The sequence below is a fragment of the Ostrinia furnacalis genome, unplaced genomic scaffold (genome assembly GCF_004193835.3).
Source record: "Ostrinia furnacalis isolate ACB-3 unplaced genomic scaffold, ASM419383v2 OfSCF3004, whole genome shotgun sequence".
NCBI lineage: Eukaryota > Metazoa > Arthropoda > Insecta > Lepidoptera > Crambidae > Ostrinia > Ostrinia furnacalis.
The window spans coordinates 194,500-256,776 of NW_021133243.1; the positions used below are offsets into that span (position 1 = coordinate 194,500).

Here is a 62,277-nt window from a genome sequence, read left to right on the forward strand (position 1 = left end):
TCTAGCTTCCTTATTGTGGTTGAGCATCATATCCCACATTGGTGACCCCGACGTGATTGGAACGTGACCTTCCAACACCACCATCTTCGGCATCAGCCTCCGCCATCCTCACCATCTCCGCCACTCCGTCATCAGCTCCAGTCTTCAACAAGCCAGCATCCAGCCTTCAGGGACCATCCGCAGATCGCAACCGACCTTCCTGGTTCCTCGGCAGCAAGCAACCGTCATTTCACTGGTCACGGGTACAGCCTTGGCCCAGCTCCACGCCCGACCATCGAAGACGCCTCCGCTCACTATCCCGACTCACCGTGGATAGAGCACCGCAACCTGCTCGTCTCGACTCACCGCAGACTTGAGCACACTGGCACTTGTAAAGCTCATCACGCACAGACTGCTGAGCTCATCCTGACGTCATCCACCTCCGGTTCTTCCGGGGGGAGAGGCGTGGCGACGCCACTTCAAACTAATGACTAACATCTAGCTTCCTTATTGTGGTTGAGCATCATATCCCACATGTACAATACAAATTACTCTCTTCCAGGATCGACGGAACTTCGTGCGCGCGCCCCCCGCCGGCGTGGAGTTCGACTTCGACTACGACAAGATGTACCCGGTGGCCGTCGCCATCATGACCGAGGATCCCAACCTCGAGAAGATGCGCTTCGATCTCGTGCCAAAAGTGTAAGTTTTGTTTATGTACTTGTTATAGGGGACATTTTGCAATAAAAGGAGATGTGCTTTCGACTGTACTGTCTGTCTACCAAGTCTTGTTTACCAAGTATGTAGACTCACATTAGAATACAGTAGCTTTCTAACATTTTCAACTGTAATTCAATTACTTCATTAGTGGTTTCGTGAAAATCTTTATTTGCTATTTGGATGGCGTTAATCTATCACAAACTTGTGGCTTCCAGATAGGCCAGTAGAATTAAACACCAAAAGAATTGAATCGGAAATAATTCCTACTAAAGATTTTAGTGCTTTAATGGCTTCATTAGTTGTACATAAAGACTCTCCTAGGTTTTCGACTTCGACGGAGTTGTGCTTAAGTGGTGGGGGCTCCCGAAAGGGGCGCTTTTTCGTTTTTCCGGTTATACCGTGTAAAGGACTTACCCTATCGAAAAGTGGTCTTCCTGACTTAAGCACAACTCCGTTGAAGTCGAAAACCTAGGAGAGTCTTAATGAGCAACCAATGAAGCCATTAAAGCAATAAAATCTTTTGTAGGAATTATTTCCGATTTAAAATCTAATTCTACTGGCCTAAGAACTACGTACTAATACGTTTACTAGATAATTGTCTTGTAGATAAAGGGAAATTTAAGTCCGTCTTATGTACAATGCTCTATGTGCATATAAGCTTGAAATAAATAAATATAGCCTGACCAGGAACATAAAAACCCTCGCCATGTTGCGGAAAATTAATGGTACTAATTTCTTTTAATGGCAACAGTAACTGAAAACTTCATTGACATGTCACCTTGCATGTCAGTCTATTGCTGTCAAAGTGTAAACAAACTTTATTTTAAATGTGTGCAATTGATTTTCTGAATTAAATTGCTAAAAACTTTTTATAGTCGTGAAAGAAAAGTGGTTCACAATGTGTTAAAGTATTTGTCGAAGAGAAATACTAAGGGTTCGGACAATATTTTCATTGAATAATGTTTCCGACAAAGGTTGTCAAATTGACTGACATGTTTATCGTATAGTACAGTCCACTATGAAAATTAGCTGTGGTTTGTTTCAACTACCTATTTTAAAGATTTTTGTCACTTTCTAAGTGTTGAATTTTATGGAATTGGGAAAGAAGTACCGAGTTTGAAGCGTTCATGAGCAGACATTGTTGTTGAATATTCAAGTTCTGAATTTGATTATTGATGAATAATAAAATAAATCCTACTAGCTCGATTGATGGTTTCATTTCATTTATTTAAACCAGGTTATCTATAATAATATTTTTTCGTTAATTTATGAAAATATCAAATTAGCCCGTAATCTTGAATCCTATACATAAAGTTAGCCTATTAAATTAACACAGGTACGACTGTACTCAGTGTTGCACTATCAAATGCAATTGACGCGCCTCTATGCCAGGGTTTTTATGTTCCTGGTCAGGCTATACTAAGTTTAATGTTTGTGGTCCTCTTGTACGATAAAGTCTCCAGTGGGTGGCATCCAATAATTCAACCTTAAACTAAGCTAACTCTACGGTATACACCATTCCAGCATCACGGAGGAGAACTTCTGGCGGAACTACTTCTACCGCCTGTCGCTGATCTGCCAGGCCAACGAGGCCGACGCCGCCGCCGGCCGCGCGCAGAGCGTTGACGACTCCCAGGGTATGCTCGCCTGAATATTTATGACGTTTCATTACCATGAACAAGAACGGACCTAGAGTAGAACCCTGAGGCACCCTTTCAAATAATGTTAATAGAACGACACAATTTTGACTTGTAGTTTTTGGTGAATGATTATTCGAAGCATCAAGTTAATTCATTAAAAATCTATATCATTATTAAATGTCCGAGTGTCAGTCATCATATTTGATTAATTTCATAACTTGCCACATTCTTATAACTTACGTGTGGCAAATTTACTAAGTAATAATTTAGCATTTTACCTTTGTTTAAATTTGAATAAAACAGGGTTCAGGTTTCTACTCTGTTCTCGAAAACATTTCACTCCTACCATAAATAGCTTCTACGTCGTTTCAAAATACATCAACATCATAAACACCAAAATCGTTTCGTTTAGTTATATTTTATTTGTTTCACTTATTTTCATTTTTGTTTTATTTTCTTCCCTTAAAAACCAGATGATAAATCGGCAAGTGACAGCTTGATAACGAACGAGAAATCCTCGCAAGAGTCGATTGACGATGTCAAGAAGAGAATTAAGTCCCTCAAGGTGGATAGGGAGAATGATGATGGTAAGACTTGAGATTGTTTCAATACAAAAGAAATCACTTAACGCACTAACGTTACTACTAATAATTTCGGAACAAAAACCAAATTCTAAATTGCAATCACTTATGTTTATTTAAACTAAATTAACCCAAAACACGTCCTGATTTAAAATCCTTTTATTTATTTTCGTAGTTTCATAAACACACTTAGCCATATTATTTAGTTTTCATTTATTATTATTATTTTCATTGTTTTTAATGGTTTGTATTATTAATTAACAAATAACCAACTTTGAGGAATATGCTGTATTTTAATTGCATGCTCTTTAAATGTACATAATCTTGTCAATAATGCAAATCTTTACTTACAAAAATAAATTACCCCGCGAAATAATAACCATAACATAACATAAATTGGGTAACTAGCTTACTGCTTCAGAAGAAAACTGAAATATATTTAGGATTTATTTCCTAATAAATGTCAATCATACCTAATTTACAATTAGTATAGCTTTCATAAACGATCACATATTTAAATATTTCATGTTGTGTGACATTTTCGTTAAACGCAAAATGTTTTCCTTTTTCCTGGAATGCAGCTTAAGCAAGATGCACGGACTACCAATGGGCAACCGCAAACTCTAACGATAACACCACGTGATGCCACAGACCTATATACTATCTTTAACACTATAGATTAACATATAGACACTCTTAAATAACACATAACAACGGGCATCAAGATTAAAAAAACTTTCTACCGTAGACTTCTTACTCCCAATTTTGACTGTCGATAGTATATAGATCTGAGATAATTATATCTAGTCGATATGATGCTTGTTAAGCAGAATGTATTACGTAAATTAAGGGCTCTCATGCAAATTGTTTCGACCTTGATAAAATAATGCCATCACAATTTGATAGAATTAGATCGAACGCACACGCATACTCTCCAGCTTATCGTCACATTGGTATTACAATATCTTCACTCTGAGTATGGATAATAATATATTTGTAGCTGTTATAGTTACACATTAATGTTCATAATGGAATTAAATATGCACCGAATATCTCACGCGTTACTTCAAATACATTTCCAAGGAATTACTTCTGTATTGGTTGTTTATTTTGACGACATGGTATTCTTTTGAGGAACTAACATACGTGTATGTGTTATGGCATTATTATGTCAAGTAAATCACTGTTATCTTTTCACACAACCTCTAATATTATTTGAGCGTTAATGCGTATATAAAATTTATCGCTGTTTGCTAAATTTTTATTTGGAACTTAAAAGTTTATATAATCTATATCACTATGATGTCATATCTTCATCCTTGTTGTTATCTCGTGTGTCATATATAAATAATGAATGTTACGACAATATAGCTTCTTTATCCCTGAATTGGTGGATATAATATGAATTGTATATATTACAGTGTCCTTGTTTAACCTGTTGTCTATCAAATAAAGAACCACTGGGCTATATTTCAATAGCTCAACACCCAAAAACACCAGCGGTGAGAGAAAAACGCGTGATATGATCACACAGAGCTATTGGAAAATAGACCATGATGTATTACTGTATACTTGTCTCAAATATATCTCAAATATATACATTTTCTCGATGGAACATATTTTAATGTCTACTGAATGTTATATATGTCTAAGTATCGGTTAAGGTTATATAGCGGTAACGTCACAGTTCATTAATTCGGCTCAGTAGTGTTAAATATAAGTATCTATTGTTCAGGTTTTGACATTGCTACTTCTTCAAATAATTGGTTATCTGCTTTGAGATTGTTTGCTTGAAGTGTATGTGTTTTAGTCTTACTTTTCTCTCTTCATGCTTCTGTATTTCTCAAAGTTGGTCCTATTGCATTTTCGTTGACATTCCTATTCGATATGATTTGCGTATTGTAGCAATGTTGAAACTTCTCTTTTGTACATAATACTGTGTTGTCAGAATTTCTGTGTGTCAGTCTTTTTCGGAGTTTGGAGTGCATTTAAAAACTTCTGACTTTCTGGTTCGACTTCCTACGATTGTATTTCGACTAGTGGACTCGCCCTTGCCTTGACATTGAGGTTGATTGGCATAAGATAATACCAACTAACAGCTAATAGAGGTATTTGCTGATACAGAAGAGTAAACTGGTATTTACCAGCACTAAGTTATGAAAGGTTTGTTGAATGCAAAAGTAAAGAATTTTCAAGAAAGTGATATCATTTGTATGAACAGTCAATGAGATTTTGGCATCATGAATGCATATGCCAAAGATACATGTGATTGGCAGCTAAATATCGTTGATGAAGTAAACACAGCGAGTCCACAGTCGAAGTTAGTAGCCGCGACATATCACTTATGGGTGACAGTCAATTAAATTTACCCACTTACTAACTGCCGTCTCTTGATCCCAGGGAAATTTGGAATCTTTAAGCTGGCAACACATTTCACTTCCGTAATTTCTTTTGTAATTATTTACGATTAGATCATAGTCAATATTATAATCTGTGGAAAATAATCCAGTGTTATAAAGTTGTGTAGAGTTATAGTTGGTAAACGTAAACACATTTATATTGATAGAAGTAATCGAGGAGTTGTAACGAGAGGTGATAATAAGCAGGCCTAGTACGATGTCGCTTTTGTTAATCGGTTTAGTTTGGTTTAGCTTGACACGAACGCAGCAATAATCGACCGCGTGACGTCTGGCGCCGTTTGTAAGCTAGCTGGTGTCCTTCCGAATGATGCCCGGATCCAGAATCGATCTTGAAAACAAAATAATCTGGCTATAGTGTGTTTCTATTAACGTCTCTGAAAGAACACGATGTAATACCCCAATTGAATTAGACCCACGAGCCATATTAGTATCTTATAGAAGTTACAAGTTGTCAATATCTTTCGTACACGTTTCCGATACAACATAAATGAATATATTATATGTATGTAGAATTCCTCGTTATTTAGTTTCTAAATGAAACTTCAACTTGTACCCTAGCAACATTTACATAGTTATAACACTTTTTATTGTCAATATTTGAAAAATTGTTTAGTGAATTAAAACGTATAGTTATTAAATGAATTGGCATTTATAGTTAGTTATTATGAATTGAAATAATTATATTATTCTAAAATAATATTGGACTTATTATTTCACTATTGTCTAAATGAGAAACTTAGATGATAGTACACAATTTTTATTTACTTTTATGGGCTCCGCTATGGAAGAGAAAATTAATGCCAAATAGAATTCTACTCTGTGGTGTTATACAATGTAAAAAATTTCTTCTAATCTTCAACAGCAAACTTCTTTCTTACTATCCAAATGAATAGCACCTATCACACTTTTTAAAATCAACTTTTATACTACAGGAATAAAAAAAATCTCAAGTAAGTTTCAAGAATTATATTGCAAATACACTCAACATCAAATAAACCGCACCTTCCGCGACGCGAACTTTAAAGATTTTCTTCTGACACAATCCTAGTGCCCCAACAATATTGGTATTATTTGAAAGCCCAATAAATATCCTTAAAGAAAAACATATTTAATTTCTTAATAAACGATTAACATGTACCGTAAATGTGACTTGAAAAAAGACCTCACTTTGGGCTCACCTCTGGGATCAATTAGACCAAATTTTATCGTTATAAAACCAAATAATTATCACACGTGTCCTTTTTAACAGATAGATAGCGATTAATCTCAACTTAACAGTTTTATAGCCATAAAAGTTAGCTCAAGCGTAACTACCTACCTATTTTTTAAAGAAGTGACTCTGGATCCTTCTAACGACACATTTTTGGGGTAAAAACTTTTCCTTTAAGGCGATTACATGGCCGAACGACCTTGAGCATTAGAGCGAGACAACGAGCCACCCGCCGCGCGCCCGCGCTTTTTGCCCGATACCAAAGTGCGCTCAGAATACAGATGCGAAGCGCTGCCAATTCTAACATAACTGCCTACGGGAATGTTACCTCGATTTTAATTTACGCATATCGAAAAAAATTGCGATGCTTATTTTGTGTTTCAAAACAGAATTTAAAAAAAGAAAATAAATCATTATACAGAATAATAATAATTATCGTCAGCATATTTTCAAACTGAAACAAAATTGAAATAAATGATTATATTTCAATTAGACATCATTATACTTTAATTAGTACCATAACTATGAAAAATAAACAGTTATTTCCTCCTGTAAATTTTGCAAAAAGGGACATACCCTCAGATCATAAAAGGGAATAGATGTGAAACGGGGGCGTGGCGCGTGTCTCCGCGATATGCCCAGAAACGAACATCGGCCGCGTAGCTAGGTTAGTCGCGATTCAGTCGTACTAAGGAAATGTTCTCCGATATTTTGGATAATGCGTCGTTACGTGCAATAAAACAAGTGAAACGCAGAACTACAGGAACAATGGAGTCATTTAGTACATGTAAGTATTGCAAATCCATTGATATTTTGCNAACACTTTTTTAGATAATTAAATTTTCTATCATTTGGTGAAAGAATCATTAAAATCGCTTCAGCCGTTTAGGAGTAGTAGGAAATTTCTTTGGTGAAATTAGAAGAAAGTTAAGATTTTTTTCTGTCAAAACTAATAGTTGTAACAAAAAAAACGAACAACAATTTTTTAGTTTAAGATATTATACATCTCACACATTATTTTTTTCTTGTTTGGATCATCCATTTAGGAGGAGTAGGGATTCAAAGAGAGGTCTATTTTGCAGTTTTGCCTCACCTATCGCCTTAATGAAATGAAGTTTAGAACTAGGCTTTTAAATGGTGCCAATATTGGTGGGAACTTGGGAAGTGGGGATGCATACGTTTGAAAGTTCTTGTCACGCGAGGTGCGATTTATTTGATGTCGAGTGTATTAGGTGTATAAAAATACATGATTATAAATATTTATTCCATTAAATAACTTTTCAGAGCAATGGGAGAAGGAACTTGAAGCCGAGCTCAAAGAGTACGAGGTGGTTGCTGACAAAGCGGCCGACGACAAGTGGGAAAAGGAGTGCGAAGACCTGCTTGGGGAAGACGTGGACCTTAAGTAGACGACCGGTGAGACGAGTAGACCGGGTATACTCGAGTAGACCTAGTGGAACACCAGGTCTACTGTAGCTATCGGGCATACCGATGGTTGAGTAGACCTGGTAGTTCTGGTAGACTTGAGTAGACCTGGTAGGTTCGAGTAGACCTGGTTGACTGGAGTAGACCTGGTAGGTTCGAGTAGACTTGGTCGACTTGAGTAGACTTGGTCGACTCGAGTAGACCTGGTATAGTCGAGTAGACTTGGTCGACTCGAGTAGACCTGGTATAGTCGAGTAGACTTGGTAGATTTAGTAGACCCAGTAAACCGAGTAGACCCGGTTGACTGCAGTAGACCCGGTTGAATCGAGAAGACTCGAGTAGACTTGGTAAACTCAAGTAGACTTTAGTAGACCTGTTGATCTAAGTAAACCTAAGTAGACCTGGTTGATTAGACTTGAGAAGACCGGGTAGACCTAAGTAAACCATAGGCTACGTGAATCGGTTAACCATATTGAAGTTGGATAATTTGATTTTGAAAAGTAAATGAAAGTAGAAAGTATATATTAATATACGTCATTATAAATAGTGAGATTGTTCGAATGTCATGTTGTCGATGTCAATTTTATGAAAAAGTCGGTTAAAAACTAATATTCCGGTCCGGTACATAACATAGTCCGGTTCCATTATTTATGCTAAAAGATAATTTTAGTTACTCTAACGTACATTATTTTACATTTGTACATGTTTATTACAATATATCAATGCATTAAAATAATTTAAAAAGTAACAAAAAAATTTTTATGCTCAATCGCACTAAGTGTCGCGTTGCTTGTCACCATCCAAATTTGGATCAAAATGAAAAACAAAACTAACAAGCTTGGAAAAATCACAACATGTTTTGAGCAGAAAACATTCCTTATCATCATAAAAAATACGTATTATTGAGTGAAATGAATTGCACGATATATCGTCCCGGGATCCCAGAATTCCGGGATTGCCAATCCCATCACTAAATAACTATACGGCGATTAATTAAGTTCTTTAAACTTAACTAAAATAATATAAAAATATTTTTCATGTTCACATAATAATTAAAATAATAAAAATGGCTTCTGAAAATACCTAAGTTAAAATGTACATATTTGTAGATTTGTAGTTTGTTTTATACGAATGAGTGTTTAAAGTTGTTATTTTAAGGTTTAGACAATATGTGATGTAAAGAATAATTATTTAAGTTATTTCATTTATTGTTTACTTAATAATAGACTAGACATGAGTATTTGTTTTATTTTAATATATTAAAGTTATTTATTCGTTTATATCTTTCCAAATTACTGTCTTAGAGATATCTATTTTGTTATTAAGATTCAAGAATTATTTTACCAAATTCCTATTCCAGATGGTACAAATACATGAAGTATTTGTATATTTATATTTATATTTAAATACATATTTCCTTGAATTCCTCCAAAATTTGGGTGACTAGGGTAACAATAAATTCAGATATTATGTAGGAGACTTCATAATTTGACCAGTTTGTGTGTAACTCAAAAATACTTTAAGTGCGAAATATTTATTTGTACACTTTAATAGGTTTAGTTGAACAATAATAATCTATATTATTTTATAGTTAAAAAAGAGCAGCAAGCTCTCTATGTACTAAGCTTATGTTATAGTTATCTATTGTACTATATTTATTTTGTGTATAATTTGTAAGCTGGAACGTTGTTTCTATCTATGTACCTATATCATTTTATTATACTACTATGTATTGAATAACTTACGCCAAGTCATCAATTTCGAGTAAGTAGTCGTGTGTTCATATTTGCTGCATTCCTATATTTAATAAAAGTGTTCGATTATACACATGTTTTTACTTACTACTACTTACTTGGATTATACACACGTTTTTGTTTACTAACGTGAGTTAGGATGTTCTTCGAAAATTTTACTAAAACACCTAAACTCAAAGCTTGTGGAATAAATCAATATAATATAGATATTAAATATACTATTGCTTTGGCACTCTTTATAGAGTAGGTATAGTAGCTTTTGGACTTTTAGTGTCTTATAATATCAACTCTATTGCTGTATGTGTTACAGTCAAAACTCATAATCGGTCAAAACCACTTTTGACTGATGCCATTGGTCAATATCACTTTTGACTGATTTTTCCAGTCAAAAGTGGTTTTGACTGATTATGAAATTTGACTGTAACATATACCTACTATAAATAGAATTGTTGTTTACCATTCTATCGATAGGCCTATCGATTGAATTACTGTACTTCACGACTTTATATCGATAGTCGATAAAGAAACTTTTTGAATCGTTTTGAATAGACAGTTAATGTCCAAACCGATGAGCTATGGTATTGCAGCCTCTTTTCATCACACGTTTAACACATGTATTATAAAATTTCTTACCTAATAAAAATTCCTTAGAAGAAAATATTAAAAGTTACTTTAGATGAAGTAATTGCTTGCTTCTAACATTTGTGTTAACGACGGACAACTACGGAACCCTACACTGCGCGTGTCACGACACGCACTTTGCTATTTTTATTCTGAGAAGATACCAGCACAAAAAATCCATCAAATCCCACACGTGTATCGATTGGTATGGTACTATAATATGAAAATAAACCTTGTACGTCTATATTATAAATTTAAATGTTTTTATTGCATTCTTACTACGGAAGGCTGCTGGGTACTGATTCTGAATTTTTTTTTATTTTTTTTTTTGCTTCCTATGAGCGTTTTTTTTAACAACTTTATAATTTTTACACTTGTTCTAAATAAAATAAAATAATATCTACAGCTATATTCAATATAATCGTCTATCTCAACAAGGTATAAACAGTTCATCCACCATAGTGTTACTTGAAACCATACTATTTTCATATGATAAAATGAAAAGAAAAATATTTATCGACAGATTTCATATTTTTTTTTGGCAGAATCATCTCTTTGAGTTTATGGAACATGTTGAGTGGAATCCGCCATATTACATCAACTCAAAATTGGCCTCTTTTTTGTTAAAAATCACTCGAACGCTTAATTCACTTTTAATTATGTTTTTTACTTGCATTACGTACCTAAATGGATAGGGCCAAATCGATTTATTACAAATTAATATGCCAGTGACTACAGTGGCCGCTCCATCATGAAAGCCGTTTTCTTAATTTATTTTATCGTTACGATCACTTGGGTAAGTTGGGAACAAATTAATACATGTTTGTATAATTTTTAATTAAACAAATCAAAGGTATTTTATTGGTTGTAAAAGACTGACAAAGGTATGAATCCACGATAATCGAACGGTGAAGGGGTCGGACTGGCCGACTCGTGATCCGGAGAACGCGGGTTCTGTCCCCGCCGCCGCTCGACTAATGTGGTGAGCTCACTCGTGACACAAGCATATTTAGCTTAGTACGAGTGGCTAACGGGACTATTAGTAATTTGGGTAATAACAAAATATTACTAATAAAATTGTGATTTCCTTCTGCCACTTCCCAACACCACCAGATAGTATGCAGCAGATAGTATGTTGTCCCAAAGTGGCGGTAAAGTAAAGCGTGTATAAGTGCTCTGATATGAGCTTTCGTAATTTATAAAGAATTTGAGTTGACAGGTTCAATTTCGTCCAATAATTTTATTTTTAAATTAATAAAAAAAGAAGTGAGTGAACCCAAAAAAATGTCTCATAATGTTTTTTACCCATGCTGATAAATTTAGCATTGTTATTCTTCAGAAGGCTTTAAACAGGAAATATCTTATTATTCTTGCTTTGTGCGGTATAATTTATATTTATTTGCTGTTTTTTTATTCGTTTGAAAAGAGCAGTTATTCCACTTATTTCCTATAAATATGAAATCCTTTTTATTACCAAAAAATACCTTGCAGTGTCTTCAAGTAATCGTAGAGAGGCCACATTTGGAATACGTTAATGAAAAGTACTTGGAAAATGTTAGCATCTACTGTTCTCGCTTTGGGAGAAATAGTCCGTACTATGTGAATATAATTGGCAGAAACACATACACGTGGACCAATAATGTAACGGTAAGTAAACCCTCATAATAGTGTAACTGGTACCTACTAACTGTTCTATCTGTTAAGCAGTTTGGCAGATTAGTATTAAGTAAAATCGATGTAACTTTTATGAGACAATAAATTAAAAAAATAAAAAAAAAATCTATACTAATATTATAAAGCTGAAGAGTTTGTTTGTTTGTTTACTTGAACGCGCTAATCTCAGGAACTACTGGTCCGATTTGAAAAAATCTTTCAGTGTTAGAAAACTCATTTATCGAGGAAGGCTATAGGCTATATGTATACCATCACGATACGAGTAATAGGAGCAGAGCAACAATGAAAAATGATGCAAAAACGAGTTTTCACGCGAACGAAGTCGCGGGCACAGCTAGTTCATAAATAAATAAATAAATCATCATTAAGACTATATCCACGTGAGACGTGACGAGACAAGGTGGACCGACGACCTGATAAAGGTAGCAGGAAGGCGCTGGATGCAGGCCGCTACCAACCGTGCGATGTGGAAGTCATTGGGGGAGGCCTATGTTCAGCAGTGGACGTCCTGTGGCTGAAATGATGATGATGACTATATCCACCGGTTCCAGGTAGTTTCCTTTGTATTGTATTATCATGTATAATAATGTAAAACTGTAATGTCTTGTTGGTCTGAACCAATTTAAATGAAGTAGAATAAAGACCCAGGGAAACAGTAAGTATAGCCTGACCAGGAACATAAAAACCCTGGCATAGAGGCGCGTCAATTGCATTTGATAGTGCAACACTGAGTACAGTCGTACCTGTCTTAAATTAATAGGCTAACTTTATATATCAGGATTAAGGATTACGGGCTAGTTTGATATTTTCATAAATTAACGAAAAAATATTATTATAAGTAACCTGGTTTAAATAAATTAAATGAAACCATCAATCGAGCTAGTAGGATATATTTTATTATTCATCAATAATCAAATTCAGTACTTACCACAAACTGTTGTAGAACTACCCATTCATAAATTCAAAGCACATATTAAAAGTACCTTAATGAAAAAGGGCTACTATAAAGTCGATGATTATTTAAAAGATAAAAATGTTTGGGATGCGCGTAACCGCCTAATAGCTCGCATAAATATTTATAACTATGTATTTTGAAAACCTGTAAACCTTTGAAAAAGAGGCTGACAATAGTGTCTGAGTTTCTTGCGCTGCTTTTTCTCAGCACTGGCCCATTTGTTGTCCTGAAGCAGTGGTAGGGTTAATACTGGGACGTGTAAAAGTGCTTTTTTAAAGCCTACTTACAGAAATAAATGAGTTTTACTGAGTTTTTTTTAGTTTTTACTTGAATATTCAAATGCAATGTCTGCTCATGAACGCTTCAAACTCGGTACTTCTTTCCCAATTCCATAAAATTCAACACTAAGAAAGTGACAAAAAACTTTAAAATAGGTAGTTGAAACAAACCACAGCTAATTTTCATAGTGGACTGTACTATACGATAAACATGTCAGTCTATTTGACAACCTTTGTTGGAAACATTATTCAATGAAAATATTGTCCGAACCCTTAGTATTTCTCTTCGACAAATACTTTAACACATTGTGAACCACTTTTCTTTCACGAATATAAAAAGATTTTAGCAATTTAATTCACAAAATAAATTGCGCACATTTAAAATAAAGTTTGTTTACACTTTGACAGCAATAGACTGACATGCAAGGTGACATGTCATTGAAGTTTTCAGTTACTGTTGCCCTTAAAAGAAATTAGTACCATTAGTTTTCCGCAATATGGCGAGGGTTTTTATGTTCCTGGTCAGGCTATATTGTTTTTATCTCGGTTTTTTGAAAGGGAGAGATGCGTGCGATAGTGTTTTGTCACTGATAAAGTTCATGCATGTAAATCGCGGGTAAAAGCTAGTGAAAAATAAAAATGTGCAACCCGGTGGAGATAACTGACGCCCGTATTCACAAACATTACTCTATGAGGTCTCACAGTGTGCGTGGATGCACAGGGTCACACCAAACACGAACCAATCACAGAGCTCTATTCAACGCTGTGCGTTCGATTTGCTGCTTCACTTAAGCAAGAGTCGTTAGTGAATACGGGTATTAGAGCATGCTACTCTCAATCGCACACCTCTGCGTCCGCCCGGTCTCTTCAAAGCGTCGATGTGACGTCGCGGCTGCCAGATGCGCAGTTAACTTGACTGGTTCGAACTAACTTTCAGGTCAACTTAATCTTCTACGAGTACCTCCACAACGAGTACCGGCGCTCATTCGTGGAGTTCCACTTCAAGCTGTGCGACATGGTCAATTCGGACCCATACGTGGGCGCTATGATAGCAAACGCTGGCATCACCTGCCCAGTGCCACCGGTACGCTCGTGTTTTTAAGGCGATTAGAGTCCTCAATGACCTTGAGCGTTTGACCTTCACGCTTCGCACAACACCCGCGCACCCCGCACGAAAACTCCGATTTGACACCGATCAAAAATACACGGGCATAGGTAGGTACAGAATAGAAGCTCTTTCTTCATACATTACTGCCTATTATTTTAAACTTGAATTGATGAACCTTAATGTCGATGTCATTCAACCCAGGCGCAAGTGATCGCCCGAAATGTTCTAAACTAGCGCACCGTATAGTAAGGTATTTATATTTAACAAAAATTACAAATCCATGAACATTTTGTATGGGATAATATTATTTATTTTATTTTATTTAGCTTACAATGTATGTTGTGTGTAAACTATGTTTGTTCGGGTGGAATTTTGCAAGCTGAATTAGTTAGACCCATTTCCTGACGACAACCGATTGAGTTAAAATTTCGGATACACATGCAATTCGGATGACAATGCAATATTATGATGACATGGAGCTGATCTGATGATAGAGCTGGAAAGTCAGTGACCCCATAGGAACTCCGGAATAAAACGACTCCATCGAGTTGAGGCTCGTTTGATTTGTATTTATTTATTTNAATGAAAGTAATGTTCGATTGAAAAACGCAACGTGTCATTTAAAGATTAAAGAATTCTTAATCTATTCGTGCAAAAATCTTTAAAATTAACATAGCCGTTTGGGAGGAGTAGGGAATTGAAGTAAAAAATCGATGTCCCGTATTTATTTTTTTAATCCACAACAAAGAGACGTAGGAAAAATTCAAACGTGTCAAATGTAGTCCTTGAACTGTTGTATAACATATATTTTTATCAACAATTTCTGTCCAGCAGTATAAGAGGAGTAGGCTTTACAAAATGACCATTTCACGCGGATTGAGGACACTAATCGCCTTAAATACATTCATCATCATAATTTTCAGCCATAGGACGTCCATTACTGAACATAGGCCTCCCCCTATGATTTCCACAATGGCCGGTTGGTGGCCATATATTTAATATCTTGAGACAAAGTAGTTCTTCAGCAGATATCACGGCTGCTATGGTCTGGTAAGACCACCTGCCTCAGACCCAGGGGTCCCTGGTTCGATTCACAGTGGGGGCCGATTTTTCTGTTAGGTTTGGTTAGCGATAGAGCTTGTTCTAAGTCCACCTGGCTATCTACCATCGTCTAACCTAAGTCTGTCGGCATAACAACAATGTTAACAGCATTGTTATGTTCCGGCAGTTCCAGGTAAGATAGCCTGTTCCTCTGTGGTTGAGGATTCCGGGTGAAGCTCGCTTCCACCTTCGGCCTGATCATCACTTTCCATCAGGTGAGATGGAGGCTAAGAGATTCTTCATTGTGGATAAAATTTTTATAAAATCTACATCACTTGGTCTTTTCAAGGCGAAAGCGATTAGGCAATATGTATGCACTTGGCCCCATACCCTAGTCTGCATCTAACCTAACAACAGGTGATTAACCTGCCTTTTTCTGTACAAAAGAACAACCTCTTGCAGGTAATGCACTATCTGGTGAACATGTCGATTCCATCCACCGCCGACTTCAAGTTCAAGTGGCCTTTCAAGAAGTGCATGGTGCGGTTGGAGATGGCGGTCACCTCCACCAGCGAGCCTATAGGGCAGGCAGACTTCTACGTCACTTTCGCTGATAAGAAATATCATTTGTAATTAACAATAATATTATTAATATAATATTAATATTAATAAATTATTATATGTATACGGGAGACTGGTACCCAAACTAGGAAAGTAATGTTATAAATGTAAATGTTATACATATAAAATGAGAATATCAATGTCTTCAACAATCTCACTTAAGGAATAAAAAAAATAGGATTAGGAAAAATAAATACCTACGTTATGTTGTTATCTCAAAATGGCGACGTATACGAGAAAGTACATAAATAAATTTAAAAAAAGAATAAAAAACATAAAATCTCTATATAGAAATAAAATAATTTTCAATATTAAACAATAGTGTAGGAAAAAGCCCAATAAAATTATAATGTAGGAACATACTTAATACGCAGGCAATTAATTTATTGTGCAAACTCATTATGCTCGTACCTACATGGTTTTAAAGAACTTAATAAAACTTTAGATTATCTATTATTTCACTGGTGACCAGACACACTGTAGAATACCTGATTTGTCACATATTTGGAGAATACGCTAAGTATCATGAGTAGGTAGAGTCTTATAGACTGAGAGCTAGTGAACGCCAGACCTACGTTACTTCTAATTATTGCCCAAATATTATACATAAAAATCAGAATTTCCCCAACAGCCAGACAGTTTTGACAGTTCCAACTCCTTGCCAGACAGTTTTTTTAGGGTAGCTCCCAAATCCACCATGACCCAAACTTCATAATTCACCAACATTATATCCTATATTGGGAGCATACGCTGACAAACTTTCAGCTTTTATAAAATAACGTAGTTCTGGCGTTCACTAGCTAGTCTATTATATTAAAAGGATGCCAACGATTTCAAAGTCACCCTGTATACTTAAGTTATAAGCCAATAGCTTAAATACGCATGTGTTGGCTGCGGTTTGCGTTCTACCTGTGACCTGAAAGGCTGTATTAGCATTAAAGACAAATTGTAATGTATTGTTATATGGAACACAACAACAACATTGTATTATGTTTTTCATGCTAGCCTAGATACAGTTCACTCACAAAATTAATTGTAAGAAATTTTAATGCTTAATGTAATTTTAATAGATTTATTATTCTCGGGCATCACGTGCAATTATGTCGCTGACAAAAATTAAATCCACATCATCCATTTTGAATTAAGTCGTCGGTGATCACTTCGTCATGAAAGTCGTTTTTGTGATCACACTCATCGTTGCAATAAGCAGGGTAAGTCAGCTAAAATTATAAATGTCAGAGAAGGAATTATACGACCTATTCCATCAGCCCCCTTCCATTACCGGGGAAACAGACGCAGGTTAGCGTACCATCCCTACATTGTCGACATTCCACCAGCTCGCACTAAGCGTTTCGACGACTCGTTTATAATGGGAACTGGGACTGGAATTCGCTGCCTGCTGCTGTATTTCCTGTCCTGAACACTATAATCCGGACGTTTTCAAGGCGAGAGTGAATAGGCACTTATAGGGCAGATTATGTACCATCCTAGACTATGTGCATGTGGATTGAGTGATCCTTGCTTCAATCTTAACAAAAATCGAGGAAGTTTTACTTAAAATATGTTAAAACATTGCGATGAAGTTTAAAAATTTGTTAAACCTAAGATAAAAATGTTATGGCCAATAAATAGGAGCACTCATACCGCACGCTTTAAGAAAACGTCAACATGTTTATTTCAGAAAATAAAGCCTTTCCACTTCTTTTTATAGTATTGAAAAATTGTTAAGAATATGTTAAAACTATTAACAAATTCAGAAATTCCTTGCACGTCCCGTTCCAAAGTTATGACGATTATTTAGGATCACTCACACCGCACACGGGCCGTATGAGTGCTCTTCAAAATAATGACTTTTTATTAATAAATACGTTTTATTTCTGTTGGGAAATGTGTGCAAACTGACGAGCGAATTTGTTAAAGAATAAGTGTGACAAAACTTAAAAGCTGAAGGAATTAATTCACGATAATGTTCGTTTTCACAGTGCTCGCTCAGTACAGGCACATCTAAACCATTTGGATATACCCATGATGCAGTGGCTGGCAAGATCCCTAGACAAGAATCCTATAGAGCATGTCTTGGACTTTCTTAAAAGATGTGTTAAACTCAGAATACCACCGGTGGTGTTGAGAAACGCGTTACTAGAGGAATGGCAGACATTGCCCCAAAATACCCTTCATATCATTAACTGCAGCATGCTCAGATGAATGGAAACCATCATCAGAGCAAGAGGGGGAAATACCCATCATTAATTCATTCATTTGGATAGTGATAAGCTACCCTAATTTTTAATCTGGCCACAATTTCTAATTTTTGTTCAAAACTGAAAAATTGAAATTTCGTTTCGATGATTTTTTATTAAATAAAAACGACTAAATATTTAAAAAATATATGTTATTTTATTTTATTTTAATTATCTCTTTATTTTGTATAATAAATATTTCATAGATCAGTAGTAATTTTCCTTATTTTCATACTTTTTTTTGCGTTCCGCTAAATCTGCCGGTGTGTGTATTTTAGTGAACTTTTTTTGGAGTCTGTTTAAATTTTTTCTTAAAATTAGTTGGGAGTTTTTTTATTTGTATATTTTTTGCTTTTTAATTGACATTGTTATTGAGGTTGGCAGTTCATTGGGACTTCATAAACGCCACTGAAAAGTAACAGAAAAGCGAAATGCACAATTTCCTTTGCCTGGATGACATATTTTTTCTATTTATTTTAAATCAAAAAGTGAACTACAGAACCAGTTTCGAAAAAAATAAATGGGACAAATAAAAATAATATCGAATCAAACAATTTTTTTAAATCGATTCTTAAAATGTGTTCTGACATAAGTACAACAATATACACACTTACACAGTATAGGTACAATACCTCCTCTTTATTTAAAATCGGTTAAAATATGAATTACAAACATTACAGATGTTTTTACTTTGGAACTAATAAAAAAATGTAACTTATAACATGAGAGCGACAGTGTGTGAGGCAGTGGTTGGAGGGAAAAGGTACCTACCTAACTTCCATTTCAGTATTTAGCTTTTTTATAAAAATTGCAGTGTCTTCAAATAATCCCTGAGAGAGCAAGTGTCGTATACGCAAATGAGAAATACGTCGCCAACGCCTCCGCCTTTGTCACTCGATATGGGCGGAATAGCCCTTACTACATGAATATCATTGGTGTAAATAAACATACATGGGGCAATAATGTAACGGTAAGTTGGTACCTAATTTACTTGTCATTTTTTCCGAACAACTTTTAAAATTCTTAAAAGTAATGACTGCACCCGTATTCACAAACGATGCTTGCTTTGAAGCAGCAAATCGAACGCACAGCGTTGAATAGAGCTCTGTGATTGGTTCCTGTGTCATCCTGTGCGTCCCCGTTTGTGAATACGGGCGTAAGTGTGTCACTACTTTCAGATAAACTTGGTGCTCCACGAGTACCTCCACAACGAGTACCGACGCTCCTTCGTTGAGTTCCACTTCAAGCTGTGCGACATGATCAACTCGGACCCGTACGTGGGTGCCATGGTGGCCAACGTTGGGATCACTTGCCCAGTACCACCGGTAATGTATATTGACAGGATGATTAATAAAGAATATGAAATGAGGAAATCCGCAGGAGAACCAAAGTGACTGACATAGCCCGCAGAATTAATAAATTAAGTGGCAGTGGGCGGGGCACACAGCTCGCAGAGATGACCATTGAGGCAGAAAAGTGCTCGAGTGGCGACCATGGGCCGGGAAACGTAGTTTGGACAGGCCACCCACTGTGGACCGATGATCTGGCTAAGGATGCAGGAGGTGACTACAAATGATTCTCTGGACCATATCCAGCGTTCCAAGTACTACAGTGTTTTGCTTACTCCCCGTTAATTTAATTCTTAAATGACTCGAAACTAAAATAGACCCATTTATAGTGCCAGCAGATCTTACTCAATTTGATTAAGTAGTCAATTTGTTTACCCTGGTGGTGAACTATGTAGTTCGCAGAAAATTGGGTTTATGAGTAGAATATTTTTTCTTATTACACTCTTTTAGCAAGACTTAGTATTAAAAAATATTTATCTCTTCTACAGAAATTGCAACATTTAGTAAACATGACAGTGCCGTCGACTGTCAATTTCAAATTCAAGTGGCCTTTCAAGAAGTGCATGGCGCAGGTGGAGTTCGCGCTCACGTCGACCGGCGAGTCGATGGCGATGGGCAACTTCTACCTCACTTTCGCTGATAAGAAGTTTCAGCTGTAATTTTATGAAAATTAAAGTTTTGAAACTATAACTAGTGTAATTACTACAGTAATGTGCAAAAATAAGGCAAGAAAGTACCTACCTATGTACCTATGTTATGTAGTACCTAATCCAATTTATTTTATTCAAGTAACAAGATTTATCACAACACAAAGCCTTACAATTTACAATATACCTAAGGTTTATTTAATGTAAAAAATTGACAATAGGTAACATATAATCCTAGTCGGTATTCTTTCTGTTTATTTATTATGATTCTTAATCATTTACGCCTTTTACCGGCCTTACTTCTCATCAACGTCATCAATGCTATCCGGCAAAACCCTGCCTTTAGTTTCTGGCAGTAGCAAACAGAGGGCACCAGCAATAATCGGGGCTGCGCCAAACACGATCGTCGGCAGCCAAGGGACGGTGGTGACGTTGGAGATGAAAGGAGCAATCATTGAACCTATCCTCATGGCAGTGGAGGCAGCCCCCATGCCCATATTCCGAACCACAGTCGGGTATATCTCTGAAGTGAAGATGTAGATGGTGGTGGCGACTATAGAGGCGCAGCTGACGCCCAAGGTCCCGAGGGTCAGTCTGATGACGAAGGTGGGTGGCAGGCAGCCCAGGGTGATGATGCAAAGACCGCCGAAGCAGGAGAAGGCGATCGTCGTCGCTTTCCGCCCGAAGGTCTTGATGAGCCAGATGGAGAGGAGAATGGAGGGGATCTGAAATATAAAACAGCGATTATAGGTTGTTTTTAAAGTTATTTTTATAACTTGAATTGATCATTGCGTTTGCGTTGGTTCATAGACCTGACACCAAGTGGACGAATTGTCGTCCGATGTAGTATATAAAAATTTAAATCATTTATTTGCGTAGCATGTGTGGTATAACAAGTGGTTATACAATTTTATTGGTTACCAGATTTTATTGTGCAAAAATTAGATTACCATCCAAAGATGAGCAGTGTCAATAAATATCACGTTGAACACTATTTTAAAATCACGTCATGTCCATACCAAATGTAAATTTAAACAAGTGTTCAAAACGTGATTAAAGGCCTATTGTCATTACGGTTTGACGTAGGTAAGTCTAGTCGATCGGTCGTCAACAGTCGAAATCTTATTGAACCAAGAAATATTTAAATGTAATAAGTGAATAAGCTCTATTTGAACCAACCTGAATGGCCCCGGCAGCAGAGACGCTGATGAACGGGTCTGGACTGGTCTGGCTGATGTACTGGTTCAGTCCGAAGAAGGTCACCCCAGTGATGAGCCAGATACCGCAGCAGCAAGACGTCTTGAGCCATAGAGAGCGCCGGAACAGTTCCGTGTAGTTCGGCTTTGGCTCGTCTGATCGCGACTGGATGGCTTGGGAGAACTCCGTTAGAGTTTCCTTTATTTTGGTTGTGGAACGGTTGTTTCTGGAAACGGAAAATAATAGTAAAGTTGTCTGACTGAGATTGTTTATGTGATAAAATAACAACTTTCATGTGAAGGTTTTTGGCTCTACAGCTCCTCTTTCTTTATTTCAATCCATCAAAAGATCAGGAGAGAGCTGGTTATTTAAATTTTTTGTGACTACAATTTGTTGATTTTTAAATGAATACTCACATCTCAGCTGCTCTCGTCACAATCTCCGTCGCTTCTTCAACCCTGCCTACACTGACGAGCCATCTTGGAGACTCGTTCAGCACGAAGAAATACCCCAGATATATCAGAGGAGGCACAGCCAGTGCCAACGTGTATGTGTCCCAACTCCTGAAGTAGTATGCGAAGAGTGGGACTGTCATGTGCCCAATGATGAAGGGGATTTGGAACAAACAGCCCAAAAGCTCCCTGTATCTCGGACCGACGGTCTCCATGATGATCACGAAGGATATGACCATGGTGCCCGCGGTAGCCAAGCCCAGGAAGAAGCGAGAGACAGTGAACACTGTGTAGTTGGGAGAGAAGGGGACGACGAATCCGAAAGCAATAAGTGTGGTAATCGAGAGGAGAAAGGTGTTCTTTCGGCCATATCTGAAACGGAACAAGATACTGTTATAACTAAATATTATAGCAAAATACTGACTACGTATAATAAACAATAGTTTTGGTGAATTTAGGCAAAAACACTTCACAAAGACGTCCTTTGTTTCGATAATTTAGATCTTAAGTATTTTTTATCTCATGTCATATTATTCACGTCACGTCTGCGAGCATTATTGTTATCGTTGTTATCTAAATATAATTTTCTGCCAGAGTCCTTGACACCGATCTACTGTCTGTTGATACAGGGATAAATACAACACTCGTACCTTAATCGTATTGCTCTTAATATATTGGCTTAATGTTGTCGATAATACTTTACCATTTAACAACATCCTGTATGTTTCAAGATGTCACAGATAGAAGGAAGTGCTTATTTTTGAGATTGTTAAGATTATACAGCTTTGATGATTTGACGCCTTTGTGTCCTCTGGCCTTTTGATTTGTGTATCTACCGAACTATGAATGCAGTTATCTGTCCTCAGAAATAAAGGAATTATTTCTTTGAGTAGACATATCAGGTGGCATAATAACAAAACTCCACCCTGTATTGTGAGAGGCTTTTAAAGATTTTAAACGAAAGTTATTTTGACTCGAGCTTGTCCGGTAGCATTCCTAGAATCTCAAACCAGGGGCAAACAAAACCATTCACCTGCTATGACTCACCTGTCAGATAGAAATCCGAAGAGTATACTCCCGATCAGTATACCCAACTGTAGCACCATCTGCGTGAAGCTGGCCAGCCACCGCCGCTCGCACACCAAGTCCCATTCCGACACGATGGTGTTGTCAAATATCCCTGTATCGTATTCGTATTTCATACATTCTGAATAACATTTGTTCTCTTCGAATGTCCCGTTCCTAAATACGGAACTAAAATTCAGTGATGAAGCATTATTCCTTGAATTTGACTCCAAAATTGGAATGTCCCTTGAAAACAATAAAGCTGAAGAATTTTTAAACTCTGCACATCGGAAAGTCAAGTTGGGGGTCAAAAATAATATTGCCATTTGAACCCATCCTGAAGAGAGCTTGACGAGAAAAACTGCCGCGAAAATTATGAACTGCCATTTTCCAAAATGGCCGATCAACTGCGATAGAGTGTCTTCTTTCCCTGTTGGTTTGCTCTGTGCAAAGTTTTGCGAAATTATCCTTTGAATTGTTTGGACCATTGTGAGTTTTTATTTGCTTAATAGATCGATAATCTCTTCGACAATTTTTATCTCCTTTTCTCTTTCTTTTGTTTGTCCACTGCTCTGCAGTCACTCTATCTTATGTCTTAATTTTTAAGATATTGGTGATATTAAACCATTGGTTTTTAATTTCCATTTTCTCGTCTGCAAAAGTGATCTTCCAAAACTGCGAAAAGATGAGCATGAATTTATATAAGTGATTTTATACTCAAGCATTTATTTAACATGCTAAATCTACATTATTTTACATAACAATATGACTTTCGTTACATTCTGAGTCAGAAACTAAAATTAAATATTGTAAACTCAAATTATAATAATGTTCGAGGCAGTTTGGACTGTCTCTGTGAGAATAAATAAAATAACTCTACTACTAAACTCGTAAAAAACAATTTTCATAAAGCATCATTTTATACAAATCACCGTGAATTTACTTTGTAATTTGTACGAGTTTAATTATTGTAATACATATTATAGCCTGACCAGGAACATAAAAACCCTGGCATAGAGGCGCGTCAATTGCATTTGATAGTGCAACACTGGGTACAGTCGTACATGTGTTAAATTAATAGGCTAACTTTATGTATCAGGAGTCAGGATTATAGGCTAATTTGATATTTTCATAAATTAACAAAAAAATATTAAATTTTAGGTAAACTGGTTTAAATAAATTAAATGAAACCATCAATCGAACAAGTAGGATTTTATTATTATTCATCAATAATAATCAAATTCTGAACTTGAATATTCAACTACAATGTCTGCTCATGAACGCTTCAAACTCGGTACTCATTTCCAAATTCCATAAAATTCGATACTTACAAAGTGACAAAAAACTTTAAAATAGGTAGTTGAAACAAACCACAGCTAATTTTCATAGTTGACTGTACTATACGATAAACATGTCAGTCAATTTGACAACCTTTGTCGGAAACATTATTCAATGAAAATATTGCCCGAACCCTTAGTATTTCTCTTCGACAAATACTTTAACACATTGTGAACCACTTTTCTTTCACGACTATAAAAAGATTTTAGCAATTTAATTCACAAAATCAATTGCGCACATTTAAAATAAAGTTTGTTTACACTTTGACAGCAATAGACTGACATGCCTTTACATCCCTTTGCCTTTATAAAATCTACGGAGATACACATTGTGAAAGCGTATATAAAAAAAGTATATCAATTTACTATTTATAAATAGTTCCAAAATACTGAACTGTCCTATCCATGACATTGACAGTGGGGCGCCACCGTCAATACCGGATCGCTGGTTCCGATTTTTGCCATGTTAAAAACCATATAGTTGAACGATGGTAGCGCCCCCCTGTCATTGAGTTTGGTGGGACAGTTCAGCGTGGGTCATCTTTAATAAGTTTTTTCCCCACTGCAACTGAATCAAACATGACATTTGACATTTTGGAACGTTAAAATAAAAAAGGGTAGGTAGGTAAGGGTAGTTCGAATTTTGAATTAAGTACACGCCAATGACGCTTGCAAGATGGTTATTTGCTACATAATCTAGAACGAACGGGTGCTTGTGCAAGTGAAGATATGGACCCACCAGTGGAATAATTTCTGAAGCTACGAAGTCGGTAAGTGTGCCTTACAAACAAATAAACACACTGGTTAATAATGTATGGGTTGCTGTAGCGAAGGTAATTTAATAGTATTATCATAATAACCAAAACAAAATGAATTATAGTGTCATCTTCATCATTTTATTTTTTGAAATTATGCTTATAAAACCGTTTTCATAGCCCAGTATTTAAATTTTAACAGTACCTACCATAGCTTTGGGATAATCTAATGGTTGTCATGATATTGTAATCGTATATCAAATCTCATTAAGGTTATTTATTTACTAAGTAGCGATTTATCAATCTCAAATCTGATATTTTTGTTGTGGTAGGTTAAGTTTACAAAAAAATATTTTTATTTACAACTGTATCTACCTTGAACGTAGTTTCTTTTTAATATACCACCTGCCTAATAAGAAGATCTTTATTACTTTTGTACCAAACCTCTACTTAAGTACACTGTGTAGAGGCACGTAGAAGTTAGTAAGTACTTTAAAAGATACCCACTTTAATACAACTTTTGCAACTTACTAATGTAAATACTTACTTAAAATTTGTCCAAGTTGTTGAGAGACTTGTTTACCTTTTCATTAAATTGATTTGAATTTTGCGGCGGGATAAATTTGCATATTTTATATTGGTGGCCGTTTAGTACAGATCATGTGCAAAATGCGTCTTAGCATTATTATTCTACTAGCTTTCCGCCCGCGGCTTCGCCCGCGTGGAATTTTGTCTGTCACAGAAAAACTTTATCGCGCACGTCCTTGTTTCAAAAACCGGAATAAAAACTATCCTATGTCCTTTCCCGGGACTCAATCTCTATGCCAAATTTCATCTAAATCGGTTCAGTGGTTTAGGCGTGAAAGCAAGACAGACAGACAGAGTTACTTTCGCATTTGTAATATTAGTAAGTATACATGGTATACATTGGCGGCCGTTTAGTAGAGACACAAGTAGAGATCACGTGCAAAATGCGTCTTAGCACTATTATTCTATGGTCTAAGGTGGATGGAAGGTCGCAATAATCTTAAGTGCTAATATAGTCAAGTGACCCAGTTTGACACCAGTTAAGTACATAGTGGTACTTAATAAGAGTTGAATTTAATGTTGAAATTGAATATTAAATTGCTATAACTGGGCACGGTAAATCAAATAGTTAACTTCGTTAATCCATTAGCTAAAAAGACAACTTTGTTAATTTTTAAACTTCGTGAAACATTTTGGAAGATTCAACAAAAGTCAAGGTCATATCGCTAATTCTTCACTTTTATAAATAGTAAATTCTATATTATAATTACGTTGCGTAGTGATTTAATTATAAAAAAATTTGGTATGAGCTATGAATCTTTAGCCAAGACATGAAATACTAAAAAGTAGAACGTATTTATTAACGTATTAATTAAACAAAATAAATAATTAAGCTGGGTCGTCAGCGCGGTTATTCCCTATACAATCAACAAAAACATTCAACATTTTCAACCGACTTCAAAAAAGGAGGAGGTTCTCAATTCGACCCGTATGTTTTTTTTTTTTTTTTTCTATGTTTGTTACGCGATAACTCCGCCAATTATGAACCGATTTGAACAAATCTTTTTTCGGCGTATAGGCATAGCTGGGCATTAACTCGTTAATCCGTTAATCGTTAATTAACGAAGTTAACATTTCTATTAACGGATTAACTTTTAAGTTAACTTTAAAAAACGTTAACGGACTCGTTAACTTCCGTTAAATTATCCTAAGTCCGTTAATCGTTAATCCAGTACCTACTATTTACCAAAAAGATACAGGAGACACGCTGTAAAACGCGTTCTGACAAGTACGTTCGGGCTTCCAGAACTTCCAGAACCCAAAACAACAGTTTTTGTAACCACTGATGTAGATCACTGATGCAACGATATAAAAAATGCACTTTTTTGTTATTTATTTACTTACAACTGAATTTAAGACCAGTTCTCCTCAACTGATTGAGCTGAAATTTGGTATACTTATGTAAGTACGATGACAATGCAATGTTATGGTACCATTGAGCTGGTCTGATGATGGAGTCAGGAGGTGGCCATAGTATAGGCATAGCTGGGCATTAACTCGTTAATCCGTTAATCGTTAATTAACGAAGTTAACATTTCTATTAACGGATTAACTTTTAAGTTAACTTTAAAAAACGTTAACGGACTCGTTAACTTCCGTTAAATTATCCTAAGTCCGTTAATCGTTAATCCAGTACCTACTATTTACCAAAAAGATACAGGAGACACGCTGTAAAACGCGTTCTGACAAGTACGTTCGGGCTTCCAGAACTTCCAGAACCCAAAACAACAGTTTTTGTAACCACTGATGTAGATCACTGATGCAACGATATAAAAAATGCACTTTTTTGTTATTTATTTACTTACAACTGAATTTAAGACCAGTTCTCCTCAACTGATTGAGCTGAAATTTGGTATACTTATGTAAGTACGATGACAATGCAATGTTATGGTACCATTGAGCTGGTCTGATGATGGAGTCAGGAGGTGGCCATAGGATTTCTTAAAGGAAACGGTGGAAACTTATCGAGTTTGGGTTTGTTGGATTTGTCTTTCGAGCACTTTGGTATTATTCGAGTAAATTGTATAGTAATTGTCCCAAGGCTCTGAGATTGAGTTGAGATACAACTAAAAAGTGTATAATAAAATTATAATAAAAAAAATCTTTTTTTTAAAAACAAGCTTTTGTTTTGAAATGCAGTTGTACTAAAACGAAAAAAATAATTGTATACTTATGCAAGGTTTAAATAATTTCGAAAGCTTGTAGCGCAAAAATAAAAGAGGAATAAATTCCATGCGCGATACAAGCTTTCGAAATTATACAGGGTGTTTCTTGTAAGGTGTCAAGCCGATAGCATTTTTGTGATTCGGCAGTTACATTCAGGACAGCCAATTCCTCTGTGGTTTAGGATTCCGGGTGAAGCTCGCTGATCATCCATCAGTTTCCATCAGGTCAGATGAAGGGCAAGAGCTTCCTCGTTGTGGATAAAAAAATGTTCTGTTCAGTTATTTTCTCTAAACGTAAACTTTTCAACCGACTTCAAAAAAGGAGGAGGTTCTCAATTCGACCCGTATGTTTTTTTTTTTTTTTTCTATGTTTGTTACGCGATAACTCCGCCAATTATGAACCGATTTGAACAAATCTTTTTTCGGCGTATAGGTAATACCTCAAGGGTGGTCCCATTTAAATTTAATAATAAAAAAAACAACCCCCAAGGGTGGAAAATTGGGGATGAACTTTTTTATACGCAATATCTCCGCCGATTATAAACCAATTTGAACGATTATTTTTTTGTTGAATAGGTATTATCAAAAGGGTGGTTTCATGCGAATTTGAAGAAAATATTTCACCCCCAAGGGTGGAAAATTAGGGATGAACTTTTTTATACGCAATATCTCCGCCGATTATGAACCAATTTTTTTTGGTCTCAGTGTACTGCCTACCTTCAGTGGTAACATCAAGGTAATAATTAGTTAACTAAAAAGCAAGAAATAAGTAAAATTTTATAAAAAAAAAAACCGACTCCAAAAAACCTACACTAAAACGTAGAAAAATAATTACTAATTACCTACTTATTTATTAGGACGAATTATTAATATTTATGTAGGTATACCATGATTCATACTTTTGGAGTCGGTGCAGGCAAACTTTACATGTTTCATAATCTTGGCACCGACTCCAGAAGTATCAATCATGGTATACCTACATATATTAATAATTCGTCCTAATAAATAAGTAGGTAATTAGTAATTATTTTTCTACGTTTTAGTGTAGGTTTTTTGGAGTCGGTTTTATTTTTTTTTATAAAATTTTACTTATTTATAGACAATTTTGTTGAATGTTGACATGTTTTGTTGGCTTCAGTTTGTCATTTTATCATTAGCATTTAAATGCTTTCGGTAAGTACGATAATCAGCCTAATGGACAAATTACCCACTATTTTGTATTTATTGTAAGTAGACTAAGGCTGAGTTGCACCATCTTAACTTTAACCGTAACTATAAACTTTGACCGGTGTTGTTGTATGGAGTTTGATTGACAAGACTTGACGTTTGTTAAAGTTAATGTAAGACGGTGCAACCCAGTCTAAGGCCCAGATTCTTGATCCGTAGTTAAAATAGCAATGCCAGTAACCAACTCTCTAATGACAAGTTGTTAAATGACAGCAAAATGCATTATTGAACGATGGTTAGCTTGACTTTTAGTTCAACTTCTAAACTCAAAATGTGTAAACATTAGTAACAAAGCCAATTGGTTATTTTAATTTTAACTACTGGTAAAAAAACTGGGCTTCAGTTTATTGTTTTCATAGTAGTAGTAGTAGGTAGATAGAAGTATGGTTGTCATACCTATAGCAATTATGAAAAGTTCATTGCACCTTTTCACAAAATGTAAGCCTACTGTTTAAAATAGTAGGGCAGGTAAGTGCTCTTTACAATAGGACGTAGAAGTGAAATGCCTTCGAATCCATGAGCGGTGACATATGCTTTAATTTAATTTCGTTGTAAATATAGTTTTCCGTGATTTCAGCCTTGGTATGGTAGTAAAAGTTGTTCGTCTGATGGACGCATTCACTTCCATAATATGTCATTAAATCTACATCCGTTAAATACTTATTTACTTATTTTATAATATTTTTTTAGAGCAGAATGAGGGCTATCGTTTTAGCGCTCACCAGTTAGCGCCACTGTAGAGTAAGGTCCTGTCACTTGCTAGTAGCGAAGACAGTGGCGCCAACTTGTGAGCGCTAAAGTGGTAGGAGGACTATCGTATTTGCACTCATCAAGATGGCGCCACTGTAGAGTAAGGTCCTGTCAATCGCCAGGGGTGCCAACTGTTAAGTATAAAAAAATAGCCCTCATTGACGATGCCTAGGTAGGTACAGTTAGCGTCAAATAGTTCGTGACACCCAAAGTGGCAAAAGAGTTGACAACACAACCTTATTCCAGTTGTAACAAACACGTGTTGAGAACTTTTTGGCTACTTTGGGTGTCACGAAGACACTGACTCTACTTATTGTAAATGCAAATTACATATTTTATTTCTATTGTTGTCGTGCTCGTGATACATAAAATAAATACATAATAAAAAACAAACAGTAGTTCGTACCATCCTTTTAAGCAAAATTTTTGCTTGTTTCAGAATGCTCTCTGAATAACCTCATAAAAAGTTATTTTAGACAATAGTAACACTCATATGCAGACACAAGATTACATTTTATAATGATATATTATTTTCTCGGCAGTCGTCATCAACAAAGCAATGTCGGCAAGAAAAGGCGCGCGTTCCGGACTTCAGAAATCGGACTGCGGGACACAGATTCGAACCCCGTATGAGGCAAAGGTTAGTGTAACAAGGATGCATACGTGATTATTGCTATTGATAAAACAAAACTTGACAACAAAGTGTGTTTAAAGTTCATAGCAGACTTATCAACTCGGAAAGGGATCCACACCGTGTTGCCTTTCGCGAGCTGTCATCTCCTTTCACGAGCTGTCATCGACTTTCGCGAGCTGTCATCGCCTTGCGCGCTGTCAATCGCGAGGCGAGGCGTTTACGTACGGTGCGGATAAGTATGCGTAGCAGTTATGGAGTTTCATACAAAGAATACTGACCTCTGTTACGGTTACGATCCCTTTCCCGGTTGATAAGTGTGCTGTGTCCTTATGTTATCTATTGGCTATAGTTACGGATAGCACTTGAAGCAAAACGCTACGGCATCTTAATGTGGATCTCAAAGGTGCTCTTTTGCTACAAAAATGTAGCCTAATGTGCTATAAACTATGCAATAAAAATGTTTATTTTGAGATACGTTGTCTAGGTATTAAAACTTTATTCGTAGTTGACCGTAAATGCGACAGCAAATTAGAGTACCTATAAGGCTGAGTTGCACCATCTTACTTGAACTTTGTCAAACTCCATACAAAAGAACCGGCTATTGTTATTGTTACGGTTAAAATAAGGTTGTAACTCAACTTAAGTAATTTTAAGCTTTTAGCAAAATATCACGTGTGCTACGGCTACAGATGGCACGTGCTTACTTTATGCTGTCCGTACCTTTTGTTTATACCACCACTACCACAACGCAATGGATTATATTACTCTGATTTTACTGAAAGAAGTCCTTTTAAAAAAACTCATTTTATTTTTGCACATAGGCTTTTAAAAAGCACTTTTACACGTCCCAGTATATTGACCCTATCACTGCTTCGGGACAATAAATGGGCCAGTTTTATTTCATGTGTTCCCACCCACCCATGGTTTCTTAGTAACTTTACCTCGTTCGTTCGTTTCAGCCGAAAGACGTCCACTGCTGGACAAAGGCCTCCCCTTTACCTCACTTCAAGTTATTTATAATCACGAGGTATTAAGTAGGTAATTGGCAGAATATTATTATCACGACTTATAAGTATACTATTAATAATTGCCAGCGATGTAAGAAAATAATACTTTATCAGGTATCTATAGTAAAACATTCGTAAAGAATTATTAGAATCATTACAATAATCGCGCTTGTTTATCCTTATGACATGACAAGAAAGAAACTAATATCGCTGCAAAACTAGCTTGTGGTTTTGCTAAAATTACTCGATATAATTACATACACGTGGGTAATAATGTTATTACGATTGAGTTAAAACTACCAGAGACCATAACATAACATAACATGGCTCTATAAAAAATTGCGTTCTCTTTATTTACCAGTGATTTCGTCCGCATTTAAATTTTCAAAAACAATAGATCTACATATTTTTACTTGAGATGATCTATTTTTATAATTTAGTAAGCTACATGTATAGCTACGTAAATAAAGTGAATACTCAGCTATCTATGGCGTGCTATTCACGTGTTATCAGTTTATTTTGTCTGAGTTTTAGATGGAATCAGATAAGTTACTTACTCTAAACTCCAGAATGTTATTGGTTTGGTTGATTCCTACATCCTACACTATATCCCCAAGCCCCGTTAATAGGCTAGTTTCCTAAAAAATTTTTTAGTCCGTCAATTTTAGTATAAAAAAATATTGGACACAGATATTTGTAATTGTCAATTAAACGAATAATTACTAAGTTATGGTGCCTTGAAATTTCGCGCGACGTCATAAAGAGCTGCACTTTTAAGCACTCATTGACGTCACGGGCCTCTACTTTTGAACTTTGGAGCGCTTTATCTGTTTAAATTTACATCATTGAATAAGTGAAAAAATACATGTCGAGTATTTTTGGATAAGTTAACTAACGGACTAATTAAAACTCTTGCTAAAGACCGAAGAGATGCGATCTGGAGTCAGGAATTGCACACTACGGATTGGTGCAGAGGGTGTGGAAAGAATCCACAATTAAAAGTCAAGACAAAAAAGTTAGATTAGAGAAGTTAAAAGATTACCATGCTGTAAAATAATCGTATAGAATTTTATCAAATCAATTGATCATCACAGTAAGATCTTAATTATCTATGCAAATTAAGAGACCTCACATTTATTTTTACACCGAGTAATTATAAATACTTAATACACAACGTGGATCGTGCTTGTACTCGTAAAGCAACAACAATAAAAATAAAAATACTCACTGATATTTAAAAAAAATCCAGCTGTATCTAGTCCAAATTAATATAGACTCAATTTCTCAGTGAAATATTTTTGACCCTATTTTCACTGATATCACAAGGATTAGTCACTCTAAATACAGTTCAAGAAACACTCAACGCACAAGACAGCTCAGTAAATACTGAGAGGAAAACGATATTATCACTCGTGTTGTGAATTAACAGCGACATCGGGCAATTTGTCAAGTGACTAGACTTCCGAAGCGCGATAAAGGTGAGCAGCAACCTTGCGAGTGAGCGGGAAACTGATAAGGAAATGTTTAAAACAATTCTCTATGCCTTAGTTGGAAAAACTTTCTTACGTCCACAAGTATAAAAAAGAGAGCAAATAAGTAAAATAATACATTTAAATTAGTGAATTAGAATAATTATTATCACGTCCTCAAGAAGATAACGTCATTTGGTTGTAAAAATAAAAGGAATTTAATTTGTGAACTAGATCAAAAATTACAATATTTATCAAACAGGTTCGTTACGTATTCTGAAACCATGGGTAAACTAGTTAATCTTTTAGCATAATGTTTTTAATCCGCTTCTCTTTACTAGATTATAGATAATATTAGACCAAACGCTTAGTGTTGACTTTGGAAACTCCTGAATTTCTTTTAGATTTAACAAGAGTCATGTCGGTAAAAAATTTGAATGTTTTCTGGTCATGTTTCAACCGTCTGAATCAACATTCTGCCTGCAACAAAACACAGCATTGAGGCATAATGTCCTCCCGTAAGGTCGCACACTCCGTGCGTTAGTGATTTTGTATCACAATTATAAATATTCATCAGCCAAAATTGATTATGACTGCTTTTATGTTGCAGGCCATAACAGACACTTTCAGGCGGGATGGGTAGGTTTAAGAAATTTAAAAACTCGTTGAAATGAGTAGATTTTTTAAAAGTAGAGTTTACCATTAATACTTATTATTATTTTATTACAGACAAGCTTTTGTCCGCGTTAATTTCGTTCTGTCACAGAATGTCCATCCATATTATATCCTACGTTCATGAGAAAAAATGTAGGTCTCTAATTGTAAAAAAGAATTTTTCATACCGGTCGGCGGTCCAGTAGTTTCAGTCTTTCAGACAATCGAACAATCAAACAATTGAATCTTTCCTCTTCATCTTGTAAACTTACGACCGTATTCACAAACATTACTATGAGGTCTCACAGTGCGCCTGGACGCACAGGGTTACACACGAACCAATCACAGAGCTCTATTCCACGCTGTGCGTTCGATTTGCTGCTTCACTTAGCAAGCATCGTTTCTGAATACGGGCGTTACAATATGCGACAGCCATGCATTGAAAGGATTTTTTTTATCCGCAACGAGGAAGCTCTTGGCCTGTATCTCACCTGATGGTAAGTGACGATCAGGCCGAAGGTGGAAGCGAGCTTCACCCGGAATCTTCAACCACGGAGGAACTGGCTATCTTACTAGAGGAACTAGTACAAAAAATAGATATTAATTTACAAAACATTGAGAACTGGTTAAATGAACACAATCTTAAACTAAACATTTCAAAAACAAAACTCATCCAATATCATCCTCACCAGAAAAAACCTTTAATAATAAAATGTAAATTTAATGGCAAATGCGTAGAAGAAGTTGATTCATGCAACCTACTGGGCGTAGAGGTTGATACCTACTTAAATTGGAAACCACATGTAAATAAAATTTCGACTAAGCTATCCAGATTTATCTATGCGCTTTACGAATTAAAAAAATGCACAGATCTAAAAACAGCCACATCTGCATATTATGCCTATGCGCATGCTTGGCTTAGCTATGGAGTGATACTATGGGGGAATAGCACAGATGCCAAGGACCTTTTCATTCTACAAAAAAAATGTGTAAGAATAATAGTAAACATAACTGAAACTGAAAGCTGTAGAAAGCACTTCACATCACTAAAAATATTAACACTAACATCAATTTATATCCTAGGTCTATGTAAATTTGTCAGAGAGAATAAAATTATTTACTCTCAAGCAAAAGAACAATATTCAGCACCCCGTAACTTAAGATACAAAGATAGATTAGCATTACCCGACACTAAGCTTCACCTGGTAAGATCAGGAGTCTACCACATGTCCATAGTAGTCTATAATAAACTGCCTACCTATTTAAAAAATATTGAAAAAGACTCATTATTCTTGGCCAAGCTAAAAGAGTTCCTTATATCAAAATGTCTTTATAGTATTCAGGAGTTCTATAATTTGAGTAGGATGCGATGATGAAAATTATGTATGAATAGGTATGGAGAAACATTATTGTATTTTAATTGTAATGTAAAATTATGTAAACTAATTAATTTTATAATTTATCAATATTAATAATTATTACTAACTATTGTAGAATATTTAGTAATGTACCTACGATACAAGATTTGCAACACCCTTACAGGGTCATAAGTTGAGACTAAGTTTAAGATCACCACCTATGTACACTTATGAAGCAATAAATAAATGATTATGATTATGATTTTTACCTACATTACATCCAATATTTCTTAAATAGAAAGACACGGGTCTTAACGCGATATTTATTAATGAGTTACATTAGTCTGCTTGTGACCACGGCTGCAGCATCGCAGCTGAAACGTCAAGCCGTGAGTACATAACGTAACTCATTAATAAATGTCGCGTCAAGACCCGTGTCTTTCTATTTAAGTTGAAATTGAACGCGATAGTTTATAATTAAATTAAAAAAAAAAAAAACGACCTGAAATGCGTGAAGACAAAAAAAACTAAAAATTAAAAAAGTTCATTCCGAATTTTCCACCCTTGGGGGTTGTTTTTTCTATTATTAAATTTAAATGGAACCACCCTTGAGGTATTACCTATACGCCGAAAAAAGATTTGTTCAAATCGGTTCATAATTGGCGGAGTTATCGCGTAACAAACATAGAAAAAAAAAAAAACCATACGGGTCGAATTGAGAACCTCCTCCTTTTTTGAAGTCGGTTGAAAATCTTATATCCTATACCTTACAGACTCGTCGCCGCCTAGAAACGGAGGGCACGACTGGGGTAGCCACCGACACAGCCACCAAAGACAGAGACAAGCGTCCACAGCCTGCGTCCCCTCGTCATGCGCCTAAAGAGCATCGCCTCAATGGATATGTAAGTAATACCTAACCACCGAGCCACCTATCCCTAGTGCTTTCTAAATAGCCACCAATGACCTTAGGAGCCACCTCATACCAGTAGCGACCTGAGCCACTAGTGGCCAACACTGCCATTAGTGGCCACTTCATCCACCAGTGGCCACTTTATAGACAGCGACAATGGCTATTCATAGCCACCAAAAAAAAATAAAAAAGTAAAAAATAACCAAAGATCGAGACAAGCGTCCGCAGCCCGCCTCGCCACGTCACGCGCCTAAGGAACACCGCCTCAATGGATATGTAAGTAATACCTAACCACCGAGCCACCTATCCCTAGTGCTTTCTAAATAGCCACCAATGACCTTAGGAGCCACCTCATACCAGTAGCGACCTCAGCCACTAGTGGCCACCACTGTCATTAGTGGCCACTTCATCCACCAGTGGCCACTTTGTAGACAGCGACAGTGGCTATTCACAGCCACCAAAGATCGAGACAAGCGTCCGCAGCCCGCGTCCCCTCGTCATGCGCCTAAGGAACACCGCCTCAATGGATACGTAAGTGATAATGATAGCTATAGCATAGCCACTAAGCCACCAGGCCACCGAGCCACTAAGGACCGAGACAACAGTTTAGTTAGTTAGCCAGTTACATCTTCTATGCCTCAATGGATACGTGAGTGATAGTCACCGGATCACCGATCTATTGTGCTTTCTAAATAGCCACCAATGACCTTAGGACCTCATAGCCACCAGTGGCCACCTCAGCCACCAGTGGCCACTTTATAGCCCGTTCCTGGTGGCTATAAGGCGATTACATCAGGTGGTCGTTACATCAGAGCAATTGCTCTCAAGGAGTATTTACATGATCATATTTTTTGCTCTACTAAATACACAATATCATGTTATTAACTAAGGCTCCAATCGATTTTATAGCCACCAGGTGGCTAGTAGAAGAGCCACTTAAGTGACCTATACTCAGTATACTGACCGCTAACCAACATAATTTATGCTACCACAGAATAATTTTCAAAATATTTTTGTTGCAGTCAACCACAGACAAGCCGACTACAGAAAAGGAAGCGGAGGTCAGGACGACGCCCGCGCCCTCTCCCGACAGACATGCCAAGGTGAGACCATAGAGTAGACTATAGTCATCAGGTCATTTAGTCTCCACTGCACGACCCTCTTACTTACCAGAGGCAAGAGGAAAGAAAGAAAATAACTTTATTTTGGCAACAAAGACATACATAAAAAAATGAACAAAGTTGCCAAAAAAGGTCAAGGAGTTGACAAAGGCATATAGGTTGTCTGGAAGAGATCGCTTCATAACGATAAGACCGCCTAGTTGTACCTTGTGTGTTCCTTTTTTCTGTTCTTATCTTTGGTGTGCAATAAAGTGTAAAAAAAAGGCCTACACTCCCCACGCTGGCCAGACGGGTTGGGGAGGTTTAGATATTTTTGGAAAAGAAAAGGGCCGTTTTTTACCCACAACGCAGAATAGAGATTTTTACTCTTCTGACCTGATAGGAAAGTTATATGATCAGGCTGAAGGTGGAAGCGATATTCATACGAAATCCTCAACCACAAGGGACTAGGGAGGTTATCGTACCTCCAACATGGTTGGAGACATGTGAGATGTTAACATTGTATTCCCTCCCAACCAAGGGACGTCCACTGCTGGATAAATGCCTCCCTCACGACTGGTCCTGGATTGCGACGATCTCGCGTAAAGACGTCTTTCAATCTTCACCAGATCGTCAGTCCACCTAGTAGGAAACCTATCTACTCTCCATCTTGCGATCCATGATCACCAATCGATTACTTTTCTGCCCCAATATTTCGATATTCGCGCAAAGTTCTTGAGTGGCGACCACGAGCCAGAATACGTAGCGTGGGCAGGCCTCCCACTAGGTGGACCGACGATCTGGTGAAGGTCGCGGGAGGTGCCTGGATGCGAGCGGCGAAGAACCGGTCTTTGTGGAAATCCTTAGGGAAGACCTATGTCCAGCAGTGGACGTCTTTCGGCTGAAACGAACGATTTCGATATTCCATATTTCCTAATGTATCTTAATGTTTGTATGTGTTGTTCGCAGGAAACAAGCAACTCTGTGGTTACTGGTGCGACAACAAATAGACCAGAGAGACAAAGCGTGCCGCCTTGCAAACCACGCGCGCCTGCTCCTGGTAAGTCCAATGAAATATCTTTTATTACATTTCGGCCAAAATTGGGCTTTTGTGAACGTCAAAAACATTAAGGCTGAGTTGCACCCACTAACTTAACGGTAATTAATAATGATAACCGGTGCTTTTTGTCTGGAATTAGACAGATTTTTGACGATTGTCAAAGTTAAAATAAGATGGTACAACCCAGCCAAAGAATTAAATAAATGTGTAAGGCCAATACTAGGACCATTGGCGTGTCTCCAAAAGAGCTGGACGCCTATGGCTAGGAGACCAGTATGAGGTTATTCATACTTCTTATTTTTATGAAACTATCCAGTATCAGTTGCTGAAACTCTTATGTAACCAGGTTTTGGACAACTTTTCACACTGTTAAATTATTTGTAACCTTCTACCAATGACCTCCCACACATAGTTCGTGTATCTGCACAAACATACACGTTACTTTGACATTACAAAAATAAAGTCTACCCAGTTGTAACAAGCATCATTTCCATCCGCAGTTGGCGGGCCGACACTGTCTCACTTGTTAAATAACTGGTTTCTTGTGTTTCAAAAATAAACCCTACCCAGTTGTAATAAGCATCATTTCCATTCGCAGGCGGCGAGATAACTCTGTTTCACTTGTAAAATTATTAGTTTCTTTTGTTTCTAAAATGAACCCTACTTCCTTATAATAAGCGTCATTTCCGTCCACAGGCGGCGGCCCCACGCTCGCTCGTTTGTAAAATTTTTGGTTTAATGTGTTTCAAAAATAAACCCTACTCCCTTATAATAAGCGTCATTTCCGTCCATAGGCGGCAGGCCGACACTGGCTCGCTTGTAAAATCCTTGGTTACTAGTGTTTCAAAATCAATCTTTTAAACTGAGATCTCCAACCCGCCTGCCAAGCGTGGAGATTATGGCAAAACCCTCCACTATAGTGGAGGAGGCTCATAGTCCTTAAATCCTATGAGCCTCCTCCTTCTTCCTTGGTTTCTTGTGTTTCAAAAATTAACCCTACTCCGTTATAATAAGCTATTTTTCCGTGGCCGACGCTGGTTTCAAAAATGAAGCTTACTCCATTGCAATAAGCGTCATTTCCATCCACAGGCGGCGGCCCAACACTAGCTCGTTTACGCGTGGTAACAGCGCCTCCTACGTGCGTGCAAGAATTAGCAGCCCAAGCCTCGCCTCATACTCCAGGTAGTTGTATTTTGTTCTTTAGCATTACATCGTCATTGTCATCATTATGTGCTCAAAAATCCAGGTTTTAGTACTAAAGCCTGGTCCGTGAGCACGTATAATTTTGTCCAATGACCCCAAGCTACCCATCCTTATCGCTCGCGCGTTATATTGCTGTTGCGACTGTGCGACGCGCGCCCGCAGTGAGTGTGCGAGCGAGACAGCAACATAATTACATGCGAGCGATAAGGATGGGTACCTTGGGGTCATTGGACAAAAGTCTACGTGCTCGCAGACCAGACTATACTACTGGACACAAGACGTCCACGACTGGACTGGATAAAAGACGTCCACTTGGTTCACACACTGTTGGTTCCAGCTGAAAACCAGCTTCTCGAGATGACGTTTGTGCCATGTCGCGATTTTTGCTGAGCGGACGCCTGTTCAGCATATTTTTATTTTAAGTTAATCATGTCTACTCTTGCTTTGTTTACCACATTGTGCTGAATAAAGATTCACTACTGGACAAAGGACGTCCACTACTGGACAAAGGACGTCCACTACTGGACAAATGACGTCCACTACTGGACAGTGGACGTCCACTACTGAACAAAGGACCTCCCCTAGTACTAACTTGAGTGACTTTATTCCAGGCGAAGCAGCCAGCCCCAGAATCGTAGCCGATGTGGACAGTGTACATTCGGACACGCACTTTAAGAGAGGTCAGTGTGTTAATAAAAATACTTACCCCCTTACTAATAAAAAGTTACACAGTTGTTGAACACTGTTTTAAAATGACATTTCCATACTAAACGTCACTTTAAAACACTGTTCAACGAGCGTGTAAGTTTTATTAGTAAGGAGGTAAGTGATTATTTTTTTAAATAAGTCAGAGAAAATAGTTTTTGTTATACTTGTAAGTACCAATTACTTATCCATATAGTATATTAGAATACTCGAACGGGATAAAAAGTATCCTATGTCCTTCTCCTGGCTCTAAACTACCTCCCTGACAATTTTCAGCTAAATCGGTTCAGCCGTTCTTGAGTTATAAGCGAAGTAACTAGCACGACTTTCTTTTATATATATAGATTAGAATACTGCATAGTCCGCGCCATAAGCATCATAAATTCAATTTCCAAATAAAGATAGGTTTACTCAAAACATCAATGTTATTCAGTTTTGTTACCAAAATGACCCGTTTCTATTGGCAGGGGGAAATTCGAAATAATAACCCAGAATTGACAAAATCCGGTCGCCGAGCTCATAGAATTTCGTTCAATGACCCCAAGCTACCCATCCTTATCGCTCACGCGCTCGCACACTCACTGCGGGCGCCAGTCGCACAGTCGCGACAGCAATATAATTACGCGCTAGCGATAAGGATGGGTAGCTTGGGGTCATTGGACGATATTCTATCTGCTCGGCGACCGGACTTTAGTAGCGCACTCCTGACAATGTGACAGCTCGGACGGTTCAGTGATGGACAACTGTATATTAATGAGTTTAGTTGGTGTCATTTCTAAGTCTTGTTTTTCTGGCCAATAGGCGGGCGACGCGGCGGTCGCGCGAGAGCAGATCAAAGCTACACACAATTCGCAGTCATGGACGATGAGAACGTGTCAGCTTTGCAACAGGTGAATATTATATTATTATTATATTATTGGAGTACTGTATTGGCGCCACTATCGAAAAATTTCCTTTCTTATCTACTGGCGCTAACTCATGGACGTTTACAATCAAAGAGAGCTTCCGTATTTTATTGTGGACGTTTCGTTGTCCATCTTTTTCGTCAGTGACGCTCACTAGTGAAGTCATAGGACCTAACTATTCGGTGGCGCCAACTGGTGTGTGATTGGTTCTTCCTTATTCATTAGCGGCGCCAACTGATGAGTGATACAGCCCTACTCGCCAGAGGCGCCAACTGATGAACGATTGGTTCTTACTTGCCTATACCACCAAACAAGGATCTTACTCGCCAGTGGCGCCAACTGGTGACTGATATGCGTTGACTCAGTGGCGCCACTGGTATTTATTTTGGAAAACCAGGGTTTTACAATGTGTAGTAACAACCTCTGACAAGTATTTACTTGCTCGTACCTATTTTGAACTAAAATCAATGCAAGAAGATTTAGTAAACCATTTTTCTTTACAACAGGTGACAAAAGGGGGCGCGCTCACTCTGGTTTCTCTATGGAAGTCGCAGTTCGATGATTCAGAAGAAACCACAGACAATGAATGGAAGCAGGAACAATTACAGGTTAGTTGTAAAATATGTATTCGTCTTTTTTTTTGCTCGTCAATAAGGTTTAACAAATTAAATTTATTACTTTTAAAATAATGTGCAGGCTTGATTAGTCCAAAACTGTATCTAATATTACCAGGGAATCCTAGGGATGATTAAAATCCTTGTCACATATCACCAGTTGTGTGTTTTGCGTAACTTTATAACCCAAACCTCGTCATTATCAGTTTATTTGGTTTCCACTGCAGGAGTTCGACCCTCTAATTTGACAGACGCAAATAGAGAATTTGGCTTACAATATACATAATTTGATGTTCTGAAAAGCCATTTTTTTATCCACAACGAGGAAGCTCTTGGCCTGTATCTCACCTGATGGTAAGTGACGATCAGGCTGAAGGTGGAAGCGAGCTTCACCCGGAATCCTCAACCACGGAGGAACTGGCTATCTTGCCTCTAAATGCCGGAACACAACAATGCTGTTAACATTGTTGTTATGGCGACAGACTTAGGTAAGATGGTGGTAGCTAGCCAGGCGGACTTAGAACAAAGCTTATAGCTAATACGCCAAACCTCTTTATTATCAGATTATTTAGTCTCCACTGCAGGAGCTCGACCCTCAAAAGTGCCAGACGCAAATAAAGAATTTGAATTTGGCTTACAATATTCACGGTGGTCACACGAGGCCTGATGTTCTAAAGCCAAATTGCTGAAAAAATATTTATTTATTTGTTTAAAATATTTATTGCACACATAATAAACAGTGGTACGTCCGGCGAGCTTAATGCCATGTGGCATTCTCTCAGAAAATTAGACCAAACAGAGAATTTAAGTAGAATTTATGAATTTGTTCTTTCCAGTCGCCAGAACACCGCTGCGGGCGCGGCCAAAGCGCTGTATCCAGCTGTTCGAACGCTGCGCGCACTCAATTAGGAAGGACTCACTCTACTACGCAGCATCAGACGCAGTTGACACAACCGGTGGCGAATCCTGCACCGCCTAGTGCACCACAGGTAATTATGTTGCTAGTTTCTAAGACCGGCTTCGTCTGTGACAGTTGGCGCCAACTGTTATAGGAACTTAGTTGCCATTGGCGCCAACTGAGCTTTTGATAGGTGGCGCAAACTTTAGTCTGATAGTGTATAGTCTTACTCACTAGTGGCGCCAAATACTGACCCGTGGCGCCAACTAATGAACAGTGGCGCCAAATGGATGAGTGACATGGCTTTAGTCAAAGCGCTGTATCCAGCTGTTTTAATGCTGCGTGCAAGCAATTAGGGCGAACTCACTCTTCTACGCAGCATCAAACGCAGTTGACATAACCGGTGGCGAACCCTGCACCGTCTAGCGCTCCTCAGGTACTTAATATTCACTAATTTTGTATTACAGTACAGGCCACCTGTCAAAAGCTCAGTTGGCGCCAACTACTTGGCAGTGGAGCCAACTACTCGTAGTGGAGCCAACTACTTGGCAGTGGAGCCAACTACTCGTAGTGGAGCCAACTACTTGGCAGTGGAGCCAACTACTCGTAGTGGCGCCAACTGGGGACTGACACGATTTTATTTGCCAGTTACGTAAACTGGAGAGTGATGGGTTCTTTTTCGATAGCTGATTAATAGCAGGATTTCACTCGCCAGTGGCGTACCAAGTATCAATCTTACATTAACAATTAATGCCATTAAAGCGCCTTATTACCATGTCCGACTTCAACCGACTCTCCTTCATATTTCAAAATATCCATATTCCATAAACATTATATTCCAGGTGTCCCCCCTCCAAGCCACTACAGCAGAGCCGCCGCCCGCCCGGCCCAGCGAGCCCGCCCGAGCGGCCCGCTGCTTGAACATCCCTGGAATTGAGGCCTATCCTGCGCTTCAACCAGCTCTGCCTAGGGCCTGGACGCTGCCGGCTATTGGTGAGTTCAGCTACCTGTCCGTTTCAGCCAAATGACGTCCACTGCTGGACAAAAGTCACCCCCAAAGGATCTCCTGCAATCTTCATTATATTATCGGTCTATCTGCCTAGAGCGTGGACGCTGCCAGCTATTGGTGAGGATATACTGTTGGATTGTCAGGTCATTTAGTCTCCACTACAGGATTAACTACAGGCAAAAGGATTTAGCCTACAGGCGCCACGCTGGCCAAATTTCACAGTTTCATCGCCAGGATGTTCACTGCTGGATTAAGATTGTTCGTTTCAGCCAAATGATGTTCACTGTTGGACAAACGCTTTCCCCAAGGATTTCCAAGTAATGCAGGTCTGGTCTGCGTCTGCGTCTGATACGTTGCTCACATCCAGGTGCTTTCTGCGACTTTCACCAGATTGTCGGCACACCTACCCACACTACGTCTTCCGGCCCGTGGTCGCCTTTCGAAGACTTTTTTGTCTCCACTCCAGGAGCACTTCGTTTTAACGCAAAGAACGTCGGAGGTCGCCAAAAACTTCCACGATACATCGAGGCGCTTCCCGCAATATACGCGGCCCGCTGCTTGAACATCCCTGGAATTGAAGCATATCCTGCGCTTCAGCCAGCTCTGCCTAGGGCGTGGACGCTGCCGGCTATTGGTGAGTTCAGCTACTTGTCCGTTTCAGCCAAACGACGTCCACTGCTGGACAAAGGCCTCCCTAAGTTCTGCGTTGCCCGCATCCAGGTACTATCGCTATTTGTGAGAATATACTGTTATGTTGTAGGTACATTTATCATCATCAGGTCATTTAGTCTCCACTGCAGGCACAAACTTCCAATTTACCAGAAGCAAGAAGATTTGGTTCGTTTACGAGTTTCCTCATTTCTGATTCGATCTCGCAAAGAAACACCAAGCTTAGCCCTCTCCATAGCACGCTGTGCAACTTTGAGCTTCTGCCTTGAGTCGCTGATATAGCCTAACGGATTAGCAAGCTGAAGTGGCAATGGGCAGGGCACATAGGACGCAAAACTGACAGCTGATGGGGCAGCAAGATTCTGGAGTGGCTTCAACGCAAGGACACTGCTGGACAAAGGACGCCTCCAAGTATTTCCACGATACATCTCGCGCTTCCCGCAATATTCACTAGATCGTCGGTCCACCGAGTGCCATCCGGCCGCCCAGCGAGCCCACACCCCGCGCGGCGACCCCGACGGTGAGGAAGGCCACGACGCTGGTTTTCAGTGTGCCCCATGCCGAGAATATACTTTTATCTTTGTATTTATCATCATCATCATTTAAGCTGGGATGCGTCATCATCAGGTCATTTAGTATCCACTGCAGGAGTACGGCCCTCTCCAATTTGCCAGAGGCAAATGGAGGACATAGCCCGAAGGATTAGCAAGCTGAAGTGGCAATGGGCAAGGTTCTGGACGCAGCGTAAGACGTTCACTCACAAGGTGGACAGACAACGATCTCATAAAGGTAGCAGGAAAGCGCTGGATATGACATTCAGCAGTGGACGTCCTATGGCAGAAATGATAATGACATGAAGGATTTGGCCTACATTTCCCACGCCGGCCAAACGGATTGGAGAGACAACCCTTATTTCACTGTTTCAACGCAAGAACGTCCACTGCTGGACAAAGGTCTCCTCCAAGGATTTCCACAATGTCACATCCTTCCTGCAATATACACTAGATCGTCGGTCCACCTAGTGTCGCCCGCAACCTCAACATAATCATCTCTCATCAATCATCTTCTTAACCACTTGAAAAAAAGAGAAGATTCTCAATTAGAGTGTTATCTCCTATCGTCTCTTCTCCTTTTTCGTTTCATACTATCATCTTATCTCCACTATTCAATCTAGGTGACTTTATTTACAAAAAACAGATTTTTTTAAAACTAAGGCAAACTTAACTCTAAACAAAATAAAAATATAAACTTATTTTAGGTATTCAAAAATAAAAGTGTGTCCGTGAGGCAAAGATTTCCTCGCTGAATGGCAATATTATTCTGAGTTTTAACCTGTTAATGTTTCCAGGTTCCCACGTGCGCTCTCTCCGCGCGCCGTTGCTCCAACAAGCGTCGTTCGACGGGCCGTGGGCGGGCGGCGGCGTGCGCTACAAGCTGGACGTCATGCGGGGCGTGGCCTCGCGGCACCGCGCGCCCAGCCCCCCGCCCGCCCAGCACGCCAGGAGCGCGCCGGTCAGTGGAATAGCTTAGATTCGACAGGTTGGAGTGAGAGCGAGTTGGCGCATTGGCGCGGACGGCGCTCGCCATGCGAGGAACCATGGTTCAAACCTCAGGGTCGACAAAATTTGTGTAATTTGTAAAAATTGTTTAGCAAGTTTCTTAGATTGAAATATGCAAAAAAAAATGTTTCTTAAAAATTTGTGACAAAAAAAATGTGCGGGAAGAAATTCTCCTGTATTTACAGACAATGCGCGGGCGCATCCTATGTACTTCTAGAATCTAGATTCTTCCATCTAGTGGCTCTCACATCCTAGTAATGAGGAAAAGAGACAAAGAAAGCATGTCGCTTAGTAAACCATGCGCAAAGGCAGCAGCAGGTTAGTGCTTAGGGGTAGAAGAGAAGCCTTCTAGAGACTTCCATCAGGTGAGCCCTAGGGTCTCTGTAATGAAGATAGGAGCTTGGAGAACAGTGTTCTAGGGACTTTCATCGTGTCGCTGTCAACCATGCTAGGAAGAAAAGAGACAAAACACTTGTGACTTATGGTAGGTAGGCAGTAGTCTAGCATAGTCTCTTTGCGTGCGCTACAAGCTGGACGTCATGCGGGGCGTGGCCTCGCGGCACCGCGCGCCCAGCCCGCCGCCCGCCCAGCACGCCAGGAGCGCGCCGGTCAGTGGAGTATAAGCTAGTAGTTAGTAATTTCAGCGGAGTACAGTATAGGCCGGTTGGTGTATTGGTGCGGACGGCGCTCGCCATGCGAAGAACCATGATTCAAACCTCAGGGTCACAAAAATTTGTGTAATTTGTAAAAATTGTTTAGCAAGTTTCTTAGATAAAAATATGCAAAAAAAATGTTTCTTAAAAAAATCTAGTGAAAAAAAAAAACAAAAAGTGATATTTGTGAAAACGCGAGGTCAGTGGAGGAGTATCTTAGTGTAGCTTAGATTCGACAGGTTGGAGTGAGAGCGAGTTGGCGTATTGGCGCGGACGGCGCTCGCCATGCGAGGAACCGTGGTTCAAATCTCAGGGTCACAAAAATTTGTGTAATTTATAAAATTGTTTAGCAAGTTTCTTAGATAAAAATATGCAAAAAAAAAATGTTTCTTAAAAAAAATCTAGTGAAAAAAAAAAACAAAAAGTGATATTTGTGAAAACCAGTGAGAAGAAATGCCTACTGCCGTGGGCGGGCGGCGGCGTGCGCTACAAGCTGGACGTCATGCGGGGCGTGGCCTCGCGGCACCGCGCGCCCAGCCCCCCGCCCGCCCAGCACGCCAGGAGCGCGCCGGTCAGTGGAGTAAATAGACTAGTGTAGTTTCAGCGGGGTGAAGTAAGGGACAGTTGGTGCAACGGCGCTGACGGCGCTCGCCATGCGAGGAACCGTGGTTCAAATCTCAGGGTCAAAAGAATTTGTGTAATTTTAAAAATTGTCTTATATGGTTTCTTATATGAAAAATGCAGCAAAAAATGCAAAAAGAAAAATTTCTGAAAAATAGTAAATTCCTAACGAGAAGAAAAATACTGCAGTAAACAAACAAATGAACGCAAGCGCCATCTGTGTGAGTGATACTAGATTCTTCCATCTAGTGTCTCTCTCATCCTAATAATGAGGAAAAGAGACAAAATCGAGAATGTAGTATGTCCGCTTAGTGCCATCATGCGCAAAGGCAGCAGGTAAGAGAAATAGTGTAAGATGTTTCTTCTAGAGACTCCATTAGGAGAGCCCCTAGGTCTCTGTAAAGAAGATAGCGAGCTGGAAAATGGTGTTCTAGGGACTACTTCCATCTAGTGTCTCTGTCAACCATGCTAGGAAGAAAAGAGACAAAACACCTGTAGCTAATGGCCTCGCGCCACCGCGCGCCCAACCCCCCGCCCGCCCAGCACGCCAGGAGCGCGCCGGTCAGTGTACTAGCGTCTCTTTCAGCCTTGCTACGAGGGACAGAGACCAAGCGAGGAGCGCGCCGGTCAGTGGAGTAGCTTAGATTCGACAGGTTGGAGTGAGAGCGAGTTGGCGTATTGGCGCGGACGGCGCTCGCCATGCGAGGAATCATGGTTCAAACCTCAGGGTCGACAAAATTTGTGTAATTTGTAAAAATTGTTTAGCAAGTTTCTTAGATTGAAATATGCAAAAAAAAAATGTTTCTTGAAAATTTGTGACAAAAAAAAATGTGCGGGAAGAAATTCTCCTGTATTTACAGACAATGCGCGGGCGCATCCTATGTGTACTTCTAGAATCTAGATACTTCCATCTAGTGTCTCTTTCATCTTAGTAATGAGGAAAAGAAACAAAGAAAGCATGTCGCTTAGTAAATCATGCACAAAGGCAGCAGCAGGTTAGTGCGCTTAGGGGTAAAAGAGAAGCCTTCTAGAGACTTCCATCAGGCGAGCCCTTAGGGTCTCTGCAATGATGATAGGAGCTGGAAAATAGTGTTCTAGGGACTTCTATCTAGCGTCTCTGTCAACCATGCTAAGAAGAAAAGAGACAAAACACCTGTGACTCATGTAGGTAGGCAGTAGTCTAGCGTAGTCTCTCTGCGTGCGCTACAAGCTGGACGTCATGCGGGGCGTGGCCTCGCGGCACCGCGCGCCCAGCCCCCCGCCCGCCCAGCACGCCAGGAGCGCGCCGGTCAGTGTACTAGTGTCTCTTTCAGCCTTGCTACGAGGGACAGAGACCAAGCGAGGAGCGCGCCGGTCAGTATAGTAGCTTTTAGATTCGACATGTTGGAGTGAGAGCGAGTTGGCGTATTGGCGCGGACGGCGCTCGCCATGCAAGGAACCATGGTTCAAACCTCATGGTCTTCAAAATTGTCAAAAGCAGTGTGAACAGATTCGAAATACAGTGAGAAGAAATTTTACCCGTTAATAAACACATGCGCGAGCGCATCCTATACATATGTGCCATTTTGTCTCTTTAATCGTTTTTACGAGGTAGAGACAAAATAAATGTGCAGCGAATGGCAAATATGGTACAATAGTTTCGACGGGTAGATGGTTAGCGTTTCATCGTCTCTTTCTCTCTCTCTCTCTCATCTTTCTCACAAAGATAAGAGACAAAGTATGTAACATGGTTTTCGTGGCCTAACGTCACCAGTAGCGTTGTATTATAGATCGTTTCATATTCGTAAACGCGCCTCACCATTCTTCCGCTTATGTTTGAGTATTATCAGTACACGTTCATCCATAGATACTCGGATCAAACCCCGCGCCCTGCGCTTCCCTCGAACAAAAATTGGTGGGGCGAGTCTTCTTGTATGAAACAATCTATAGTATCTAATCTCTATGGTAATATGCAACTTGTATACTAATACTAATTCTACCCGTCTCTCTCGCAGAGCCTGTCAAGTACCTCTGGTAACAGCCCGCCGCGCGCGGTCCCCAAACCTGCCGAGACCGAAGGCCCGACCGTGTCGTCCCGGCTCGAGATACGCGTGCGTCCGCCCGACTCGGCCAGCCCGGGGCATGAGGGTGAGTTACATCACAATCCGTACATCCATAATCCATTCATCATCATCATCTGATGATGAGATGATGATTCATCTCAGCCATAGGACGTCCACTGCTGAACAAAGGCCTCACAAACGTTCACAATACATACCTTTACTATTTCATGTGTGTCAAGTGTATGCAGATAAATGATTTATCTATCTATCTACCTTCAAATATACTTCCATGCTTTCGTCCTTCTACGCTACCATCTATACTAAAGTTCGGTCGCCGAGCACGTAAAATTTCGTCCAATGACCCCTGGGTAGCTTGTGGTCATTGGACGAAGTTCTATCTGCTCGACGACCGGACCTTATACCTCGTTCGTGTCAGCCGAACGACGTCCACAGCTTGTCCAGCTGGCCTCCCACATGGATTTCCACAACGATTCACTGCGCCGCCAGCATCCAGGTAGGGTAAACCGTATAGCTATTGCCCACTTAAGATTGCAAACACATTGAAATGAAAAATTAAAGAAAGTATTTTAATTTATCGACCATTTATGACTTTTTTCTTATACCTCAATAAACTGTTAAACAGAATATTAACAATTTTTAGTTAAAACTTACGTAACTTAGAAAATATTGAAATCAATTTAAAATCCTCCAAAAAGTACAGTCATTGCCCATTACTTACACTAATTGCCCACATCACAGCACAGTAATTGCCCAGTATCTTAAAACAAAATAATCAATTTTAAAATGACAAAATAGGTTTTAAATAAACAAAACAAAACAAAACAAAACATTAAACTTAAATACTAGTAATACAGTCTTCAAAATTTCAAAATAAATTGCGTTTGGCCTTATTAACATATTATCAAATATTTCTTGAGCTGATGTTGACAAGTCAGAATCGGTAGAGACAGAATCATCTACTTCAAAACAAAGATGACTTGAATTTTATATGTATTTATTTTTTTATCTTCTTTGATATCAGTTCAAGTGGTTGCTCAGAATGTTCAATTAGCTGTTGGTTATTCTTCCCTAAAGTTGTATCTAATTCCTTACAATTAACTAGTAGATTTAACGTAGGATTGTAACTTTTTGTATTTGCGTTTGAATTTTTATCATTTTTTTTCAGCCAAACCATATTTTTCAGCAATTTATCCTTCAGATAAATTGTTGGATACATCTTGTACAGCTTCGATCGCTTTTTGCAAATTTTCTATGCTATATTGAACTTTTGGAGTCTTTGGCATACTGAAAATTAAACATTAAAAGCCGTTTCAATATTTATGCCTGTAAATTGCAAAACAAGTCTAGCAATGAGCAACTTAAACACTGCTACTGCATGGTGGCAACACTCTAATAATAATTGCCCTGGGCAATAACTATACATTAACATATGGCAATAACTGAAATGATGGTGGGCAATAACTAAAAATATACAGATTTACGTGCAGTGATTACCCACCGTTATAATGACCGTTAGAAATCAAATTTTATCAGTTATTTTCATTGATAATGGAGAAAACACTTATAATTTCATCATGACTATACACCATTAGTTGAATATTAAATAACTTGCAAAAAAAATTTAACCTCTAAGAAAGTAATTCCTTAGTAAAATTGTTAAAGTCTTTACCTGTTTGAGTAACATTTTCACCCGTCTTGACAAAATCCGCCATAACTGTATTTTTTTAGTGTTTCCTATTGTAAATTTTAAATCTACTTGTACATTGATCTCGGAGCCCTCTACTCAGTAAATTCAAATCTAACTAGAGTGATTCAAAGTCAGCACCTGACAATATTATTCTTAAAGCGGGCAATCACTACCAGTGGGCAATCACTCTCTGGTTTACCCTACTTCCCGCGACCTTCACCAGATCGTCGGTCCACCTAATGGGAGGCCATACTTAGTAATATTTAAATGCAAGGTAACTCATTCATTACCTTTTCTCGTGTCATGTACTCGTTAAAACAACAAAGCATGGCGATAAAGACTTGCTTTGATATTCTGAAATACCCGATATTTCTTTCTTTCTTCATTATTTGAATCTCAGTGTTTCCTTACATGCTAAAATTACTAAACTTCTTACGCGCTACGATAAAATCTTATCGACGATTTTAGACGACAAATGTATGGGTATATTATGCAGATTCGATAATTTTATCGAAGTTTATCGTGCCGCGTATTTTAGGCCTACAGTAAACGTTGTCGCTAGCGAGTGCCTTTGTGCGTTCTTGAAAGTATCCGCAAAGGGCGCTGTACAATATTTCATACATTTCAAGCATTTTTACGCAGTCGCTAGCGATAACGTTTAAAGTTGCACTAAAGTACGGCCAACTAGCAGCGATACAAAAGGTCGATTCGACTGTCAAACTGACAATCTATTCCGTCTCTTCCCATCTTGTGTATTTGCCGTAATGTCTCGTTCTCCCGCCAAAATATGTCACAGTCAAACCCTTAGGCTGGGTTGCACCATCTTACTTTAACTTTGACAAACGTCAAAAATCTGTCAAATGCCATACAAAAAGCACCGGTTATCGTCATAGTTACCGTTAAAGATAGGTGGTGCAACCCACCCCTACTATTCCAAATGACCATCACATTGAATTTGTTTGCATTTAGTATCGTTTCTCATTGGCCGTACTTTAAGCACACATATGACTTATTTCAATCGCTACTAACCGTACTATCTCGCGGACAATGCGCGATGTAAGACTGTAGTGTTGTGACGCGTTGCAGTCAAGATACACTCCGTCGTGAGCGGGGAGCCGACGCGGCCCGACGACGCTTCTGTCTACTACGACGCGACGGAGCACCAGCGGGACAAACGGTGAGTGACCAACAAATGGTTAAAAGTGGACAGCCCTCATCACTAACCCTTCATAAGGCAGAGGAAATTGGTTCCAACAAAAAAATCCTTAGTTATTTAAGGTCCAAAAGAAATATAAGCTTAGAACTTAGATCGCACACTCATATAATATGTATTTATTATTTGACAACTCTAATGTCAAACCTAATGAACCGTCATAGACGTGTGGCTGACATGGCTGAACTTGATCGGCCGACGTGACCTGTCATATCTTACCAAAATGCACTCATTTATTATGTATCTTACTAAAATGGGATGGACACATCTCAATGGCTCTTTTGGTGTAACATTTGTCATTTGTCAGTATTCGAATTTGGCTTTAGAACAAAACAAGATTATATATTATATGAGTTACATTACATATACATTATGTACTCACGGCTTGACGTTTCGGCTGCGTCGGCTGAAACGTCGCGTTAAGACCCGTGTCTTACTATTGTAATTGAAATGGAACGCGAAAGTTTAAAATCTTATGAGATTGTATGATTCGTTTTATTATAACAACTATTTATATTCCATAGGTCGTCGACACGCAGCGGAGACAAGAGCCAAAGTCCAGCAGTGGAGAAGACTCGGTTAGACGCGATACCTGACAGGTACGAATCAGATAAAATAAGTATATAAGTTCACTGTTAGAAATACGCTTTAAGGTCATAGCAGACTTATCAATCCGGAAAGGGATCAACACCGTTTCTTTCGCACGCTGACAACCGCGAAGCGAAGCAATTACATTACGATGCGTTGGTACGGTTACGATCCGTTTCCGGGTTGATAAGTGTCCTTCGTCCTTTGCCCAACGCAAGGTATCGATGAGACCGATTCTAAGCTATCGTGTAAGACCTCCATTGCTAATTTGACTTTTTATTTCAGTAACAGTCCGCCAGCGAATAAAAAGGAAACTACAAGCGGTTCCGGCGACGGATCTCAGAGCATGAAAGACGTGAGTGATTGCTGTTCAAAATTGTTTGTTTACTAACGTAAAATCAATTAGAAATGAACGCACTTTAAAAGTAAAAAAAAAAGTTACCTGTCAACGTGGCTGACAGTAATAGTCGTGATGACAACACCAATCGAATGACGTACTTTTTAAAACTGTCAAAACGAGACTCCCATAGATTTTTTATGGCAATACAAGCAAGTGACGTCGCCATTTTGTCAATTCAATTGATACCACTACTTTTTTCAATTCCATCGTTCCATGAAGTGTCGTTTTAAAAATGTTGTGATTTCGAATTATTGGGGAATGGTGTCAAATAGGATTATGTTGGTTTTCATTACTGACAGCTTTTCTTTTTCTATTCTCTAAGCGAATGCTAAATAATATTATTCCAATCTTAGTAAAAACAGTAAGTTGTTCAAGATAAGCGAACAATGCAACCTTCTTTTCGAGAGAGAAATAATTTCATTCTATCTAACATTCTTAAAGCAATATTCGGGCCCCTTCATTCTAAATTTTTTAGCCGGCCACCTACCTTTGAAATTAATTGAATTTGATTGGTGGCCCGTGGGGACAAAGCGCCCACAAACTGTTTTGTAAGATGTCTCAGCGCTTAGTTGAGTGAGACATGTTACGATACAAAGGCTGGCCTTTACTTTGGCCAACGCATCAGCCTTGCCATCCACCGTGGCAATGTGGCCAGCCTTTTGCGCATCTTCCCCCAAGGGAGCGACTTAAATGAAATCTATAATATATATTTTTTTATTTATAAAGCTTGTACATATTTTAATTTTTTCCCTTTTTTATTTAGGCCTGGTTTTTTGAGTCGTAGTTAAAATAACCAATAGTCAAATTTGACAGATGTCAAATGACAAGTGGTTAAATATCAGAAAAAAATGTTTTTCAAACAATGGTTAGCTTGACTTTTAGTACATTTTTTAACCATTAGTTAACATTTTGTTAATATTTAACCATTAGTAGCAAAATCTAACAATTTGTTATTTTAACTATGAATCAAAAAACTGGGCCTTAGTTATAGTTTAGTTAAGTAGTTATTTGTTAATACATAGTTGTATATTTGTTACGTTCAATAAAGTTATATTTGATTGATATGAAAAATACGCAATCGCTTACACAGCAAACGGTGACATAATTTATTTGTCCTTCTCCAGCGATGGTGGTGCGGCACGGCGTCCCGTATCCCGGTAGCGATGGGCGAGGCGCGTCTCGCCAAGTGTCTCTCGTGGAGCGGGGACGGGCCTCTGGCGCCGCCCGCCGCGCCTCCGCCGCCCCCGCTCGATAACAAGGATCTAACACCAGGTAAAGATACAGATACTGTGACCCAACCCTAGTAGACTAAGAGCTGGTGAACGCCAGACCTACGTCATTTTATAAAAGCTGAAAGTTTGTCAGCGTATACTCCCAATATAGGATAGATAGAGCTGATGAGGAAACAACTTCTAATCATTGTCCAAATATTATACATAAAAATCAGATTTACATTGCATACGCTGACAAACTTTCAGCTTTTATAAAATGACGTAGGTCTGGCGTTCACTAGCTCTTAGTCTATTAGGGACAATACCCATTGACCGGCGCGCGTCGGAGCGCACTTACACGGTCGTAAAGAATATAGTATTTTATTAAAGAATTTTAGAGTCGTTATTGCTTACAACTGATTAACTGACATTTCAATCCGGACGGATGCGCGAGCATGCGTCGGTAGCCGGTAGGCTCCGAGCGTATTCCAGCAGATACGCGCGAAACCTGCCTTAGAAGCCACGAGCCATCTTAGAAGGTAGCAGAAAGGCGTTGGAAGCAGGCCGCTACCAACCGTGCAATGTAGAAGTCATTGGGAGAGGCCTATGTTCAGCAGTGGACGTCCTGTGACTGAAATGATGATGATGATGATTTTGGTATTGTTTCTGTTAGTGTGACGTACTGCTCGTCCACAGTTCTGGCTATCCATTCCGGTCATATCATCTCGTTCTATCGCAAAGAATCACCATTTATTTAAAAATGCGAAAGAAAAAAAACGAAAATCGGTAGCTGGAAGTGTGGCCGATGATAGTACAGCCAGCGTGAAATAGTTCGTCACACCCAAAGAAGCCAAAAAGTTCGTAAAACGTCTTTGTTATGTTGTGTTTTTGGCAACTTTGACCGTCATGAACTACACTCGCGAGCAAAAATATGGAATCACCCCATTTATTCCGAGGAATCATAAGAACTAAATGACTAATAGAAGTTCAATAAAAATGGTACCATTTTAAAGGTGATATTATAAGCTTAAAATTGATACCATAGATACATACAATACGTAGTCATTCAGTTCTTAAGACCGCTCGGAACACAAAGAGGTGATTCCATACTTTTGCTCGTAAGTATAGTTGTTTCTGACTGTAAAATAAAGTGCATTTGTTTGTACATATTATTTTAGTTAGCTTAATAGAGCTGTCTTCAGCTTTTCACCAGATATATGTTTGTTAATAAAACCATAATCTCTTAGCAATGAAGTCTTCTGGTAGGCAAATTGGGAACGGGATCAATGTCTTTCGAAATATTTAGTGCTGTTTTGATATGTGTGATACTTAAATGCGCTTTCATATCCTTTAAAGACTGGTCAATGACCTATCTAGATGATTGCTTTATACTGCACTATGATTAGCAGGATCATCTTCATATTCAAACATAACCGAGTTTTAGAAATCTAGTTCTGTTCTAACTTCTAAGTGTCTCTCGTTAAGTGGCATCGGGCCCTACGCGCTCCTTGCCGTGTGACCACGTGACTACAAGGACTTAACACCAGGTAGGCGTATACGATAGTTAACTTATGGAGATGTCGCTGGCTTTTCACCACATAAGTATGACTGTATATGCCTGGAAATAACTATTTCGGATGATATTTCATAATTCAATTAGGAACTGTGTAGATAATTTTGTATTTTCTAATACCTATAAACTCTCTCATACCACTGCTGTACACTTATCTTGTTATTGTAACCTGTTTTGAGACAAATAAATACTTAAGCTAAGTAATTTTATCTATTTTAATATCTTAATAAATACTTTCTATCTAAATAGTGTTCTTGTATGCCTTTATCAGGTTAATATTGACACTCCTACGTAACTAGAATATCATAGCATGGTGAAGCAATAGAATCATATTTTTCTAACTCTTATCATGGCACAAACAATATCACTTAAGCTTTAAAGTAAGGGGCCATCCATTTATTACGTCCCACGTAAAGGGGAGGGTGGAGATCGATGAAGTGTGACATTGTGTGACAAGAGGGTGGGAGGGGTCCTAAATTTCGTGACGTCACTTTTTGTTTTGATAATTACTTGAAATGTTTGATTTGATGTTAATTTTATCATTTATGTTAATAAAACAAATTTCAGAACTTTTAATTCAATAATTATTTATAAAATATGTGACGTCACACTAGGGAAGGGAGGGGCGTCTCACAAGATATATCCAGCTGTGACATGGATTCATAGGGGGTCAAAAATCATGAAATTTGTTTGACGTAATTTATGGATGGCCCCTAATGCGAAGTCACGATAGTTCTAACTAAAATCCGGTCGCCGAGCAGAATTTCGTCCAATGACCCCAAGCTACCCATCCTAGCAAGCGAGAAGGATGGGTAGCTCGGGGTCATTGTACGAAATTCTATCTGCTCGGCGACCGGACTTTAACAGGATATACCGCTAACCAGCCCGTTTGTCCGCAGGGCTGAGACGGCGGCGAGCGAACCCCAACGACAAATACGCGGTGGACCCGGCGCGGGAGTTGAATCTGCGTTTCGCGCGCCTCCGCCATCGCTGCCCACAGCATTCGCGCTCGCCGCCCACCAGGTTTGTTCGTTCGTTCGTTTCAGCCGAATGACGTCCACTGCTGGACAAAGGCCTCCCCCAAGGTGTTCCACAATTAGAGTTTGCAATCCGGATTATTCGAAATTCGAAAATATCTGAAAAATCCGGATTTTGAGGCTTTAAAGAAATCCGGATTTTTACTTTAAAATCCGGTTTTTTCGAATATTTTTACCCCAAAAATTTTATCATAAAATCATAAACCAAAATATCTATTGAATGCAACATGGATGTATAACAAGCGAAGTTTTGATTGAACGAACCCGCACTTCGTCGCACAACACTCACACCTGCACTGTGCCTGCACAATGACGCGTCATGCCGCATGCGTAAGTGAATTCGCTAGTCGGCCAGTGAGTTTTATACGAGACGCTGATTCTGAAACACCATATCGCTGAGTTTTAAAGTGTAAGTCATTATCATCATCATGGATCAAACTTGGAGTGCAAGTGTGGTTTTGTTCCCCAGTCGACGAAGCACATGATGTCGTGCCCTGCGTGCCCAAACAACTGCAAGCAGGAAGATTTAATGAAGGCTACTGACAACGCCACTCTTGTGGCGGAGTTTTGGGCTGACGCTGTGTAGGTTTGTTGTCGACACAACAAGAAGAAGAATAAAAAAAATATTTTTATAAGTACTACAAGCAAGTTTTTATTATACTGAAATACATTTGTACAAAAACGAAAAAAATAATGCAAGGTTCAAATAATTTCGAAAGCTTGTAGCGCAAACCGAAAAAAAGAGGAATAAATTCCATGCGCGATAATAAAATAAAACGCTTTTCTTCAAATACTTACATCTTTTTGAAAAAAACTACGTTTTATTTAAATTAAATTGATGGTTTACAAAATTTACCCAATATTCGAAAAATCCGGATAATCCGGATTTGTACGTAACACAAATCCGGAAAACCGGATTTAAGAAAAATCCGGATTTTGCAATCTCTATCCACAATGAACGGTCCTGCGCCCGCATCCACGCTCTTCCCGCGACCTTTACCAGATCGTCGGTCCACCTAGTAGGAGGCCTGCCCACGCTACGTCTTCCAGCCGGTGGTCGCCACTCGAGAACTTTCCTACTCCAACGGCCATCGTCTCTACGAGCTATGTGCCCCGCCCACTGCCACTTGATTTTAGCAATTCTGCGAGCTATGTCGGTCACTTTGGTTCTCCTGCGGATCTCCTCATTTCTGATTCGATCACGCAGGGAAACTCCGAGCATAGCCCGCTCCATCGCCCTTTAGGTGACCTTGAGCCTTTAGCCCACTTTAGGCAAGGGGGGATAATTGGCGGTTCTTTTTCAAGGGAGGGGGGGCTTATATGCTATGTTACCGGGCGGGAGTGCGATTAGTATCATAGCTCATGAGTTAGTATATTCAAATTCATCATTTCACTTTCTAATATTTATTAGTTATTCAAATTTATAGTTATTCAAATTTATGTATGCGAGTCATTTCTACTAGTATCTTAATATGTAAGTCTAGATATTAGCACGTCACTACCTTGTTTAATATACCACGCAATCTTGTATACCCATTCTTATAAGATACACCATACAAGAATGCATGGTAAATTCAGTGAACTGCTCCTGAATCGAATGTACCTACTACTACTATTTATATTTATTTATATTAACCGGCAGACAGTGGTGACTGAGTTTGTTGCGGCGCTTCTTCTCAGCACTTGCCAAATGTTGGTCTCGAAGCGCTGGTAGGGTAAAAAGATTATGAGACATGTAGAGGCTCCTTAAGAGCAAAATGACGATTTGTAAGAACTATTTATTAGTCTAAACAAATAAAGAAATTTTGACTTTGACTTTTGACTTTGACTTTCTGCCCGGCCGGGAATCGAACCCGGGACGTCTCTGCATACTAGTCCGTTCTGAACCACTACACCAAACAGCCGACAGAATTTCGATGCTAACTCGTGACTTCAAGCAACGAGTGGCCTATTTGAGTAAAGTGACTCAGAGATGGTGAACGAGGCTTTTAGTGTTAGCGTGTTTGTTCATTTTATAAAAGGCAGTGGGAATATAGTACCCACCTTATTTTGAACCTTATTCGCTTGTCTTATGGTTCAAAAACAATGAAAGCCGTTGCTCACTAAAAGCCGACGGTGTCCACTGGGGCCCAAATCCTAGCTCGGACATTCGTCCGCAGATGATGACTTAGGTTAGCCTTTCGAACTAAGCGTCACTGACACAGCGTCTTTAGCTTTGGTCTTGAAGGTAGCCTTTGGAAGCGAGTTTGTGACGCGGCGTTGGTGGTACAAGACCAAAGCTAAAGACCTGCGTCTGTGACGCCGCGACAGAGCGACAAAATATAGATGTTCTATGCAAATGTATGGAATTCTAGGGAACGTAATTCGAACGCAGCGACACTGTCGCGGCATTAGTGACGCGGCGTTGGTGGCACTAGAGACTAAGACTGAGCTAAAGACGCTGCGTTTGTGACGCTTAGTTCGAAAGGCTACCTTAAATCATCATCTGCAGACGAATGTCCGAGCTAGGATTTGGGTCCCAGTGGACACCGCCGGCTTTTAGTGAGCAGCGGCTTTCATTCTTTTTGAACCTTAAGCGAATAAGGTTGATTGATGGATGATTCTTACTGACCAATCTGTTTGTCGCATCCAGAAGCGAGTCCCGCGGCGTGCCGTCGCTGCTCATGTCGTCGCCGCCCGCGTCGGGCTCGTCGTCGTCGGGCTCGCCGCCGCCCGCGCCGCGCGCGCCCGCCGCGCCGCACCACAACGCAGCGCGCGCGCGACGCTTCCGACCGCTCTCCATCGCGCCATAGGTAGGTCAGTATTTCAGCGGGTGAGTTGGGAGGACGGTTGGCGCAATGGTTGAGAAACGCGCTCGCCATGCGAGAAGACACGGACTTCAAATCTCGGAGAAAAATACAAAAAGAGGTTTGTGAATTTGTTTCTTTCTTAGAAATTGTGTTTAGAGAAGATTCTTGATAGAAAATAGAAAATTCCAGAAAATAAAAAAATCCAAAAAATTTAAAATTCCAGAAAAAAACTTTAGAGCAAATCATAGTGTCTAAATACAGGATTTAGGGAAACAGTGGGGGTATATTCAACGGATTATAGTACTAAAGTACTGATGAATAAAGTTGAAAATCTCGTGGTTTCCTCTACTCTAGCGATGAATGTAGCAGATAGTAAGTCCTTGGTAGAAGAAGAAAGAAACTTATGAGTTTGTAACCAATGGAGGAGATCTAATCGAAAACAGCTCTAAAGTACTAAGCAGTATAGACCACTATAGAAAGTTCTGGAGCATTAGGGGAAGTGACGCAAGCAACTATATCACTAAGCAAACAAGCACCGGTGGCAGTATAGAATGTTCTAGAGTAGGTTACTACTTACTACTAAAGCTCTAAGCAGCAAGTCTCAGTTTGCCCTCTACCCGGGCTCGTCGTCGTCGTACTCGCCGCCGCCCGCGCCGCGCGCGCCCGCCGCGCCGCACCACAACGCAGCGCGCGCGCGACGCTTCCGCCCGCTCTCCATCGCGCCATAGGTAGGTCGGAGTTTCGTAGGGGGGTGTAGGAAGACGGTTGGTGTAGCGGTCGCGGTGCGCGCTCACCACGCAAGAAGATCCGGACTTCAAATCACGGAGAAAAATGCAAAAAGAGGTTTGTGAATTTGTTTCTTTCTTAGAATATGTATTATTGTAGAAAATTCTTAGAAAAATGTGTAAAAAATAAAAATTGTGTTAAAAAATATTCTGTAGCGAATTTACAGTGTGTCATATTGGATTTAGGAAAGCAGTAGGGCGAGTCCAAGCAATTATAGTCCTAAATTACTAAGCAACAAGGACGATATTAGAACAAGATTTCTCCAGCTAGATTGCGCTAGTGACGTAACCAATTATGGAACAAAAGTGCTGAGTAATAAAGCTGAAAATCGCATGACTCCTCTACTAATAGTCATTCTGCTGAAGTAACTAAGGTTTCTCCCGTCCTAAGAGCAAGTATGAGCTGTCTTGGTAGAAGAAAGAGACTTGTAACAATGAAGACTCGACCGAAAATAGCTCTAAATACTAAAGCGCGCAATATCACAGAAGGTTCTAGAACGTTAGGGGAGGTGAGTTCAACCGACTATAGCACTTGCAGCAAAGACTCCCGGGGGAGTCCAGTGGTGATTCAAGCGACTATATAGCCCTTAAGGTCTAAGCAGCAAGACTCAGTATGCCCTCTACCCGGGCTCGTCGTCGTCGAGCAGTGCCGGATTAGCCACGTAGCAAGAGTAGCAAATGCTACGGGCCCCGCGAATTTGGGGGCCCCGCGCTCCAACGCCTGTCTGACCGAAATAAAAAAAGATTCAGTTAGATAGTTTCAGCAATGAATAAGTTAGAAACGGGAATAATGACAATTACATGGAACGCATGCAAGCGACTAGTGCTTCGCTACTGCAGTGGCGAACGTTCTTTTTTAACATTAAAACGTATTAAAAACTAGCGGCCGCCCGCGACTTCGTACGCGTTCGTACCCAAAACGGGTACCCTAACCCCCTTCATCTACGCGGCTTAGATTTTTTCCCGCTAACTCTCGTTCCCGTAGGAATTTTGCAATATCCTGTTGTAACTAAGCTTTAAGTTTCCTAAGGTACCTGCATGCCTTTCAAGCGTCTAACTTAAGCGGTTTAGATTTTTCATACAAAACGATTTTCCCGCTAACTTCAGTTCCCGTGGGAATTTCAGAAATTCCTTGTTGTAACTAAGCTTTAAGTTTACTAAGGTACCTACATGCCAAATTTCAAGCGTCTAACTTAAGCGGTTTAGATTTTTCATACAAAAGGATTTTCCCGCTAATTCTCGTTTCCATGGGAATTTCGGGAATTCCTTGTTCGTTCGTTCGTTTCAGCCGAAAGACGTCCACTGCTGGACAAAGGCCTCCCCCAAGGATTTCCACAAAGACCGGTCCTGCGCCGCTTGCATCCAGGTACCTCCCGCGACCTTTACCAGAACGTCGGTCCACCTAGTGGGAGGCCTACCGACGCTACGTCTTCCAGCTCGTGGTCGCCACTCAAGAACTTTCCTGCCCCAGCGGCCATCAGCTCTTCGAGCTATGTGCCCCGCCCACTGCCACTTGATTTTAGCAATTCTGCGGGCTATGTCAGTCACTCTGGTTCTCCTACGGATCTCCTCATTTCTGATTCGATCACGCAGGGAAACTCCGAGCATAGCACGCTCCATCGCTCTTTGGGTGACCTTGAGCCTTCTTATGAAGCCCATAGTAAGCGACCACGTCTCAGATCCGTACACCATCACTGGCAACACACACTGGTCAAATACTTTTGACTTGAGACACTGCGGTATTTCGGACGTGAGAATTTCGCGAAGCTTCCCGAACGCTAAAAACTGGTTACTGATCCTGAAAGTGCTTCACGAGCTCTATCCAACGGTACCAATAACAAGTTACAAAATAAACTGGATCTATCCGAAAATTCAATGTTTCCAGCTTCCATACATTTAGTACTGCCACAGTCATGGCACTCATGTCTTGATAAATTATAGCAAGTAAAGCCTAAAACCAATATTTTCCATGATTAATTGTAAATTAGAATGCAATTTACGAGTTCAATTTAAGTGTTTATTATTTAATAAAAAAATTAACACTTCCAATATTGTGTGGCTGGCATACTGAAAACATTTAATTTTCGGTTACTTATACTATTGG

The 62,277-nt window shown here is 39.0% G+C and overlaps 5 protein-coding genes across 5 annotated transcripts in view; 4 read left to right on the plus strand and 1 right to left on the minus strand.

Moving 5' to 3' along the window:
- LOC114356928 (synapse-associated protein 1-like) overlaps positions 1-8,121 on the plus strand; it is a gene marked incomplete at its 5' end in the record, with an annotated part of 8,676 nt that extends 555 nt beyond the window's left edge. The window contains 4 exons of the mRNA XM_028310322.1: positions 542-681; positions 2,224-2,336; positions 2,813-2,926; positions 7,835-8,121. Of these exons, the coding sequence (XP_028166123.1) occupies positions 542-681; positions 2,224-2,336; positions 2,813-2,926; positions 7,835-7,959 (492 nt within the window). The remainder of the gene's footprint in view (positions 1-541; positions 682-2,223; positions 2,337-2,812; positions 2,927-7,834) is intronic.
- Positions 8,122-11,689: 3,568 nt separating this feature from the next.
- LOC114356929 (uncharacterized) lies at positions 11,690-16,039 on the plus strand. Its single transcript, XM_028310324.1, has 3 exons — positions 11,690-11,997; positions 14,195-14,341; positions 15,869-16,039. The coding sequence occupies exons 1-3, from the start codon at positions 11,806-11,808 to the stop codon at positions 16,037-16,039; spliced, it is 510 nt and encodes a 169-aa protein (XP_028166125.1). The 5' UTR covers positions 11,690-11,805.
- A 1,220-nt stretch (positions 16,040-17,259) lies between these two features.
- LOC114356930 (uncharacterized) lies at positions 17,260-20,462 on the plus strand. Its single transcript, XM_028310325.1, has 3 exons — positions 17,260-17,326; positions 19,429-19,592; positions 20,105-20,462. The coding sequence occupies exons 1-3, from the start codon at positions 17,260-17,262 to the stop codon at positions 20,273-20,275; spliced, it is 402 nt and encodes a 133-aa protein (XP_028166126.1). The 3' UTR covers positions 20,276-20,462.
- Positions 18,859-32,809, minus strand: LOC114356933 (organic cation transporter protein). The gene is made up of 5 exons (XM_028310328.1): positions 32,669-32,809; positions 22,960-23,652; positions 21,877-22,284; positions 21,443-21,686; positions 18,859-20,988 (listed from the first exon to the last, which is right to left on the minus strand). The coding sequence occupies exons 2-5, from the start codon at positions 23,463-23,465 to the stop codon at positions 20,560-20,562; spliced, it is 1,587 nt and encodes a 528-aa protein (XP_028166129.1). The 5' UTR covers positions 23,466-23,652; positions 32,669-32,809; the 3' UTR covers positions 18,859-20,559.
- Positions 32,810-33,327: 518 nt separating this feature from the next.
- Positions 33,328-59,391, plus strand: LOC114356931 (serine/arginine repetitive matrix protein 1-like). The gene is made up of 21 exons (XM_028310326.1): positions 33,328-33,333; positions 35,695-35,823; positions 36,195-36,362; positions 36,854-36,934; positions 37,901-37,991; positions 39,081-39,173; positions 39,806-39,874; positions 40,701-40,789; positions 41,311-41,412; positions 42,255-42,407; positions 43,159-43,309; positions 45,343-45,506; positions 46,658-46,777; positions 48,017-48,115; positions 48,822-48,954; positions 51,664-51,754; positions 52,315-52,389; positions 52,664-52,733; positions 53,903-54,050; positions 56,462-56,585; positions 59,232-59,391. Exons 1-21 carry the CDS (start codon positions 33,328-33,330, stop codon positions 59,389-59,391), a joined length of 2,316 nt encoding a protein of 771 aa, XP_028166127.1.
- Positions 59,392-62,277: the final 2,886 nt, after the last annotated feature.

Bases quoted from the DNA above. Each gene is read 5' to 3' on its own strand.
- LOC114356931 (XM_028310326.1), top strand. The intron at 40,790-41,310 runs GTGAATATTATA...TCTTTACAACAG, and splicing joins ACGTGTCAGCTTTGCAACAG to GTGACAAAAGGGGGCGCGCT. The intron at 48,955-51,663 runs GTGAGTTACATC...GACGCGTTGCAG, and splicing joins GGCCAGCCCGGGGCATGAGG to TCAAGATACACTCCGTCGTG.
- LOC114356929 (XM_028310324.1), top strand. From the start codon at position 11,806: ATGAAATCCTTTTTATTACCAAAAAATACCTTGCAGTGTCTTCAAGTA. The intron at 11,998-14,194 runs GTAAGTAAACCC...ACTAACTTTCAG, and splicing joins CGTGGACCAATAATGTAACG to GTCAACTTAATCTTCTACGA. The intron at 14,342-15,868 runs GTACGCTCGTGT...AACCTCTTGCAG, and splicing joins TCACCTGCCCAGTGCCACCG to GTAATGCACTATCTGGTGAA.
- LOC114356933 (XM_028310328.1), bottom strand. From the start codon at position 23,465: ATGGTCCAAACAATTCAAAGGATAATTTCGCAAAACTTTGCACAGAGC. The intron at 22,285-22,959 runs GTGAGTCATAGC...GTTCCGTTTCAG, and splicing joins TTCGGATTTCTATCTGACAG to ATATGGCCGAAAGAACACCT. The intron at 20,989-21,442 runs GTTGGTTCAAAT...TTTATATTTCAG, and splicing joins CTGCTGCCGGGGCCATTCAG to ATCCCCTCCATTCTCCTCTC.
- LOC114356930 (XM_028310325.1), top strand. From the start codon at position 17,260: ATGTCAGAGAAGGAATTATACGACCTATTCCATCAGCCCCCTTCCATT. The intron at 17,327-19,428 runs GTTAGCGTACCA...TACGGGCGTAAG, and splicing joins TACCGGGGAAACAGACGCAG to TGTGTCACTACTTTCAGATA. The intron at 19,593-20,104 runs GTAATGTATATT...TCTCTTCTACAG, and splicing joins TCACTTGCCCAGTACCACCG to AAATTGCAACATTTAGTAAA.